Source organism: Malania oleifera, chromosome 2, assembly GCF_029873635.1.
Source record: "Malania oleifera isolate guangnan ecotype guangnan chromosome 2, ASM2987363v1, whole genome shotgun sequence".
Classification (NCBI taxonomy): domain Eukaryota; kingdom Viridiplantae; phylum Streptophyta; class Magnoliopsida; order Santalales; family Ximeniaceae; genus Malania; species Malania oleifera.
The window spans coordinates 57,231,177-57,303,265 of NC_080418.1; the positions used below are offsets into that span (position 1 = coordinate 57,231,177).

The window sequence follows — 72,089 nt, forward strand, 5'->3', positions numbered from 1 at the left end:
ACTAATTTAAAGCCAAACTTATTAGGTAGGCTACTAGAAACTAAATTCTTCCTAATTTCTAGTACATGGTATACATCAGTGAGAGTAAAACTTTTTCCAAAAGTAAATTCAAAAATAACATCTCCTTTGCCTTTGACTACAACAGTGGATGAATTTCTCATGTAGAGAACATTATCATCTTCCACTAGCTCATACTTTGAGAATGAACTCTTGTCTTTGTAAACATGCCTTGTTGCACCTGAGTCAATCCACCATGCACAATCATCTTCAACAACATTGATTTTAGAAATCATAGCCACAAACTTGTTAGAGTTTGTTCCATCTTGCTTTTTCTTAAGAAGACGACACTCATTTTTGTAGTGTCCAGGTTTTCTGCAATGGAAGCATGAACCTTTCTTTTTCTTATTTTGATTCTTGACAGAATTAAACTTCCTCCTCAGATTCCCTTATTTGGGCTGTTGGGGTTGTTTCGAACTGCCTCCTTCTTCCGTCATATGCACTTTGGAAGTATGCTCTTCCGCACCTTTCTGGTTCTGTCTAAACACTTCCTTAACTTGGAAATGTTGGCCCAATTGCTCAAGAGACATATCATCCTTCCCGTGCTTCAAAGATTTTCTAACATCTTTCTAGGAAGGAGGTAACTTATCAATAATAGACGAAACAGAAATGCATTCATCCACTTTCATATTATGTTGATTAAACTAGTTAAGGATATGCATAATTTCATGAAACTGCTTTACAACAGACCTATTATCAACCATGGTGTAATTGAAAATTTTTCCAATCATAAATTTCTTACTAGTCGCATCATTTGTGAAATACTTAGTTTCAAGTGCATCCCACAACTCTTTTGCAGTAGCCACATTCTAATACAGATCGAATAGATTGTCTGACATTGAATTTCAAATGTGGCCTTTGCATATATAGTCATCTTGTTCCCATTTTATCCTTGCACGTCCTTGAGCCAAAGTCTCATTCTCATTCACAGCAGGTTTGGGCGTAGTCAGAACATAGACCACTTTGAGACCCGCAAGAAGAATGTGCATCTTTTTCTGCCAGCACCTGAAATTGCTTCCACCAAATCGTTCAAGTTTGACAAAATCTGCAGCGAATTCCCTCAAGGTTGAAGAACCAACCATTTTAAAAATAACGTTTTAAAATTGTAGAAATAAGATAAAGAAAATAGTTGCAAAATAGAAAACGCTTCAAGGCACATTATAATGTCGTTTTCCTTAAAATGTTGTTTGCCCCAACCCGATCGATGTATATTGAGTTAACAAATACATTCCCAAGATACAATGAAGCCCAGAATATAATTCTGATATTTAAGCTATACAAAAACGAAAACTGATCACAAACACCCTTAGAAGAATCTGAAATAAATTTTTGAAATTCAATTTCTGTAGAAAACATAACCTAGATTTGAAGAAGATATAAATTGTGGAAATTTCATGGGAGAAAAGAGAATAAGAGAATGATGAATTTTCTATATTATTCTTGGAGAGAATTCTGTCAATAAATAGACAAAATTATACCTTTTCCAAAAGGTTATATCTGCTCATTTGCGAAGTAGATTTCTGAAAATGCATCAGGCATCGACATAGTCGCACTAGGCATCAACCTGGCCGCGCCTTGGTCAAGCCTTGGTCAACACATTTTGGAAAACCAATTATTTCTTATCTTCAAAAGTCCTGGTTGCACTTCCAAGGTCTCTTGGTTGCACCCTGGTCGAGACATTCTAGAAAGTCAATTATTACAACCGTCAGATTATTTATACGGTTCAGATCACCCCACTTTATCTTATAAAAAATATAAGATTAATTTTAAGTCATCTGATCATGATCAATGGTCACAATCTCGCAACGATGCAAGCGTGCTAAATGCTTGTGCGACACTAGCGCCCTACAGGCCACGCCGCACGCGCGCGCATTTGCGGACGGTGTGTACCTGCACACTAGCACTATCTCTTAATCAATTTTAAGAGAATATTCCACATTATCATTTATTAATGACTTTTCTTTTTTCACTCTTTCCAATGTCGGACAAACCCACATAGCTTTAAATATATTTTAGAAAATATTTCAACACAACCAATCTAGGTCGAATGCCCAGGCAATAGATTGCCCCTAGTGACAATTTCACTAGCCTAGGCAAACAACTTGAGCAATCAACCGACCCAAGAAAGTGATCGACCGATCTTGCTTTTTAGAGACCTCAACAATAAATTTTGCACTCTAACTGCTAATATGCGATCAACTAGCATGTGATACAAGTCGACAAATCTAAACAATAAACTCACTTTAAAAAAAATGGTTAAGTTTGATCCAATACTCTATAAACATGCCTTTTAAAGTCCAAGGAACATTAGAAAACTTATCTATATTGAATTTACAGATGCTCAAACTCTTTCCTCTCTTATTTAATCTCTTTGTGCCTTAACTTGCTCATTTTTAGAGCTCACATACAAAAGTCTTGTGCTTTCACTTGTTTATTCTTTGAGAGATATAAGTTTGTGCTTCAATTTATAAATCATTCCTTGTGAGAACAATTTGTTTGTAATCATCTCTTGTATTTGGTGTCCTTACCTCCAATTAGAATAAGGTGTAATGAGTTGTCTTGCCTCCTTATAAACCAAGGGGCGTATTGGTGTCCTTTCAACCATTAAAGAAAGGGAAATAGTTGAACCTCAAGATGGTTGACCTTAAGAGAGTGGACATGGACGAGAATAGCTTACCACTACAAAAGAGTTGGCGTTTCTTTATTCCCTACCCTTTTAGTTTAATTGATTCAATATTTGTGTATTTAATTGATTTATTCAATTTGTTTTAAATTTGGTATCAAACACTCTAACTTTTATTAAACCCAATTCCCCCACTCCCTTGGGTTGCCAGTTGGACTAACAAAATATTCATAATCACTTACTGCACAACAAACAAAAGCAGTAAGCAAGCATATAAAAAGATAAGGATCACTCAGTAACACATAAAAGCAAGTAATTCTTTAACAACACCACCATAGGCAACATTTGTTTATCAAAGGGGGCAAGTAAATTAAATACATTTGCAAATGCTAGTTAATTTTACAATCAACGTTTACCCTCCTTTATAAAGTTTTATATGATATTCTAACTTTAAGATTAGGAAACATCAAACTAACTAAGATGTCATACTCTCGTTTTACACTAAGGTAGAAACATAATAAAAAAAACCTATACTTCTATTTACATGATAGATACCCATCCTATATATACAAGACAAGCAATCATAGAAAAGCATAATGTAAGAACCCAAATCGTAGTGTACGGGTTAATTATGTAAAAGAATGGTAAAAATGGAAATTCTACAGACTTCGTCGACGAGGCCATAATTCGTCGACAAAGGTAGAAGGCTTCTCGTCGATGAAATTCAGAGCCTTGTTGACGAGAAAAAGCCGAGGGGTTTAAGAAAATTTAAATATCAAGGTTCGTCGACGAAATCGCTGCCTCGTCGACGAAATCCCTGAAGACCTCATCGACTAGAACACCACTTCGTCGACAAAATCCCCCGGGTCAAAGATCTTTAAAAGGATATTTTGAGTTTGCTTCATTGTTAAGTTTTGGAAATCCTCTCTCTCTCTCTCTCTAGAACTCTCCCTCCACTCTCTCTCTCTCTAGTTTTCTTTGTCGTTCGTTGCCGGATCCGTGAATCCAAAGTTACTGTGAGGATCAATGAAAGATTCTCTACATTTCAAGTGAATCGGAATCTTGTTTGGAGCGATTTCGGGTTTCGGGCCAAAATCAAGGTAAAGCTCAGTTTTCGTTTCTAATTCAGTATATGTATAGTAGTACGCATTGTAAGTATGTTTTGTACTATGGTTTGTAGGTTTCGGAGTCTCGGTTCGTAGTTTTGAGGACCGTAGAGTTCGTAGTTGGTTTTCGGGTTAAGGTAAGGGGATCCTGTTTATATTAGTCCATTTTTTAAATCAGGATCGGTAAGCTTGTAGGCTACGATCATATGTATGTTTTGACTACTTATTTAGGAAAATTTAACGGGTAAAAATACAGTATTTTCGGGTTACAGTCTTTTGGGAAAATTGGGGATTTCGGGTATCATCTCTATTTTGTTTGGAAAACTGTTGGTTGTGTTAAAATTGTATTATTGAGGTGACCGTAATTCATAGTTGCATAAACTGTATACTAGAAATTGTAAATGATATGATTTTTCGTAAACCAAATAAGTGTGGTATGTTTGTATGTATGTATTTTGTTCTAGATATTTGTAAAACAGCTATGTGGCGGCTAATTACCATACGCTGAAATGTATAGGAACGTGAATTCCAAAATGATTCTAGGTTTTGTGAAATCGGCTAGGGGCAGCTAATTACCGTACGCCGAGAGTGACCGGCTCTATATCCAAGGGTGTGAAATATCACCAGTCTAATTCCGATTGGTCACCGAAGTGGTGTGAGCTATATGCTACATCGTATGATGCAATGGATTCACTATGGGCCTAGGTCGTCGCAGCGTAGTTTTGCATATGGCAATGTAATCGGGGTGAGACTAGGTGACCTTGTGTAGTTGCGTATGTAGCAATGGATTCACTATTCGGCCTGAGTCGTAGATCTTCGTAGTTGCATGTGTAGTAATGTAATCGATGTGAGACTAGGTGACCTTGTGTAGTTGCGTATGAAGCAATGGATTCACCATTGGGCCTTGATCATCGCAGTGTAGTTGCGTATGTAGCAATGTAATCGCTGTGAGACGAGGTGACCTGGACTAGTGTGACGACACTAACCGTATGTATATATGTATGTATGTAGGTATGTTGGGTATCGTATGAATTTGAATGGTTTTCTGAAAATACTTGAACTGTATGTATTTGTATGAAACTATACGAATTGTTTTAATTTGTATCGTATGTATAGTGTTATGAAGTATGTAAAATAACACTGGTATGCCACACACTGATATAAATTGTTTTCTTCCTTACTGAGAGGTTTCTCACCCCGAATGTACTTACAATATTTTTCAGGGCCTTCAGGTAGCGGTAAGTAGCATCCTAGCATCTAGAAGCAAGGGTATCGTGGCTACTGCTAGTACCTTCTAGGTATGAGTTTTGGTATCCAGGTTGTCAGGATAGTTTTGTAGACACCTGGGGTATGTTTTGTAATATGGGAATGTATATACTAGATTGTATAGTATAGACTCTAGTATGATACTGGTTATGTATAAAAGACCGTATTTCGCTGCACATTCTGGATAGTATGGACGTTTGTATGTATGTATGTAGGGCATCCGTTCACCCCACGGGGTCGAGCCCTCTTTGTATGTTGTATCAGGTATGTTTTAATTGATACAGAGATAGGTTAGGTTACTTAAATTTACCCCCGGCTTCCATTTTCGGGTTCGGGGCGTGACAGCTTGGTATCAAAGCTAACCAGGTTGTTAGGTCTTGTAGACTTGGTTAGGAGTATCGATATGTTCATACCAGAGTATAGGATGTAGGAAATGGGTAGTATTGGTTGAGGGTTGTTCTGTTGCTAGACCAGGATTGTCGGTGGTATTCTGTGTTTTTCCTGGGATGACGATTCCAGTAAAGGTAAGGCAGACCATTGATGACGTTCGTATCGGTGTGACGGGACAGGCTTAGACCTGTGAGAGTAATAGTTGACATGTTTGGGTCTATGACTGTGTTAACTGCGTACGATATAGGAATTCTAACTGATTCCTATTCTGTTTTCAGAATGGAGCCCAAGGATAATAACTTGGAGAGTGGCTCCGAGGAGACGGCAAGCGACGAGTCTCCTTCTGTGTCTCGTGGTTTAACGAGACGGCTGATCCGAGAGATTGGGCGGAGTGTTAGGAGACGCGAGAGCTCTCCTACTGATGCGGGGTGTACCATTGAGAGGTTCACACGCATGCACCCTCTGACATATACAGGAGGACCTGATCCGATAGTGGCAGAGGACTGGATCGAGAAGACCGAAAGGATTTTGGAAGTCCTCCACTGCACTAAGAAGCAGAAGGTTTTGTACGCTACCTTCCAGCTGACTGGGGAGGCAAGGCAATGGTGGACGGCAGTGAGCCTACTGGAGAGGTAGAGATCTGGTCCATCTAGTATGACTTGGGGCCGTTTTAAGGAGGTATTCCTCAAGAGATACTTTCTGGTCTCCACTCGGGATGTGAAGGCCGATGAGTTTTCAGGCCTGACATAGGATACTTTGATGGTGCAGAAGTATGCTGCCAGATTTATCGAGTTACCTTGATTTGCGCCGTACTTGGTTCCAAATGAGCACGAAAAGGCTCGGAGGTTCGATAGGGGTCTAAGGAAAGACATCCGCCGTCTTGTGGGGATGCTGTAGATCCGTGAGTTTTCTGTCCTAGTGGATAAAACCACCATAGTTGAGACCGACCTTTGGGGTGATGAGGTAGTGCAGGTTCAGGGGAAGAGGCCAGTACCTTCTGGTCCTTAGAGTGGTCCTCGGCAGGGTCCGTGGAAGAAGAAGAAGAACTATAGCTCTGGTTATCAGCAGAACACCGAGCGGCCGAACTTTCAGGGGGATCCATCCTCAGCACCATGTGCTAAGTGCTGCAAATGGCATGAGGGCGAGTGTCAGCCATTCTGGGGTGTTTGCTTCAACTGTGGCAAGTTAGGCCACAGGTGAAGAGCTGTCAGCAACCGAGGAGGATTATGCCTGCACCGAGTCAGAGCAGTGGAAGTAACCAGGTGCCTCGGGTGAATTACCAGGCAACCACGGCTCCGGCGAGAGTATATTCACTTACTCCAACAGATGCGGAACACGCTAGGAACGTGGTGACAGGTACCATGTTATTGCTTTCGAATAAAGCTGTTGTGTTATTTGATTTGGGGGTAACTCATTCGTTCATATCTTCTAGATTTGTGAAATTGTGTGGGGTTGAAACCCAACTTTTGGAGGAATTTTTGGCTATAACTACGCCAACTGGGAGTATAACGATTTGTAGTAGGATGTTAGGAAACTGCCCAATTGTGATTTAGAAGAGACTATTACCGGTGAATCTTGTGGTATACGACATGTCAGGTTTTGATGTCATACTAGGAATGGATTGGTTGTTTTCTAGCTATGTGGTGATTGATTGTCGGAAGAAGGTGGTAGTCTTCAGACCTCCTCGGAAGCAGGAGTTTGAGTTCGCCGGATCGTGTGTGCGTTCTATGCCACAGATTCTATCAGCTTTACAAGCGAGGAGGTTACTCTTGGATGGTTGTCAGGGGTACCTAACTTGTGTGAAGGAACCGCCGCGGGATGAGTTAAGACACGAGGATATTCGGGTGGTCAATGAGTTTCCAGATGTGTTTCCAGAAGATTTACTCGGTTTACCTCCGGATCGTGAGGTGGAGTTTACGATTAAATTGCTACCTAGTAAGGCATCGATCTCTAAAGCTTCGTATCGGATGGCTACAATAGAACTTCAGGAATTAAAGGAGCAGTTGCAGGAATTACTGGATAGGGGATTCATTCGACCTAGTGTTTTGCCCTGGGGAGCTCCAGTATTATTTGTGAAGAAGAATGACGGGTCGATGCGTATGTGCATTGATTACCGTGAGATCAACAAAGTGACGGTGAAGAACCATTACCCTTTGCCTCGTATAGATGATCTTTTTTACCAGTTGCAGGGGAGACAGGTCTTTTTGAAGATCAACTTGCAGTCAGGATATCATCAGGTAAGGGTAGAGCAGAGGATGTAGCGAAAACTGCTTTCCGAACCAGATATGGCCATTACAAGTTCTTGGTCATGCCTTTTGGATTGACAAATGCTCCAGCGGTGTTCATGGATCTGATGAACAGGATTTTCCATGAGTACCTAGATTGATTTGTAGTGGTATTCATTGACGACATTCTGGTATACTCGAGGAATACAGAAGAGCATGTGGAACATTTGAGGTTAGTATTACAGATTCTGCGGAAGAAGAAGCTGTATGCTAAGCTGAAGAAGTGTGAATTCTGGTTGAATCAAGTCGCGTTCTTAGGCCATGTGGTGTCTAAGGGCGGTATTTCCGTTGATCCCAGTAAGATTGAAGTTGTGGTCGACTGGGCTAGACCGAAGAGTGTGTAGGAGGTTCGGAGTTTTCTAGGACTGGCGGGTTACTATCGTTGGTTCATGGAGGGTTTCTCTAAATCATCTGGACCTCTGACACGATTGACTAAGAAGGGTGTGAAGTTTGACTAGACTAATGATTGCGAGCGGTGTTTTCTCAAGTTGAAGCACCAGCTGGTTACTGCTCCAGTTTTGGCCATTCCTTCAAGGAATGGGAGTTTTGTGATTTATAGCGACGCATCCCTGAAGGGTTTGGGATGTGTGCTTATGCAATAGGGTAAGGTGGTAGCTTATGCTTCTCAGCAACTTAAGGAGTATGAGAAGAATTACCCTACTCATGATTTAGAGTTGGCTGCTACAGTTTATGCCCTAAAGATCTGGCGACACTACCTGTATGGTGTTCAGTGTGAGATTTTCACTGACCACAAAAGCCTCAGGTACTTTTTCACGCAGAAGGAGCTGAATATGAGGCAGAGGCGGTGGCTAGAGTTGATCAAGGACTACGATTGCACGATCAGTTATCACCTAAGAAAGGCTAATGTGGTAGCAAATGCGTTGAGTCGGAAGTCAGAACATGCAACAGTATCTGCAGTTGTAGTTCAGCATCATATCAGACGAGATCTGGAAAGTCTTGGCGTGGAAATGGTGTCTGGTGATCATCGAGCTTTCATTGCTAGCTTGGTGATTCAGCCGACTTTGTTTGAGCGTATTAAAGCCGCGCAGGCTAATGATGCGGAATTAGCTGAGATTGTGGGGAAAGTGCAGCAGGGTTTCGCTGCGGGTTTTAACATCTCTCACAGAGGTGTGTTGAGATTTGGGACCAAGCTGTGTGTTCCAAACGATGAGGAGATCAGAAAGACGATTCTGGAGGAAGCGTATCGTTCTTTGTATACGATACATCCGGGTAGTACGAAGATGTATCAGGATTTGCGCGAGTCCTTCTAGTGGTCTGGTATGAAGAGGAAAATTGCCTGGTTTGTGGAGTAGTGTCTGACATGTCAGCAGGTGAAAGCTGAACATCAGAGGCCGGCAGGGCCGTTGCAGCCATGCCTATTCCGGTATGGAAATGGGAGCATATTTTCAAGGACTTTGTTACCGAATTACCGACAGCACTTCACGGGCAAAATGTCATTTAGCTAATTGTAGACAGGTTGACGAAATCTGCTCACTTTGTACCGATGAAGGTTAGCTATCCTTTGAGTAGACTAATTGATATGTACGTGCATGAGATTGTGAGAATGCACAAGGTACCGGTGTCCATTGTTTCAGATCGAGATTCAAGATTTACTTCTCGATTTTGGAAGAGTTTGCAAGAAGCATTTGGGACGAAGCTTACATTTAGTACAGCGTTCCACCCCCAGATTGATGGACAGTCGGAGAGGATGATACAGATCTTGGAAGATATGTTACGAGCTTGTGTATTGGACTTCGGTGGTAGTTGGCCTCAATTTCTGCCACTAGTGGAGTTTGCCTATAACAACAGCTTCCGGGCTAGTATAGGAATGGCACTGTTCGAGGCTTTGTATGGTCGGAGGTGTCGATCTCCTTTGTATTGGGATGAGGTCGATGAACGGCAAGTTTTAGAACCTGAACTCGTGCATTAGGCGTCTAAGAAGGTAGGTTTGATCCGGGTGAGGATTAGATCGGCTCAGAGTCGGCAGAAGAGTTACACGGATGTTCGCCGCCGTGAGTTGGAGTTCGAGGTAGGGGTAAGTTATTCCTTAGAATCGCTCTGATGAAGGGAGTGATGAGATTTGGCAAGAAGGGCAAGTTGAGCCCGAGGTATATTGGACCATTCGAGGTACTTGAGCGAGTGGGTGGGTTGCATTACCCCCAGCAATCTCGAAGGTCCACGATGTATTTCACGTATTCATGTTGAGGAGATACGTGTTGGATCCGTCGCATATTATCAGTTACGAGTCCTTGGGACTTGTGGATACTTTGGTGTATAAGGAGATACCTGTTCAGATTCTGGACCGTAAAGTTCAGAAGCTTCGTACTAAAGAAATACCGTTAGCAAAGGTATTGTGGAAAAACCACGAGGTTGAGGAAGCTTCTTGGGAACTCGAGGCAAAAATACGCCGAAAGTATCCACAGTTGTTTGAGTAGTATTTGAATAGCAGGGTGGTATGAGTATGTATGTAATCCTCTGTTATCGTATTGTATCTAGTGGTTAGTCTCAAGGAGAGTCCTGTAGTATTGTGAGTTCCTGAGACCGTGTATGTATGTGACCACGGTATTCCTCCGCCATAAGTGAGGGCATGAATGTATGTATTGTAACGGGGCTACGTATAAATAGCCGCCGTATTCTCTAGAGTATGTATGTATGTATCGTAACAGGGCTGAGTATAAATGGCCGTCGTATTCTCTAGAGTGTGTGTGTATGTATCGTAGGGGGACTGCGTATAGATGGTCACCGTTTCACTTTAGAGTATGTATGTAGTAGTATGAATGTGATTGTAAAGAGAGATTGCAAATTTCGAGGACGAAATTTTTGTGAGGGGAGATTGTAAGAACCCGAATTGTGGTGAACGGGTTAATTATGTAAAAGAGTGGTAAAAATGGAAATTCTGCAGACTTCGTCGACAAGGCCATAATTTTCCAACGAAGGTAGAAGGCTTCTCGTCGACGAAATTCAGAGCCTCGTCGACGAGAAAAAGGTCGAGGGTTCAGGAAAATTTAAATATCAGGGTTCGTCGACGAAATCGCTGCCTCGTCGATGAAATCCCTGAAGACCTCGTCGATGAGGACACCACTTCGTCGACGAAATCCCCCGAGTCAAAGGTCTTTAAAAGGATATTTTGAGTTTGCTTCATTGTTAAGTTTTGGAAATCCTCTCTCTCTCTCTCTCTCTCTCTCTCTCTCTCTCTAGAACTCTCCCTCCACTCTCTCTCTAGTTTTCTTTGCCATTCATTGCCGGATCCGTGAATCCAAAGTTAATGCGAGGATCAAGGAAAGATTCTCTACGTTTCTAGTGGATCGAAATCTTGTTTGGAGCGATTTCGGGTTTCGGGCCAAAATCGAGGTAATTCTCGATTTTCGTTTCTGATTCAGTATATGTATAGTAGTACGGATTGTAAGTATGTTTTGTACTATGGTTTGTAGGTTTCGGAGTCTCGGTTCGTAGTTTTGAGGACCGTAGAGTTCGTAGTTGGTTTTCGGGTTAAGGTAAAGGGATTCTATTTATATCAGTCCATTTTTGAAATCAGGATCGATAAGCTTGTAGGCTACGATCATATGTATGTTTTGACTACTTATTTGGGGAAATCTATCGGGTAAAAATACAGTATTTTCGGGTTACAGTCTTTTGGGAAAATTGCGGATTTCGGGTATCATCTCTATTTTGTTTGGAAAACTGTTGGTTGCGTTAAAACTGTATTATTGAGGTGACCGTAATCCCTATTTGCATAAACTGTATACTAGCAATTGTAAATAATATGATTTTTCGTAAACCAAATAAGTGTGGTATGTTTGTATGTATGTATTTTGTTCTAGATATTTGTAAAACAGCTATGTGGCGGCTAATTACCATACGCTGAAATGTATAGGAACTTGAGTTCCAAAATGATTCCAGGTTTTGTGAAATCGGCTAGGGGCGGCTACTTACCGTACGCCGAGAGTGACCGGCTCTATATCCGAGGGTGTGAAATATCACCAGTCTAATTCCGGTTGGTCACCGAAGTGGTGTGAGCTATATGCTACATCGTATGATGCAATGGATTCACTGTGGGCCTAGGTCGTCGCAGCGTAGTTTTGCATATGGCAATGTAATCGGGGTGAGACTAGGTGACCTTGTGTAGTTGCGTATGTAGCAATGGATTCACTATTGGGCCTGAGTCGTAGATCTTCGTAGTTGCATGTGTAGTAATGTAATCGATGTGAGACTAGGTGACCTTGTGTAGTTGCGTATGAAGCAATGGATTCACCATTGGGCCTTGATCATCGCAGCGTAGTTGCGTATGTAGCAATGTAATCGCTGTGAGATGAGGTGACCTGGTGTAGTTGCGAACTAGTGTGACGACACTGATCGTATGTATGTATGTAGGTATGTTGGGTATCGTATGAACTAGAATGGTTTTCTGAAAATACTTGAACTGTATGTATTTGTATGAAACTGTATGAATTGTTTCAAACTGTATCATATGTATAGTGTTATGAAGTATGTAAAATAACACTGGTATGCCACACACTGATATAAACTGTTTTCTTCCTTACTGAGAGGTGTCTCACCCCGAATGTATGTACAATATTTTTCAAGGCCTTTAGGTAGCGGTAAGTAGCATCCTAGCGTCTGGAAGTAAGGGTGTCGTAGCTACTGCTAGTACCTTCTAGGTACGAGTTTTGGTATCCAGATTGTCAGGATAGTTTTGTAGACACCTGGGGCATGTTTTGTAATATAGGAATGTATATCCTAGATTGTATAATATAGACTTTGGTATGATACTGGTTATGTATAAAAGACCGTATTCCTCTGCATATTCTGGATAGTATGGACGTTTGTATGTATATATGTAGGGCATTCGTTCACCCCACGGGATCGGACCCTCTTTGTATATTGTATCAAGTATGTTTTAATTGATACAGAGACAGGTGAGGTTACTTAAATTCACTCCTGGGTTCGGGGCACGACACACAATGCCTGAATAAGCTTGACTTGTGACACCTTGGAACATAAGCCCCTTAACGACAATTTACCATGGCAAAACTAAGAATTTGATATTTACCCAAAGCACCCTTACAAGTAGTTGTTAACAAGAGCAAAATAATTTGTGCAGTAAAGCCTGCCAAATATGCTATTCGTTTCTCTTCATGTTTCCATTGTATAGAGAGAAAAGAGGAGAGAAGAATGGTTCAAAGTTTGCATTGGCATGGAGCAAGGGTGTCACTTTTTGCCTTGGGCCAAATATGCACCAACCTCTTTAAGGCAGTGCCAACATTCTTTAATAAAGACTGGAAAAAAAAAAAAAAAAAGAACTCCACTCTATATGAAGGTATTGATATACACCTAGATCCCAAAATGCAAGTAGAGTAAAAAAATATTGAGATTGATGGGAGTAGAATACTCTAAATTGAAAACTATCTGAAGAACCATGAGACCAGTTGGTTGTTTAGACTTACAGGCGCAGCTATTACATCCCACTGGAATCTTCTTTACACCATTCACCAAACCTCGAACATCTGATTACAGCCCCATCTCGACCAATCAATATGGAAATTGACTTCATATTTATAACAGGGGATTAATGTCATTTTAAAGGAATCCTAAGGATAATTATTGTAAAATAAAAGACTCAAAACATACTTATTATGATTAGAAGAAGCCTTGGTCATAGAATTTGTTTTTATGAATATAGTATTTTCTTAAATGATGATAATTTAAAAATATCACATGAAAATATATGAAATATAGCTCTCAAAGGTTAACGAATGCATGCACCGTAGAAAAAAATATGAAATTTTCATAAATATATCATGAATTTAGACTGCTTATTCAAGAGAATGACACATGGTGTAAAACTAATTGGTCCTCCCCACCATTCTTCAATAACTAATTAACTAATGCAATCGCAACAACCAAAAGCACTTGCATTTTTTCCTTTTTTGGGGTAATGTTCTTTTTGTTAAGGTATTTTTAGACCATTGTTCATATATAAGGATTAAAAAATGCGATAATTATCATTGATGGTCAAGCCCAATTACCATAGGTAGTCAAGTCCAACTCAAGTCAAATTTGTACGGTCCGGTGAACCTTGGCAAATAGAAACTGCTGGCTTGAAGTAGGTAATGCAGTAATGAATTTATCAATTACCTGCGACTTCGCAGAATGATGCAGCAGCAACACTCCTCCCAACAAATTGCACAGCAATGAGCCTACGGACTGAAGGAAGAATATGCTCATGCGCCCATTGACTGTTTCCATGAACAGTGGTCCTATTGGATTTTCTATATAATAGAACGGTAAACTAGATGTTTGTATGATTTTCAATTACAACCCCTGACTAGAAAGCATGCACCCATCATTTCTTGTGGCTAAAAATATCTTAAGGAGATGATGCCAAATATCCATGTTCTTCACATTATCCATACATGAGATTTGATAAGACCACACAATCTATTTTCGTGGTCACATGTGACCATTGCTTTATCTAATTCAGTCCACAGCCCCTTCAGCAGGTCTCCCCTGCCCAAAATCCTGTCTGCCATAATGCTCTTAACCTGTTCCAACAACCACCCTCACCAAATGGAAACTGGGAAAACAAAGCCAACATGGGCATTAACTACTAGGAAGCAATGGGAAGGCCTCCTTGACCCCTTCGACCTCAGCCTCCGGAAACCCATCCTCCGGTGTGGTGACTTCTGCCAAGCCACTTATGATGCCTTCGACAGTGATGCTCACTCCAAGTACTGTGGCAGCAGCCGCTATGGCAAAAAAATCCTTCTTCCACAATGTGTTACTCCCAGATGCCTCCAAACTACAAAGTTGTAGCTTTTCTATATGCCACTTCCAGCATCGAAATATCCAAAGCATTTATTATCCACTCCGTACACCCTGAGGCCTGGGATAAGGAGACAAATTGGATTGGATACATTGCAGTAACCACATATGAAGTCAGCAGCGCCCTTGGCAGACAATCTACGTAGCATGGTGTGGAACCATTCGCCAACTTGAATGGCTCAATGTTTTGGAAGCAAAGCAGTTAAGCATCAAACGGTTGCCGAATTCAGAAGACAAACAAGAATGACAACAGTGATGATGGGGACAATGTACCAAAGGTCATGGAGGGTTGGCTCACAATTTAGCAATCATAACTCTCCTTTTGCAAAAACAAGTGCAAGATACCAAGTTCTAAGCAAAGTCAAGGAGCTGGTGAATACATACATAGGAAAAAACTTGATCTTGATGTTTAAAGGACACAGCCTCAGTGCAGCACTAGTAGTTTTGAGCGCATATGATGTGGTAGAAAATGGGTTGCAAAGTATCCCGATATCGGCATTTGTGTTTGGCTGTCCCATGTTAGGGAACAAGGCCTTCTGTAACATGCTCAAGGCAAAACTGAGGATTTTACATATAAAGAATGTAATTTACCATATACCACACTACCCAAGTACCCCTTTGGGTTATGCATATGCAGGAATTGAGCTACCGATCGACAGCAGGAAGTCACCATACCTGAAGAGTTCGTTATACCCGGGGGATTGGCACAACTTGCAGGCTGTTGCATGTGTGACACAATGGAGACTTTGAGCTGAAGGTGAAGAGGAGCATGGCTCGTCAGCAAGTCCTGTGATTTTCCTAAGGATGAATACTTGGTTCCTACCTCGTGGTGGGTTGTGAAGAACAAGGGTATGGTTCTGAATGAAGAAGGCATGTGGGTTTCAACCCAACCATGTGATGATGACATTCCTGTCCCAGAATTTTGAACCATTGGATTCTCTAAAATGCAGATTATTAATCATATTTCTGTGAGGTACTGGTATATCCATAATATCAATCTTTAAGAAGTTTTACTAATCCAGAACCAATAAAAAGCCCACATAATATTAGATATATTGCAGAGAGAGAGAGAGAGGGCAGCAAAGCACATTAATGAATGCTCAGATATTGCAAAAGATTAAAAAAAATGACAAAAATCACTGCCAAACAGAATTGCCCTCAGTTTTGAACAGTCGATAAAAACAGACCACTGTCTAACAGTAAACGAAGCCAAACCAAAGCACATATACAAGCAAACTAAACAGGTGGCACGTCTATATTTATTCACAAGTGCAGATGGTGAATTTTTCAATCCGGTGAGACATTCTCAAAGACAATACAAGGTCTCATACATTTAGGAACACTCTTACACTAACCATAACTCTATCCACTTTCAGTTTTTGTTTTTGCGGCTTCATTATTTTTTCCAATCCAGACGCAAGCATTAGCATACAAGTTCTTGCACAAGACCACCCTTAACACTAACCATACATCATCAACTGCCACCTCTCTCATGGCTTCTTCTCTATTTCTTTCCACGCAGCTTCACACCAAGAGCCCTCTCCAGCTTGGTAATTACCTGTTGATTTGGAATAGCTTTCCCAGATTCGTACTCTTGGATTACTTGAGGCTTCTCATTGATCATCTGCCAAGAATGTCCAGAATATTATTAAGGTCCACTTGTATGCTAGGTCCTAAATTTTGATTTCAACTAAAATTTTGAAGCTTCAAACATAGGAAAATCTCAATGAAAATTTTGAATTCAATATCTGTTTTGATTTTGATTTTAGAAAATGACGGAGACTTTGTAGTAAAACACATAAATCTTTTATGAAACTTTAGAAATGGTTAATAGACATAATAATGCAGGTTTTAAAACTAACACATTATAAAATTAAATACATCAATAACAGACATGTTGTATATCAAGTCCAGTAGTTGTAATGTAATATTTGTATTAAACATATTCAATTAATATAAATGAAATTCACAAATCAAGTAAATATTACTTATTATATAAATAAAGATATTTTAGAGATAGATGATTAAATAAAATGTTGTTAATAGAGCAATAAAAAGCCAAGCCTTAAATCCCACTAGGTGGAGTCAGCTAAATGAATCCTTTTCTGCTACATTCTTGGGCATTTTTCTCCGACAATTTGAAGACAATTAAATCTTAACTTTGCTATCACATTCTAAGTCTGCTGCTACTAAGGGTAATTAGCTCACTCCTCACTATTGCACCATTTCCTCATGTCGTAGGTGCCTATACCATTACACAAACCCCTCCCTTACATTCTACATGTGCTATTCCTAGCTCACTGTAAATATATTCATTCTAAAATTTATCTTTTCATGTTACACCACTCATCCACCTCAGCATTTTCATTTCGACAACTTTAACTTTTTGAATATAATGTTCTTAGTTTCCTAACATTTTGATCCCTATAGCACATAGCTGGTCTTATAGCTGTATAAAACATCCCTTGGGACTTCTAGGACTACACAACATGCCCGAATCACATCTCTATTTTACTCAACCTACTACAACTCTATATGTTACATCTATAAGAAAACTTTTATAAATATACTACAGCCAACAGGATCTTCAACTATCATGAACTTCACATCTATTTTTCCTTTATGCGGAAAAAAAAATAAACTATAACATAAACTTTGCATACTCGAATCAGCCATGCCAAATTAACCAAGAAGAACACCTAGAGAAGTCGTAGAAATTGTTTCTCCCACTTTTCCTCGGTCTCTTTCTTTCCTACACCAGATTTGTGGGAGTTCCTAATGATTAGAGAGTAAAGGCAAAGGGAGGACAATTTCCTATATGCCTTCCTTTACTTTACTTGCAGCTAACATCTTCATTCAATTTACCCTCCTTAACTTTTTCACTTCCAGCTTGAGAGCTTAACCTCTCTTTTTTTCTTTTCTACTAACCTTTCTTTTCTTAGCTTAGCTTGATGTATAGCATCCTTTAGTTTGCCTTACAGCTTCTCCCCATAACAAAAGCTAATTTATGCATAGGAATAACCTTCCAACTCCCACCATTAATATCTCATTAATTCTAAGCTAATCCTTTCATGTTAACTCATAAATACATCCATTTAATATCCTTTAGGATATGGGCATATACCCTTCATGTGCGACCCATATCATTCATGTGGGACAAATCCTCTGAAATATAAATCCTACATTCTCTCACTTGGCCCATATGAATGATATTAATATGGATTAACAAATAACCATAATGTGCACAAAATATTAACTTATTTATACTTTCAATGAGATTACCATAATATCATAATCAAGTAGCCTATTAGCATGAGTCGTGGCGGTAAATATCATTAGAGCGATATCTTCCTTTCCATGTACCACAATTGCTAATAAATCACTTAACTATGATCCACAATAGGAAGTTACCATACTATCCCGGTAATGTCTTTGTCAAAGACCATTTCTGTTTAATAGCAATTCATCACTATAATCACGTAATTGATGGTAAACAGAAATAATGTTCAAAAACACTTTTATTGATATCATTATACATGTTATAGAACAAAATATAAAGATCCACTATCATACATTAGAGATTACAACAAAGACTCATGTGATCAGCATGTTCCTTAAATGCCTTTGGTGTCAATCCCTTTGTTAAAGGATCTGCTATCATGAGCTCAGTCCTTATATGTTCTATAAACACTGTCTATTTCCGAACTTCCTACTTAACGCCCAAATATTTGAGCTCCATATGCTTAGCGCCATTAGAATATTTGTCATTTTTGGAGAAAAAAGCTGCTACGAAATTATCACAATAATTTCTCAGCGGCCTAGTTATACTGTCGACAATCCCAAGTCCTGAGATAAAGTTCCACAACCACAAAGCATGAATTGTGGCCTCAAAGCATGCAAATTCAGCTTCCATAGTAGATGCTGCTATAATAGTATGTTTGGCGCTCTTCCATGATATTGCTCCTCCAGCTAATAGGAACAAATAACTGTACATTGACTTTTGACTATCAACACATTCAGCAAAATCTGAGTCGGAGTAGCCAACCACCTCCAACTGATCTGTTCTCCTATACGTGAGCATACAGTGTTTGGTTCCTTTAAAGTACCTCAAGACTTTCTTTAAAGCTTTCCAATGCTCCATTCTGGGATTACTTTGGTATCTCCCGAGCATCCCAACTGCAAAACTTATATCTGGTCTCGTGCAAGTCTGCACATACATCAAACTCCCAACAATAGATGCAAAGGGAATATCTTCCATTCTTTTCTTTTCTAATTCATTCTATGGACAATCCATTGCACTGAACTTGTCCCCTTTACAAATAGGGGCAGGAGTTGGTTTACAATCAGCCATATGAAATCATTCTAAAACTTTATTGATATATCCTTTCTGAGACAACCCTAACAGTCCAAGTGATCTGTCTCGAAATATTTCAATTCCAATCACATAAGTTGCCTCACTCATATCTTTCATTTCAAAGTTCATAGAAAGAAATCTCTTGGTATCATTTAATAAACCAAGATCACTACTCGCAAGTAAAATATCAACATATAGAATCAGAAAGATAAACTTGCTCCTACTGACCTTTAGATATACACCGATCAACAGTGTTTTCCTTAAATCCAAAGGTCATGATGGTATCATAGAACTTAAAATACCATTGTCCGGAAGCTTGTTTAAGTCCTTATATTGATTTCTTTAATTTGCAAATCATATGCTCCTTTCCTTCAATCATTAAACCTTCAGGAAGATCCATATACACCTCTTCGTCTAAATTCCCATTTACAAAGGCATTTTTCACATCCATTTGGTGCAACTCTAAATCAAAATGAGCCACCAAAGCCATTATGATTCTAAAAGATTAATTTTTAGACACAGGAGAGAACGTCTCTTTATAATCAATACCTTCCCTTTGAGTGAAACTCTTTGCTACGAGTCTAGTTTTATATCATTCAATATTACCATTACAGTCATGTTTGGTCTTAAAGACCCATTTACATCCAACTGTTTCAAAACCTTCAGCCAAATCAACGATGTACTTTATTCTGTTCCATAGAATTCAACTCATCATTTATGACATTGATCCACTTTTCAGAATCATTACTTTTAATGGCTTGTGAAAACGTAACCAAATCTTTACTAGTCCCTAAATCATAATTAGCCTCTTGCAGATATACAAAATAATCATCAAAAATAGATGGTTTCCTTACTCTTTAAGATCTCCTTAATGCTATTTCTTGTGATTGTTTTGCAATTGGCTCAATGGTGACATTTTCATTACGAAGTGATCCATCACTAGATTGTTGTTCAATGTTTATCCTACCTTTCAATAACTGGGGAAACATCAATATCTGTTAAAGGTCTAGATATTGGGATAGGAACCCAAATTTCTTTAATGACCACATTTCGTGATATATCACTCCCACTAATTTCACCATTTTCAAGGAACTTTACATTACCGGTTTCAACTATTCTCATACTATGGTTAGGACAGTAAAACTTATACCCTTTAGAATTTTTTGGGTATCCAACAAAGTACCCACTCACAGTCCTAGAATCCAATTTCCTTTCATTTGGATTATAGACTCTAATCTCTGCTGGACAACCCCAAACATGAAAGTGCCTTAAACTCGGTTTCCTTCCCGTCCACAATTCAAAAGGAGTTTTCTAAACTACCTTGCTAGAAACCTGATTGAGCACATACACTTCTATTTTAAGGGCTTCCATCCATAATGAAATGGGTACTGAAGAATTACTCAACATACTCTTAACCATTTCCATAAGAGTACGGTTCTGCCTTTCAGTCACATCATTCTGCTAAGGTGTACCAGGCATTGTGTACTAAGCACAAATACCATTTTGTTCTAGGAATTTAGAAAATGGTCCTGGACATTGTTTAATCCCATCATACCTACCATAATACTCACCACCTCTGTCAAATCTAATGACCTTCACCTTTCCATCTAATTGTCACTCCACTTCAGCAATATATGCCTTTAAACCATATATTGCCTTAAACTTTTCATGCAACAAATAGATATAACCATAACGTGAAAAATCATCAATAAAGGTGATAAAATACTTTTCTCCACCTAACGATGGTGAGTCAAAAGGTCCACATATATCAATATGAACAATTTCCAGAAGATTTCCACTTCTTGTGGCTTATTTCTTTGTATGTTTAGTTTACTTTCCTTTAATGCAATCAACACATACATCGAAATCAGTAAAATCAAGGTTTGTAAGAACCCCATCCTTTACTAATCTCTTCATTCTCTTTCTGGACATATGACCCAGTCTTTTATGCCACAAGAAAGAGAAATTTTCATTAATTCTACTACGTTTAGTTCCAACATTATGATGCAGGGTGAGGAGTGTTTCAGCAAACTTTTCATTACGATTAAATTTATATAGTCCCTCATACAAAATACCAGAACCATCACATAAGTCACCTTTCATTAGATGAAAACTTTTATGTTCAAAGTACAAACCATAACCATCATTGTCTAATCTGGACATGGAAATTAAGCTCCTAGAAATATTTGGAACATAAAAGGTATCAAGCAGGTCTAAACAATGACCTGATTCTAGATACAACCGAAAGGTTCCAACACCCATAACAGGCACTTGATTTCCTTCCCCGAAACTATAAAGTGTTCATTTTCCTTTACACTCTGAATCGTAAGGTATCCCTGCATCGAATTGGAAACATGAACAGTAGAACTAGAATCAATTTACCATGTGTTAGAAGGAACGTGTGTCATGTTTGATTCGAAACATACATAAGCTAAAAACTTACCCTTCTTTTCAAACCAAGCTTTACATTTCAGGCAACTTTTCTTTAAATGCCCATAGCCACAACAAAAGTAACACTTTGGTTGATAATGTTCCTTCTTGCGAGCCTCATTAGCATAAGAAGAACCCGCTACCTTCAACGGATCTTTCTTTAAACCTTTCTTTGATTTCTTTCTTTTACTTCCAACTGCATGACTCGTGACATTAATTGAATGTTGTCCTTGTTGTTTAAGTCTTGCCTCTTCTTGAGTCAACATGCTTGCCAATTCATTCACATTCCACTTTTCTTTAATTGTGGTATAGTGAATCTAAAAGACCCGTACTAAGGAGGCAAAGAATTTAGAATAAACTGAACAAGGAAGCTTTCATCAACATTCATTCCTAGAGTATTATGTCTAGTAGTCAGATTAGTCATATCAAGGACATGTTCATTCATCCCTCTACTATCATCAAATTTTATTGTGGTCAGTTCAGCCATTAACCTCCCTGCAAGGGATGTATCTACTGAACGAAATCTATCCTCCATAGCCTTAAGATATTCCTTTACGTTATCTAGTTGAGAAAGTGTTGATTTGATATTATTTGCTATACACATCCACATGAACATCATACTTAATCTGTTCGACCTTTCCCTGACCGATACAAAGCTTGCTGCTTCGAACTGCTGGTTTCGGTAATAGCAGCCGGTTTATCCATTCGCAGAGCTAAGTCCAGATCCAGAACGCCAAGGTGAAACTAAATCTGTTCATTCCAGTTAGAGAAATTTGTCCCATTGAAGATCGGAACAAAAGAAGCCAACGAATGCAATGAAACAGGAACAGACACTGCAATAACACAACATGCTCACACACATTAATGCTTTGAGTTTAAAACAATTCATTAGTAAATTGCATTCAATCTTTGGATCAAATTATACAATATACTAACACTTTACATTTATTGGTGATTTTCACCCATCCAGGCATAATTGATAACCTTTATAAAGTTTGATTGATCTATCACCTTTGGGCAGACATCCCAATCTCACTACCATTCTTTCAATTATCCTGATTAATTCAATGATTATTTAAAAGTTGGTGCACCTTTGGGCCAACCATAATATTCAAATAACCATTCTGTTATAATTTTTGCAAGATTATATTTCAATCAACATTTACAACTTTTCTCAACAAGATCACTTTGGTGACAACATGCTAACCATAATAGAAACATTGATTGATACCTTACTCAGCAAAATTTATCCATTATTTACAGCAGATAATTTACCATTATAGGACATTAATGTTCCATCCTTAATCAAGCAATGAATGGTTTGCACGCATTTTATTTAATGGCTCATATCAGTATTTCTTTCCTAGGGAAAAGCGCCAATCCGCCCGTTAGACTCGTCAACGAGTAGACACATTAGTCGACGAGTGTTCAACACTTGTTCGACGACGAAATCAGGGGATTCGTCGACAAGGCACTGTTTGAGAAAAATAAAGCCTCGGTATTTTCTCGTCGACGAGTGACCTTAGTGGATTGATCGACGAGTTGTTCAACAGCAACCCCAGAATTCCAGAAATATAATTTTCCAACCACATAATCATCCCAAAAAAAAGTTGGTAAACACATATTTTCAGTTTGATTCCAGAAAACCAACATAACCATAATCTTTATCCATAAAACCATAATCAGATCGAAAAGTATAACCATAAGCGATCTATATATGAAGGAAGTTAATGATAATTTGAACTTGGCTCTGATACCACGTGTAAGAAAACTTTTATAAATACAATACAGCCAACAGGATCTTCAACTATCATGAACTTCACACCTATTTTTTCTTTATGCGGAAAATAAATAAACTTTAACATAAACTTTACATACTGGAATCAGCCATGCCAAATTAACCAAGAAGAACACCCAGAGAAGATCGTAGAAATTGTTTCTCCAACTTTTCCTCGATCTCTTTCTTTCCTACACCAGATTTATGGGATTTCCTAATGATCAGAGAGTAGCGGCAGACAGAGGACAATTTTCTATATGCCTTCCTTTACTTTACTTGCAGCTAACATCTTCATTCAATTTACCCTCCTTAGCTTTTTCACTTTTCAGCTTGAGAGCTTAACCTCTCTCCTTTTTTCTTTTCTACTAACCTTTCTTTTCTTAGCTTAGCTTGATGTATAGCATGCCCCTTTAGTTTGCCTTATAGCTTCTCCCCATAACAGAAGCTAATTTGTGTATAGGGATAACCTTCCAACTTCCACCATTAATATCTCATTAATTATAAGCTAATCCTTTCATGTTAACCCATAAATACATCAATTCAATATCCTTTAGGATATGGGCATATACCCTTCATGTGGGACCCATATCATTCATGTGGGACATATCCTTTGGGATATAAATCCTACATCTTCTTCTTTGATTTTGATTTCTCCTAACTTGCATAATAGATTCAAGATATCGAAATCTACTAGTGCTATTAATTTCTTATCAAGTTCAATCTTTTCTCCAAGATTCCAAGGTCACTAATGCAAAAAGAAAAAGCGCTTAACGCAAATTCTAGATGTACAAGTGCTGGAAATTCCCTAGACTCTCCACCTATACTCCTAACACTAGTCATTACTCTATCACCCTAATCCTTAATGACACTAATATATCTACTGCATATTCCTCTTGGTTTTTTTTTTTTTTTTTTTCTCTCCTATAACTCACATTAAAAAAAAAAAAACTAGGTTCCTTCTCTCAGGCTTTCTCTAAGTCAATAAAACCATGCGCAAGTCCTTTCCTTTTCCTAAACTTTTCCATTAATATTTTTAAAAAATATATAGCTTCTATAATCAACCTCCAAAGCATAAAACCAAATTATTTTTCTAAAATCCTCATTTCTAACCCCAGTCTTTGTTCAATTACTCTTTACATGGTTCACTTTATGATTCATAAGTTTAATCCCACAACAAATATTACTATTTTGAATACCTCCCTCATTTTTTTTTCATAGGCATTAAGTATTTTTCCTCCATTAGCATTTTCTAGTTCTTATAATTGTGTTAATAAATTAGTTAACCAAATAACTCTGTCATCACCAAGGCATTTCCAAATTTCAAGTGGGATGTCATATGATCCTAGCTTTCCGTTTTTCAACTTTTTTTAAATTGAAATTTACCTTCATTAATTCTAATTTTGCAAAGAAAACTCAATTTTTTAGCCCTTTTCTCATTTCAATTTTCAGTTTAAGCATTCTACTTGATTTTTATTAACAAACTTATTAAAGTAACTTCGCCATCTTTCTTTTATGTCTTTTTCTTTAGCCAAGACACTATTATCCTCATTTTTTCTACCCAAGTCCATGTGCTTCCTTTCTCTAGCTCTAGCAAGTTTAAATACGTCTCTTTCCTCTTCTTTTGTACCTAGTCTAGCATATAGATTATTACATACTCTATGTTCACTGTTCAAATTTACTAACGGGTTTTTTTTTTTTTGCATTTTTTTTGTTTCTTTATACTTTTAAAAAATTTCCATGTTTCTAGATTTTTGCCATTCTTTAAACCAATTTTTTTTTGCCTTTATTGCTTTTTGAACATCTCTACCCACAACCAACTCGCTTTACTAGCTGAGAATCTTCCTCTAGATCCATTTAAAATCTCTTGTTATCTTTTTAATAAAGATAGCTATCTTACTCTAAAGAGTGTTCGTGCCTTTGCCATCCCCTATTGTCCAAACACCATTATTGATCATTTCGTCTTAGATTTTCTTTATTTTCTCCTTTTAGGTTCCACCACCTAGTGCTCTTGCATCGATTTATGTTACACTTCTCTTTGATTTTTTAATACATATATCTAACGTTAAAACTCTATATTGTGTAGTTAAATTTTCATGTGGACTAACTTTGCAATACTTGCATAATAAACAATCCTAGATAAGAAAAAATCCATTTGACTTTTATTTTGTCCACTCTTGAAGGTCATTAAGTGTTCTCTCTTCTTAAAGCATGTATTCAACGCAATTAAATCATATGACATGGTGAAATCTAAGATCATGTTGCTGGACTCGTTTTTATCTCCATATCTGTATCATCCATGTATCCTCTCATAACCATTATCATCCTTTTTAGTGCATTGATTCAAATAAACTTTTATGGATATTTTTTGAATCTCTAATGCCCTTTTTATAATATTATTCATAACTTTCCAGAATTGCCTTTTAACTTTTCTGCTAAGCATATTTGAGGAGCATAAGCACTAATATCTCCTATCCTAAAACCATCTTGATTTTTATTATTCTATCTCCAACTCTTTTAACATCTACAATATTATGATTTAGGTCTTTGTTAGCAATGATTACTACCCCATTCTTATGTTTTTCTCTTCATGTATACCAAAGTTAAATCCTAATTTTTCAATTTTTCTACCATATACCCACTTAGTTCTTAAAGGTAGATCGTGTTAATTTTTCTTCTAATCATTATGTCAACTATCTCCAAACTTTTACTAATAAGTGTCCCTATATTCCAAGTTGTTAATCTACCCCTAACCTCCTAAACTACCCACCTATGTCTAGAATGATGCAGAAACCCTCGCATATTTGATACCATATTTGAGCATAACATGGCACCTCGCTTTGATGAGACAACCCAACCAAAAATAAAAATTTGCAGAAAACCTTTTTCTTTTCCCATATAATTTCAAAAACAATTGTAATAATATCTAGTTTCAATAAGAAAAAAGATAAATTAAGAAAGTAATTTCACTTTGTTCTTGATCTCACATTTGAATTCCAAGTAAATTTCATTCTATAGTCAAATTTTCAACAAGTCTTGCTATAATTTCAAGATTTTGATAAATTTTGCATGATTGGTTTAAATTTTGATGAGAATTTTGTTAAAAAAAAAATGACTACCATTTCAATTTGAAGGGTGATGGAAAGCAAGAATTTCAACAATCAATAATTTCATGGAAATTTAAGACTACGTAGTTGTACATGCATTAGAGAGGGAGAGAAAACATTACGTGTGCAAGTTGAGCCTGAGTAAGCTTCTTGTCCATTCGAGCTTGCATAATACTTTTCTTCAGTTCAGTGGGTACACGTTCATCTGCACTTAAATTTTGATAGTACATGAGGCCCACAAATCCAAGGATAGAAAATACATGCTTGCCAAAAACATGAAGCAAATCATATCTTTTGAATGGATCTAGGCGAGCAACAAGAAGTAAATTAACTGAGAAATTTTTTTCATAAGCAATGTAGGAATGATTTGAAAAGGATGGAAAAAACCACTAAAAGGTGAGGTGTAGTCCCAAGAGGGGGGTGAATTGGGTTTAAAAATTTTCTTTTAAATTTCTTTATGAATTCTTAAACTCTTTTAATTCTTTCAATGAATTCTTAACTTTTTGTTGATTTAGCAATCACACAAAAACTTAGTTCTTTTTATTCAATCCACAACCACACAATTAAACAAAAACTTAGTTAAACAATCAATCAACCAAACCAATCAATCACAATATATTCAACCAAGATATGAGATTCAGCTTTTATACAAGTTTCAACTTTTACAACCCTGTGTATGTTTGTAAGCCCTGTAAATAATGAAATTTGATTCAAAGCAAACCACAACTCAAATTCTCAATTAACTCAGAATTTAAATACACTTCTAGTTAATTTGTCTTTGGGTATTAACCAATCAACGAACTCCCTTTGAGGTTTCCGCAAAGATATTGATCAACCAACGTACTCCCTTTCGGTTTCCGCATCCCAAAACCAAATAAATCTTTAGTTTATTTAAAATTCAATCCATGTAGTTTTTATGATTAAGAAACTTAAATCATCCACGCAGTTAATATAAGCTGAAAATTAAAAAATGTAAGGGAAAGAGAGAGTGAGACCACGATTTTTACAAGGTTCGGCTTATCCCCAGCCTACGTCCTCGCCTTTGGCCAACACCACAAAAGAATTCCACTATACCTGTTCTTTCCGGGCGGAAAAAAACTTTACAAGTGATACCCCACACTCAAACACTCCTTCACTAGGCTAGAGCAACGCCTCTCCAAGCGATACCCCACACTTGGGCACTCCTTCACTAAGCTAGAGTAATCATCTCTCCAAGCGATACCCCACGCTCGGTCAACGATCCAACAACCTAGAATCGTCAAAAACACTACAAGAATACAAGATAATCGCTGCGTACAAGAACACTCTCTCAAAGAACATATTAGTACAAATTCAACACTATATACTTCAATATTTAAATATCAAGATGAAATAGAATTGAAGCTCAAGTATAGAATTCACCAAGATTCCTTCTTAGATGATGATTAGCAATATAAATCAATGTAGGAAAGATCAGCTCTTCAGAAACTTTCAGCAATTCGGTTGTACAAAGGTTTGAGCAAGAGAGAGCTTTAACAATTAGAATGCTTGAATGCTGATTGTATGCTTAGTGGTTTTAATTCATTGGGTTAAAGGAATATTTATAGAGTTTTTAGAGTGAATTTCCTTGTTTCCCAAGTTGCTTGGAGTGTTTCCCAAGCTTTTATAACGTTTAGATTTGAAAAACTAATTTTTAGAATTTTCCCGTTGAAGTTCGAATTTTAAAATCTCCGTGGGTCAGTTGGCTGAGTCACTCGACTGGACCTATTTTTGTATAGGTCAGTCGGCTGGACAATCGACTGAGTCCATTCTATCTGTCCAGGAATTAAAATATTTAATTGTCAGTCGGTTGAATGAACACAGTTCATTCAGGTCAGTTGACTAAACTGTTTCAACTTTTCAAAAACTTTCATTTTTAAGACTTTGATCCCTTGTTGTTTGAAAAACTCAAATGTGACTTTTAAAAAGCATTTTCTAGGGTTTTCAAAAATTTTGTCTTCTATATGGCATCCTAAAGAGCTTCAAAGTATTTCATAAGATATTTAAACATGAAGTACTTACATAAAGACTTCTTAAGACTTTGACATTCTAAACACTTAAGTCTTCATGCTTGCTTTGGCTCCATCTTGTCTTTAAGCTTTAATGTACTTTGAGCTTTCTCTTTAATATCCATGCTCTCATAAACTTCAAGCTGTAATAGATTATCTTGGAATCCATGCCTTTAAGCTTTTTTTGATCATATTTCTTTGGATTTTAAGCTTTCAATAGATCCTTGTGAACACTTGACCTTGCTTTCTCATAGATGAGTCCTAAAATGTCATCACTTAACCAAATATGTTAAGTTCCTCTTGTTTGTTATCATCAAAACAAAATTTTAAGTCTTGTAAGGCCAACAACCACATTTGATTAAGTAATCAAAAGTGAGAGGACAATGCATATTTGTGTGTGGGTGTAAACTTTACATGCTCATTAAAAACCAAATGGAAAATTTTCCCTTTTTTTTCAAAAAAAAAAAAAAGCGAAATAAAATTATACCAATATTCTCTCCAATACAAGCTTGAGACATTGGTCTTAAATTTTGGCAAAATTGTTGAAATTCCCATTGAAATTTCCGCCTTACCACCCTTGAAATCAAAATGGTAGTCAATTTCCATCTCGCAAAATTTCCACAAATCATCCAAAATTTATCAAAATCTCAAAATTTTAGTGAAATACCAACAAAATTTTAATTATAAAATAAAATTTCTTGAAACTTAAAATTTGAGATTTGAAAACTGAATAGAAATTTCTCTCTTAATTAATCCTTTTTTTGTATTGAAACCAAAGATTCTTGCAAGAAAGATATAAATGATAGCTATCATGCTTTTGAAATTGTATGGAAAATAAAATTCTTGCAAGAGGGATATGAAGGGTTAAAGACAACTGTGGTCACTGAACTTGTCACTTAAATCTGATTGGGTTATCATACTTTAATTTATGTAAATGTAGTCATTGAAGTTACTGGATTGGTTCATTGTCATCCAAAATCTAACGATCGTCAAGAGAGTGGATGGAATGTTGCAATGGCGTCCTAGTCAGCCTCCTATACTGCCTAATCATTAGTATGACCAATTTTGAAGGGCCCACTCCTTACATCTTTCTCAGATCCCACTCCACACAGCAATTTTGCAACTAAAACTTACCTAGAGTTATGGATGCCCTCAAAGATTTGCCACCTATTGTCGTGCCCATTACCGTTGTCAAACACACTAGCAAACATTGTCCACAAGCAAGAAATAATTTGCCATTGGCAGCCAAATTTCATGGAACCAACATATAAAGAACGCTTTCCCAGTGACAGGGATGTGGGAAAAATAAACATGAAGATTTTGAAGCTGAAAATTCACCAAATCTCATGGCAACCTCCGATAGACAGATTTTTTTGGGGCAGCCAAGACCATCAAAATGTAGAAACAAAAAAAAAATTAGAGAAAGCAAAAACATGAATAGCACTTGAGTTCCATCTTACCAACAATTTTAATCTCCCTCTCTCTCGCTCTCTTACTCCCTCTCTCTCTCTCTCATCTATGTTGTTAGGAAGGGTTCCTCTGTAGATTTTTTGAACTCAATGGCGCCAGAAAGGCTGTTCTTGGAGAATCTGCCTATGGCTCGCTTGAGCTCCTCGTAGGAGAATCAATGAGATCAATACTTGAGTTTCCATTCTTTGACGTCGTCCTCTTCTCACACTTTGCTCTTTTGATGGTACCAAAGAAAAAAAAAAATAAGAAATATAGGATGGTGAATGCAATGCTCTCGGGAATGAATTCCCAGAAGTGTCACTTGCACAATACAAGAACTCCAAGTTTGATCAGGAAGCAGCCACCAAACCAGCTGGCTCGTAAGCCATTTCTCAAACACATAGTACTATAGTAGGCATCCTGGCCAAAATCACATATACAGTCCTCCACCTTCTTCACCGATTCCAATACAACATTAAACAAGGAAAAACTCATTTGAAACACGTGATGTGAAAGTGAAATGGAAGCTACATAATTAAAGAAAAAATTAAAAGGGCAATACCGTGGATTGTTTGTTGCATTCTTCAGTACATAAATGAACACTCTGAGGTTGAGAATCTGATGATGCATTTTGGAGCATCTTGAGGCAAAATAGCAGATGGCGTGGATGGCAGAGAGAGAGGTGTGAGAGACGATGGCTTTGGCTATGTGTATGAGGTCTCCGGCTCCAATTCGTTGGGTGGTGAGCACACCTCTGCCAAAATTACAGTTGCCAAAATTACAGTCGCTGCAGTTGCGTTCATTGTCCTTTGTGTGTTTTTTACAGGTATTGGCAAAAGAGTAGAATGCAAGAAGAGGATGATGTCAAAGAATGGGAACTTGAGTATTTGCCTCATCAATTCTCCTACAAGGAGCCCAAGAAAGCCACAGGCAGATTCTTCAAAAACAACCTCTTGGGTTCTGGCGGGTTCAGAAAAACCACAATTTGAAATAGAGGTTGCTAGAATTCATGGTGAAGATCTCAAGAATGGATCGATTGACACAAGAATCTGGCCTGAATGCAAGGATGGTGCAGAAAGGGAAACTTCTTTAATTTTTATAGGAGATGCTGAGTCAAGGGTTAGTGGATGCTAACTGGACGATGGGGATGCTGACTAGGATGTCAACGAAGCATTCTGTCCACTCTCTTTGACAGCTGTTAGCTTTTGGATGACATTGAACCAATCCAGTAACTTCAATGACTATATTTGCAAAAATTAAAGTACATTGACCCAATCGGATTTAAGTGACAAGTTTAGTGACCACGGTAGTCTTTAACTCATGATATAAATGATAGCTTTCATACTTACAAAATTGTGTGGAAAATTAAAGTTATATACTAGCTACAACATTTTATTTGCTCAATTATAATTAAATTATTGATATTTTTATAACAAATAATATTTAACTAATTTATGGATTTCATTTACTTCAATTGAACATGTTTAATAAGATTACTATATATTAAACTTACTGCACCTTATACACCACATAAATGTCATTGATGTATTTTATATTTAATATTTTAGCTATAATCTTGCATTATTATGTTTATTGACAATTTCTAAAGTTTGATAAAAGAATTAGTAATTTCCATCATTTTTTTAAATCAAAATCAATGTCAATATTTATGAGTTATACGATGAAACTATGGGAAAGGGTAGTTGAACAAAGATTAAGGTTAGAAACGAAGGTCTCAGAAAATCAATTTGGTTTTATTCCTGAGAGATCTGCCACAGAAGCTATTTATCTTTTAAGAAGATTAATGGAAAAGTCTAGGGAAAAGAAGAGGGGCTTGCATATGATATTTATTGACCTTGAGAAAGCATATGATAGGATACCTAGGGAAGTTCTATGATGGGTTTTAGAAAAAAATGGTGCATGTAGTAGGTATACCGATGTCATTAAGGATATGTACGATAGAGTAATGACTAGTGTAAGGACTATAGATGGAGAAACTAGAGAATTAGAATTTCCAATCACTATAGGTGTACATTAAGGATCTGCTTTGAGTCCTTATTTTTTGCTTTAGTGATGGACCAATTGACTAAGAGTATTCAAAAGGACGTTCCATAGTGTATGTTGTTTGCAGAAAATATTGTATTAATTGATGAAACTAGGGACGGAGTAGAGGTTGAGTTAGAATTATGGAGAGAAGCTTTGGAATCTAGAGGCTTTAGGATAAATAGAAATAAGACAAAATATATGAAATGTAATTTTAGTAATGATACCAGGAATATTGGAGACAAAAGTTAAACTTGATAATGAAGAAATAAATAGCATTTGTAGATTTCGATACCTTGAATCTATTATGCAAGCTGAAGGAGAAATTGAAGATAATGTAATGCATAGAGTTAAAGCAAGTTGGGTAAAATGGAGAAGTGCTTCAAGTGTGCTATGTGATCGTAGAATACCCTTAAAATTGAAAGGGAAGTTTTATGGGACAGCTATAGGACTACCTATGCTATATGGATCGGAATGTTGGACGACAAAGAAACATAATATCCAAAAAAGTAAAAGTTTCCAAGATGAGAATGCTTAAATGGATGAGTGGTATACTATTGAAAGATAAATTAAGGAATGAATATATTCGTGGCAAGTTAGGTGTAACTCCTATAAAAGATAAGATAAGGGAGGGACGACTCAAATGGTATGGAAACTTGCAACGTAGGCCACATAGTGCACCTGTGAGGAAGAGTGACTTAGTTACTGTGAGGGGCAGTAGAAAGGGTAGGGGTAGACCTAAAAAAACTTGGGAGGAGACAGTGAGTAAGGATTTAATACCCTTGAATCTATCAAAAGAAATGGTCCATGATCGCATAAATTGGCGAAAAAGGATTCATATAGCCGACCCCACCTAGTGAGACTAAGGCTTGGTTTTGTTGTTATTGTAAAATCGATGTCAATATCGAAATTTTCATATTTTTGTAGCCTCAAAATTTTCCTATGAAAAGGGTACAAATTCTAACATGGTATAATATACTTGTTGGATGCAACCCTATCATCCATTTAAGGAGTTGAGCCCGAGGGGGGGGGGGGGAGGAGGAGATTTAAAGCCTAGGTGCATCTGCATTATCATCAACATTATCTTGTACCATAGAACATTAACTTAAGTTTGAAGCTCACCAATACCAAAAAAGGATAAGTAAGACAATCATTCTTGCTAATGCAAGCTACTCCTTGTTAGGTGAGTTAACCAAGTGACCATGTAGAAGACCTTAGACAAAAGGCATCAGTAGCTTGATGCAAGCAAGACATCACACACAGTGCAATAATTAAAAAAAAAGAAAAATTATAAAGGGATGCAACCCTAGATATCAACCATGTAGAGAAGAGAAAGCACAAAAGTTTTACAAGTTCCAGACATATCTGCACTTCATGGATTTATAAGAAAGGGGCAAAAGACACTGAACTTCCTTAAGGTATGGCAAGCACATGGAACTCTCTCCAACTTTCAAAAATCCGATCCCTCCAAAAGTTTGCCAAAAAGACACAAATCTCCCCTTATGCTTCAAAAATCTCATAAACCTCCTGGATATTTGCTTTTTGGACACTTGTAAACCCTCTCTTGACTTGACAATAAATTAACGATGGGCCTATAACTATATAAGTGTCCTAAAAATCAAACATGAGGGAAGTCCATGAGATTTTTGAAACCTTGGGAAGTCCATGATTTTTTGGCAAACCAATCTTTTGCCCTAAAAAAAATCTTATTCATATGATGTCCAAGTTAAGCTCATGACATGACATAACATCAATTTCTACCATGTGGCTTGTCGCAACTCCAATAGCTACAGACATGTATAGAATTGTCAAATCAAGGAAAAACAAATACAAGGAAATGATTTTAAAGACACCCACTACTACCTTTGCAATACAAGGACCATCTCGCCATAACAAGATATGGAATTCAATACTATTACAAGATTGTGAAGATATTAGCAACATGGACTTAAGGGCCAATGGCTCCTCCTAGTCCCAACCAATAGGGTCAACTCACCTTAGGAAGGTTGTGGGTTGTGTGAGAGTGTTTTTTGTGTTAAGGCCAATGTTCACCTATTAAAAAAGGTTGAAGCTACTAGATGGTTACCTTTAGCAAATTGTTGGATAATTACTATCTTAATAAAAATATACAGGAACAAAAATACACAAAAAGAAACAATGCTAGGCCATTTTAGGGTCAAGAAGTGAAACTTCTAAAAACTAACAATTTTGGGAAAGCACGTAAAAAATTTCCCTATTATGTCCTTCATTTTGAAATAGAGTCAAACACCTCCTCTAAGGTTTCTTATATTGGCACTTACCTCGCCCTAGTTTTCTTAAAATGCACTTACCTACCATGAACTTTAATGGTGATTGTAATTCTAAAATTTTTCATAGGATAGCAAGTGGGAAAATGAGGAAATTTTGATTAGGGAGCTGGAGTTGGGCAGGGAGGAAATTATTTCGGATAGTAGTAATATAGCTTTCGAGATCATTGTTTTCTGAGGACGAAAATAAACCGATGGTGGAAGGGCTAGAGTGAGACCCATTGTCTAATGATAAGATAGCTTCGTTAGAGAGACCTTTCAAGGAAGAGGAAGTGAGGTCTATCGTCTTTGGGATGGAAAGGGACAAAGCTCTTGGGCTGCATGGTTTCAATCTGGCTTTCCTACAAGAATGTTGGGCAATGGTTAAGGATTACTAGATGAAGGTTTTTAATGAATTTTATTGGAATGGAATTTCATGTAAGAGTATTAATTCTACCTCTGTAAGTTTGGCTCCTAAAAAAGAGCAGGTTCTATCAAGATATATGATTATAGACCCATTAGTTAAGTATCCAATGTTTATAATATAATGATTAAAATACTAGCTAAAAGGTTGAGTGTGATGCTTGATAAGACTATTACTAAGGCCCAAAGTGCACTTGGGGGGGAGGGGGGGAGAGATAGATCGTGGATGCCATTTTGATCACAAAGGAAGTCGTTGAGGATATTAGGAGAAGGAAGGAAAGGGGCTCATTTTAAGTTGGACTTCGAGAAAGCCTATGAGAGGGAGAGCTGGAAGCCTGGAACTTCTTGGATAAAATTTTCATGAAGAAGGGTTTTGGAGAGAGATGGCATCGTTGGATGAAAGGCCATATATCAAATGTGTTCTATTTAGCGTTAGTGAAGCGAAGGGTGAGCCTAGATTTTAGTTTAGGGCTATGAGGGGGATTAGACAAGGAGACCCTCTTTCCCCATTTTTGTTTGTTTAGTGGGAGATACCTTGAGTAGGGTGGTTGATAAAACTGTGGTTAGATTTGGTGAAAGGTTTGGGGAGGGAGGAGATAATGATTTGCGCCTCCAATTTGTTGACTACATTCAGTGCACTATCTTTTTCTTAAGAGGATCATAGGCCTCATTTTTCTGAATATTTTAGGGCTTCTCCATATTTTTGAAAGGGTTTCAAGGCTTAAGATTAATATGGGAAAGAGGAGTATCACAACTATAAATATGCTGGTGGAGCATGTTAGGGAGTTATCCTTGGAGATAGGGTGCATTGCATTGGATTGGTCACTATCCTATTTAGGGGTTCCTTTGGGGTAGTCCTAGATCTACAAGTTTTTCGGATCCAGTTGTTGAAATAGTGTCTTAAGGGTTTAGATGGGTGGAAGGGTGCTCCTTTTTTGTCAGGAGGTAGGATTAATCTCATTCACGCTTGTCTTTCTAGTATCCCATTGTACTTTCTTTCTATTTTCAAAATTCCTATAGGGTTGGCCAATAAGATTGAGAGATTATGAGAGATTTCCTTTGGTTAGCCAGTGGGGGATTTTCAGGACCATTTGGTGAGATGGGAGGTGGTTTGTAGGTCTAGATGGGACGGTGGTTGGGTCTTGAAAATTTGGTGTCTAAAAACACAACTCTCTTGGCCAAAGGGCTTTAGTGGTTCCCACTATAGGATCTTCCTCGTGACATAAAATTATTAAAAAAAAAAAAAGCAATTTTGGACTTGACAAGAACAAGTGGGTCCTAGATGTTCTTTGAAAAATCCATGGAAAGCTATTTCTCATATTTATTCCCTCTTTATTCCCCATACTAAATTTTTTATGGGTATGAATTGCAATATTTGATTTTGGAAAGATCTTTGGTTAGGGAATGTTGTTGTCCACCTCTTTTCCTCGCTTATTTCATCTGAGCTTAGGACAAGATGGATCTATTTCTTCTTTTATTGTAGAGTTGGGTGGTCCTTTACCTTCAAGAGATTTCCACTTTCGGAGACCCTTGAATGATAGAAAGATGGAGGAGTTATCCTCTTTGTTAGTCTTGTTGAATAATTGTCGAGTCTCTTTGGAACCTAACAACTGCTCTTGGTCATTGGACCCCTTGGGGTTTTATTCCTGCAAATCCTTTTGTGAGTTCTTGACTAGCACATATTTTCCTTTCCTCTATATAAAACTATTTGGAAGGCCAAAGTCCCCCTCTAAAATCAAAGCTTTTCTTTGGCTGGTTGTGCTTAATAGGATCAACACCAACAACTTGTTACAGATTAAGAGAGTTGAAGGCTCTCTCTCCATATGTATGTGTGCAATTGCTACAAAACTGTTATGCATCCTCCATGCATTGTCATTATGGCTGCAGGGTTTGGAATAAGCTATATAATTATTTTGGGGAATATAAGGTTTGTCCAAAGATAGTGGAGGAATTTTTGGCAATTCATTTTCAGTTTTGGTAAGAAAAAGAGTGGAGAGGTATTGTGCCCTTTTGCAGCATTTTGGGCCCTGTGGATGGAACGAAAAGCACGTATTTTATAAGAGAAGAACCTGTCATTTCTACTGGTTTGAGTGAAGATTCAACATTTGGCTTCTCTTTGGTGTGTAGGTAATGGGAATTTCAAAGAGGAAGGGGGGGGGGGGGAAGTGTTCTTCAGATATTCTGCATGATTGGCACTGCTTGTTGACTTGTTAGGGCATGCTGATTATTTTGGGTCGTTTATAGTGCTTTTTGGTTTTGCATTTTTTCATTTTCTAGGATAATCCAGAGTAAGGAAAGGAGATGTCTTATTCTCCTATTTGTACATTCTTAATCCATCAATGAATTTCTTTTGTGATATTAAAAAAAAAAGGTGTTTGCACTTACCTCCATTATATGCATCGACCATTGATAATCTCATTGGTTTTGTCAAATGACAAGTTTACAATTACATCTATTGAAATACGTTTTAAAAATATAAATGAATAAATAAAATTCTTCTCTTATAATTTACTTATATTTTGAGTAATTACTATGAGGATAATTTATCAAATACAATAAAAGACACAAAATTAAGGTCACTAACTAGTATTTGCAAATACAGAGACACAACTAGTTACAAAAACAGAAGAAACCTTAAATGTTTAAATTTCAAATTAATATGCATACATTAAAAAATTGAAGCTTATCATCTAGTTAAATTTAAAGTAGTGTTTTTGTGATTATGCCTTGATTGTTATTAAAATGACTTAACATAGCATTAAATTCTTTAAAATGACAGTCTTACACTTACATATTTATAATTAACAAAATAAACATGAAATGACAACCTTAAAATTACATGTTTATAATTAATAAAATCAAAGCTCGTCATCTAGTTAAATTTAAGTTCTAATTTTTGTGATCATACCTTGATTTTAATTAAAATGACTTAATATAGCACTAAATTCCTTAAAATAACAACCTTACACTTGTTTATAATTGAAAAAGAACATGAATTAGAAATAAATAGATTTATGGGTCAGTTGACGAAGTAGACTCGTGCAATAAATGATGAACCCACAAATTTTCTTCTTAACAACTCTCACTTTACAATATCAATGTGGAGACATAATTATATTTTAATTAATAAAAAGTTTAATTTGAAATTTTTTATTTCATAAAATTCTAATGAGAGCCCCCACCCCCCCCCCCCCCCCCAATTCTAATAATGATCATGGTACGATCATAAAAATTATCACTACATTTTTTTTTATAAGATAACTCCTAACTTTTTTAAAAGAAATTATATTTATCTCAATTTGAAATTTAAAATTTTTTAAGTTTTAAACATTTTTTATTTTTGCAACTAATTGTGTGCTACATATGTGTATATGTGAATATTACTTAATAACACTAACTTTATTCCTTTTTCTTTATATATTTTATCTTTTTATTTATATGATTAAATATTCTCCAAGAAATCACACAAAAACAAAGTTATAAGGGATGATTTATTTTCTACTATTTGCTTATTTATATTTTCTAACATATTTCATATATATAAAAGTAAACCTGTAATTTTAAAAACTTTTAACACACGACATTATCAAGTCAAAACCTAAGTAGTTTTGAATCTGCTCAAGGGCAGTAAGCACATTTTCAAAACCTTAGGAGAGGAAGTGCCCATGTCAGAAACCTTATAATAGATCATTGCAACTCACCCTTTCAAATAAAAAGAGGGAAAAAAGAAAAGGCAGAGTGAAAACGGCCTCAAACTTCCTTTTCTTAATAGTTGAGATAAATATGTAACCAAAATCAATACTAGGTAATAAAATAAGCAAAGTCACATGTAACTCACGAGTAAGGTTCTCAGTATCGTCATCAAGCCTTTTTGTGTTCAAAGAAGTGCTGCTAGAAGCAGCTTTGTTTGTACCGGCATTATCTGCAACACATAATATTAAAAATTTTAAAAATTTAAATTTAAAAAATATATATATATAACTCAATCTAATAATAATCACAATGTCATAAATCATGACAAGCTGTAAAATCAAAAGCAATTAAAAATAACTACAATACACACAAGCAAACATACACAAAAAAAAAAAAAAAAGGAAAACAAAGAAGAAGTAAGAGTAATAGAAGAAGACAAGCATTTGAAAATGGCACTTTACAGCAACAACCAACCAAGCCATAAGGCCCACTAGGTGGGATTGGTTACACGAATCCTTTTCCACCAAATTACACGATCATGGGTAGTTTCCACCAACAAATTCAGGACTATCAAATCCTTACCATCTCATTCCAAATATTTTTAGATCTACTCCTACCCCTTCTATTGCCCATCACATTAACTAGCTCATTTGGGTGGACTACTTGGCCTTGATGATCAAATCATCTAAGCCACCTCTCCCTTATCTTATCTCCTCCAGGAGCTATGCGTAAGTTACCGCGAATATGTTTATTCCTTAATTTATCTTTTAACGTTATACCACTTACCCACACTTTAGCATTCTCATTTTGGAAAGTTTTACTTTTTGGATATATTGCTTCTTAGTTGTCCAACATTCTAGTCCATAGCATAGCTGGTCTTATAGTAGTCTTGAAGAACTTACTTTTTGATTGTAAGGTTATTCTGCAATCACACAGCATGCCCAAAGCACTACTCCATTTTACCAACATGCTTTAACTCTATGTATTACACCTTCAATTTCTCCTTTAGCTTGCATAATAGATCCAAGGTATCAAAATCTTCTACTGCTATTAATTTCTTGACCATAAAGTTTAATCTTTTCTCTAATATTCCTCCAACCATTATTAAAGTTACATTTTATATATTTTGTATTCCAACTATCCTAAAACCTATGTATTCTAAAGCTTCTCACCATAATTCTAATTTAGATTCTATTCCACCTTTAAATACATCAATCAAGACAATATCATCTACAAATGACATACACCATGGAAGCTCATTTCAGATGCTCCTAGTAAGGTCATCCATCACTCGTGCAAAAAAGATAAGGGCACAAAAAAAAATCCTTGATTATGCCTTTTGTCATTGAAAATTCCCAAGACTCTCCACCTCTAGTCCTAACTCTATTCATTACTCCATCATACATGTCCGAAATGACATCAATGTACCTACTACATACCCCTTTTCTTTTTAAAGCCCATCATAGAACATTTCTAGGTACCCCATCATATGCTTTCTCTAAGTCAATAAAAACCATATGCAAGTCCCTCTTCTTTTTCGAGGCATAAAACCAAAATTTGTCTTGTGAGTCCCTCATGTCTAACCTCAATCCTTGTTCAGTTACCTTTTCCCACAATTTCATTGTATGACTCATAAGTTTAATTCCACGATAGCTATTACAATTTTGAATATCTCCTTTATTTTTGTATATAGGTATTTAAGTGCTTCTCCTCCATTCATCTAACATTTTTTTCTTAGTTTTTATATTTGTTTTAAATAAATTCGTTAGCCATATAATTCTGTTATCACCTAGGCATTTCATGGTCCTATATCTTCTTTTTTTTCATCTTTTATAATATAAACTTGAAAGGGAGCTTAGGCACAACAGTAAGGTTGTGTCCGTGTGACATGGAGGTCGCAGGTTTGAGGCATGGAAACAACTTCTCGCAAAAATGCAAGATAAGGCTGTGTGGTCCGCCCCTTCCCGGGACCCTGCATATGCGGGAGCTTAGAGCATCGGCTGCCCTTTTTTTTTTTTGTAATGTAAACTTAACTTCATTAATTCTAATTTTTCAAATAAATATCATATTTTTAGCCTTTTCCTCATTTGTCAATACTAAGTTTAAGCCTTCTACTTGGTTTTCATTAAATAGATTACTAAAGTAACTTCACCATCTTTCTTCTATGTCTTCTTCCTTAACCAAGACAATATCATCCTCACTTTTATGCATTTTACATTACCAAAATGCGTGCTCTTTCTTTCTCTAGCTCTAGCATTAAATATGTCTTTTTATCCTTCTTTTATGTCTAATTTGACATAAAATTATTATATGGTCTATGTTTAGCATCACTAAAAGCCTTTTTTGCATCTTTCCTCGCCTTTTCATAATTTTCAAAGTTTTCCATGTTTCTACATTATTCCCAAGTTTATACCAAATTCTCTGTCTTTTGGCATTTTAGACATCTTGATTTGACCACCAGCTTTTTCTTTTTACTATACAAGAATCTTCCTCTTGATTCAGTTAAAATCTATTGTGCTATCCTTTAAATAAAGCCAGCTATCCTACACCAAAAAGTGTTCGCGTCTACACTACCCACAATCGTTCAATCACCATCTTTGATCATTTTATCTTTAAATTTCATTATATTTTCTCCCTTTAGGCTCTACCACCTAGTTTTCCTGCACTTATTTATATTATCCTTTCTCCTTCATTTTTTTTATACATATATCTAACACTACAACTCTATGGGTAGTTAAGCTTTCACCTAGGATAATTTTACAATCCTTACATGATAAACGATCAACCCTCCTAGTTAAGAATTTTTTTTTTTTTTTCCTTTTTTGTCCATTCATGAAGGTTATTAAGTGTTCTTCTCTCTTCTTAAAGCAAGTATTCATGACATGGAGAAGTCTAATATCATATCCCAGACTCATTTTTATCTCCACTCTAAAAGAAAAAAAAATACATATAAAATAAGTTAAAAAATAAATCTAAATATAAAGACCAATGGTAACAATACAAAATAGCAATAATATATAACTATAGCAAGGAACTTGAATGTAAATAATAAAGGTGTATAGGAAAAACATATCGAGAATAGGAAATTTTGTTTAACAGTAATTTTCAAACACATGTAGGACAAAAAATATTTAAGTATAATTTTTTTTGCATGTTTTTAGTGAGATTGATTGTTAATTAAATCACGAAAAAAATAGATCAACTTAACTTCCTCGATCAGCAGAGAACTTGAAAAATATAAAATTGCAACAATATATCATTTTAGCATGGAATTAAACATTACGTTGAAAGACATAGGATACAAACAATATTTAAGTATAACTCTTTTGTATGTTTTTAGCGTGATTAATTGCTAGTTAAATCACTTAAAAAATAGATTAACTTAGCTTCCTTGATTAGCCACAATTTTTACAATAGGAAGGAATCATTTAAAGAAGTAGTCAATTTTATTTAATCAAAGGGATTTTCACCATAGTTACTGAAGATGATTCCTGAAAGGAGGCCAATAGTAGGACTCCCTTTTTCTGCTGGAGGTTCAGCTATCATGCATTAAAAAAAAACGGATGAAAAGAAAACAAAAAAGAAAAGGAGGAGAAGAAGATGGGTCCTAATACAAATAATATTTTGATGTAACTTTTTTATGTGTTTTAAGTGAGATTAATTGTCATATATATGCATTTCTATAATTAGTTTTGACAATAATATCATAATTTAACACATTATTTTATATTATTTGTTCAACATAATTGACAAATATTGATAAATTCATATGAATAATCAAATATTATGTAGTACATAAAAATTTGAAAATATTATGGACATATCTATCTGATATAAATTTATTTATGGCGGATCAATTTAAATGTAAAATTAATTGAGAAAAATAAAATATATATATAAATCATAAGAATATTGAATGAGGATTTAAAATGTAAAATTTGAGTAAAATTTAAATATTTTATTTTATAATATACAGAAAGTTGAAAAATTATTAAATTACATGGATTTATGAATTCAAATATAAATATATATTTATATATAATTGTAATTCATTAATATTAGAACTTTTTGGTGGAAAGTAAATGAGAAAACAATCACTTATTCTAATTTTAATGTATATAATATATGTAAATAGAAATGTAACATGGTATACATATTTCTAAATTTTGAATAATATTAATTAAAATTAATTCTATAATTTTAGTGCAGAAAAATTGTATTGTACTGTACACAAGATCTTAAATTTCCACGAAATTAGCAAAATTTCTATCGAAATTTACGATTTTCGTCACCCTCGAAACCAAAATGGCAGTCAATTTCCGTCTTGCATAATTTCCGTCGAAATCTCAATAAATCATCCGAAATTTATCAAAATCTCAAAATTTTAGCAAAACTTGTCGAAATTTGAACCATGCAATGAATTTTCCTCAAAATTCAAATGAGGGATTTAGGAGTGAAATGAGATTTCTCTTTTTATTTATTTTATTTATTTTTATCAAAACAGATTATTATTACAATTTTTTTTGAAATTATATGAAAAAATAAAATTACAACATTTTATTTACCCATTCATTTACAAATTATCATTATTTGTATAATAAATAATATTTAAATACTTTATGAATTTCATTTTTATTAACTGATTCTATAAATATGTTTAATGTATATTATCTTACAAATATATTTGATGCACATATTATATTACAACTTCTCCACCTCATACACAGAATAGATGTATTTACTCGTAATATATATTAGTCCTAAAACTTACATTATTATGTCTATTAATCATTCCTAAAGAGTCATAAAAGAGTTCCATGTTTTACTACTGATTTCCATTATTTTTTCAAATTGAAATTGAAATTGACATCAAAATCGAAATTTCCGTCAAAATTTCCGTACTTTTGGAGTTTCGAAATTTGAGTCGAAATCGAAATTTAAGACCTTGACAGTACATATTATATTGAATATTTAAGAAATATTTCCAATCATTTATGCTAATTTTAATGTATATAATGTATGTAAACAGAAATGTAATACGATATATATATACTTTTATATTTTCGAACAATATAAATTAAAAATAATTCTATACTTTTAGTAGATGTAAATATACACAAATAATGAAGAAAGTAGAAACTAATAATTTGAATTAATTTTATAATATAAAAATATTGAAAAAGAAAGAAATGAAAAGTTGTTGAGTTGGGATTATTTTTCAAAAAGTTATTTAGTGAAATTCATTAATGTTGGAATGTTGAAATTTTGTCTAATAAAAAAAAAATTCTAAAATTTAAAAAAAAAAATTAATGAAAATAATATAGAGAGAGGTGTTGGCCTAATAAGGCTTACAAATCTTATTTGATGATAACAAATCAAGGGAACTTAACATTTTTGGTTAAGTGATGATGTTTCAGGAATCAAGCATATAAGTTCAAGATCAAATGCTCACAAGCTTTGTTGAAAGATTATACTCCTAAGACAAGTGGTCAAATGAAAGCTTGAAGTATACTTAAAGCATGGACTCAAAGAAAGAAAAATCTGATGAAGCTTAAAGCATATTGAAAGCTTGAAGACAAGATGGACTCAAGAAAGACGAGTATGAAGACTTAGTACTTAGAACGTTTAAGTTTTAAAGAGTCTTATGTAAGTACTTCATTTAATGTTGATATGGATGCATTGAAGCTCTTAGGTTTCATTATTGACTTAGAGGCAAATTTTGAAAACCCTGAAAAATATTTTCAAAAGTCTCAAAACAATATGACAAGTATAAAAGTTAACAAAAGTTTTTGAAAACGAATTTGAAAAAGCATATGTTGTGGTACGTACAGGCGACTGACATGGTTTGGATAGGCGACTGTACTTTTATGCTAAAATAAATTGTGCAAACAGAATAGGCACAGTCGACTAACCCCATGAGTACAAGCGACTGACCCCATTCTGACCTTGAAATTTCACTGGTTTTTAAAAGCATGGGCGACTAACCTCGATAGTACAGTCGACTGTACTTCGTAATGGTCAAATTTAAATAGCGAAGAAAAGTTTCCAAATTTAATTTCTTGGACCCCAAACTTTATGAAAACTTGGGAAATACTCAAAGCAACTTGGGGAAAACGAAATAGAAGCTTTTTTCATCTATAAATACATGGGAAACCAAAGGACTTCACACACCAATCAATTGCAAACAGCATTCAAGCTATATTGTTCATACTCTTCAAACTCTCACTGCATACACTCTGCTGAAGTTTTTTTGCTGAAATCCTTGCTGATCAAATCACACGGTTCTTTGCTCACTTATTGAGAAATTCAAATCTAAAAGAGAACCCGGTGATAAATTTCTAAGCTTCAATTCTTTCTATATTGATATTTAGTTGAAGTATTTTCTGTTGTGCATTCAATTGTACTAATCAACTCTTTTGATAGTGTCATTGTACACAAATTGTATCTTATTGTTTTTTACGGTTCAGGTTGTTGAATTGTTGGACTAGCGAGAGGGGATTCTTGCTAGGGAGATTTGTTCACGGTTCAAGGATTGGATCGTTGTACTAACGAGAGGGGATTCTTGTTAAAGAGGACGTAACTTTGGCCTAATAAAAAAGTCAGAAAGGAAAATTCTCACAGCGGTTTGCATGGGGCAAGGACATAGGTCTTGGACCGAACCTTGTAAAAATACGGTGTCACTCTCCTTACCCTACTCTCTTTAATTTCCTACATTTATAAATTGCATGGATGCTTAGTTAATTGCTAGAAATTAATTTGACTTTGATAATTGCGGAAGCCTTGATTAAAGAAAGTACGTTGATTGCGGAAATTTTGATTAAAGGAAGTATGTTGATAAATATCAAAGTACATTAACAGATCTAAACGCAAGTAACTTGTTTGATATAGATATATGAATTTTGAAGCCTTGTTGAAATTTGTATTTTATTGTGAAGTCAAGCTTATCTTATTGATTGGATTGAGTTTTTGGTCATCGCAAATAAATTATTCTTGTGTAATTGAGATTGGTTAAAGTTCAAAGGATTTCTTAAATCATTGTGTTTGTGTGTGATAGCTGAAAATAAAAACTGGGATTCAAAACCAACTAAAGGAACTTATTAAAAAGAATTTGTAAAGAAATTTTTTAAATCCCAATTCACCCCCCTCTTGAGAGTACATCTTACTTTTCAATTGGTATCAGAGCGAAATTATAGCAAATTTCAAATTAGAAGCTATATAAAGATCTTTATGGCACACCTAGGTGTATCTCCCTTTGCTGAAGGTCAATCCTCATCTAGACCACCTATTTTCTGCGGTGTAAACTACACCGTTTGGAAACAAAGAATGAGAATTTAGTTACAAACTATGCATTGGAAAGCATGGAAAGTTGTCACACAAGGTGACCTTATCCCCTCTAAAATTGTGGATGGTAAAGAAATACCTAAAGGGGAAAAAGAGATGACCGCCAATGACCATAAGATGTTGCAAGTAAATTCAAGTGCTATGAATACATTATATTGTACTCTTGATGTAAATGAATTCAATAGGGTCATGTCATGTAAATAAGCCAAAGAAATATGGGATAAATTAGAGGTAACCTATGAAGAAACGATTAATGTTAGAGATAGTAGAATTGACATGCTCACAAGCGAGTATGAGGCCTTTAGGATGAATCCAAATGTAACTATTACTAGTATGTACACTAGGTTCACCCATATAATAAACTCCCTCAATGCTTTAGGGAAAAATTACTCAACCTATGAGATGATTCGAAAAATCCTTAGAGGAATTCCTCCAATATGGGAACCTAAGGCCACTGTTATAACAGAAGGAAGAAACTTGAAAAATACTTCCCTAGATGAATTGATATGCTCGCTCCTCACATATGAGATGGCTATAAACGAAAGAAATTCTAAAAATAACAAGAACAAGAAATCAATAGCCCTTAAAGCTGCTAAAGAAAGCTCTAGTAAAAATGAAGACGACAATGAATTGAATGATGATGATATAGCCTTCATCACTAAAAGACTTGGAAAGTTTCTAAAAAAGAATAAGAAGTTCCCTCAAAAGTCTAAAGATTCTAAATCTGACAAAGGGGAAACAAGTAAAAAGGAAACTAAAAATGAATCCCCTACTGGTTATAATTGTAAGAAAGTTGGGCATATTAAACCAGATTGTCCACTGCTAAAGAAAGACAAGAAGATGAAGAATAAGAAGGCAATGAAAGCTACATGGAATGATACAAGCTCAAGTGAATCAGAGGATGAATCGAGTGATCAAGAAGTGGCAAACATCTGCTTCATGACGAGAGAAGCTGAGGTAAACTCCTACAATAGTTCATCTGAAGGATCTAGTGATGAATCTTGTAGTGATTCGTGTGACAGCATGCCTTCATATAAAGAAATTCAAGCTGAACTATTTGCCTAACATAATAGGTTCATAAAAGTAACTAAAAGAAACTGCCTCGAAAGAACAAAATGAAAAGCTAAAAAACCAACTAGAAACCTCAATATCTGCTGAAAAAGAAAAAGACACATATTGATGATCCTATTAAGAAAATAAATGAGATGTCTCAAGATTTAGTAAAATTACAAGTGAATGGTGAAAGTAAGGACTTAGAAAATAGTAACCTTAAAAATAAAGTTGAGGATAAAGAAAAAATCATCTACAATTTTACTAGAGGAAAAGAAAATTTTGAAAAATTGGTTGGACATCAAAAGATGACTTGTGATAAAGAAGGAATTGGATTCAATGGAATTGAAAGCAAAAAGAAAAGGAACTTATACATGGGATACTTCGTAAAAGAATCAAAACACTATGCAAGCACATCTTCTACAAATGCCTATGAACACACTACATGTTTCTTATGTAAGAAAAAGGGGCATATAAAATTTGAATGTCTACTTAAAACGAAATATGTCAAAATCAAGAATGAATAGAAAATCAACACTAAAAATAAACATGACTTAAAAAGAATTAAGAAGGTTTGGGTACCAAAAGTAACACCTTGAATTATTCTTGTAGGTGTGCTTTAGAACCAATCCATCAAAGGACAAGTGGTACTTGGACAGCGGATGTTCAAGACACATGACAAGGGACAAAACAAAATTCACTCACGCGTACTCACTTTTCTTCGATCTCTAGTGTCTGTACACTCAATATTCATCGATTAAATCAAGAATATCATATTCCCACATCCTTCCCTCACGATTTCTAGGGTTTTTCACCGTTTATTTCTTCTAAAATCAAAATGCCACGAATGAAAAACACTGCACATCGACTACCTCAGGAAAAGATGACGACAACATTGAGAAGTAGCTTGTTGCTCCTCACGCCAAGCAACGGTATCGCAATCACCTTCAAACTATGGAACCTATCATTGGTAAGATTCTGGATACCACCTTCTTCAACACTGAATTTCCTACCATATTACTGATGTTTGAGACCATTGTATGGAAGCAATTTGTTACTTATCAAGCTAAGGGTGTTTATCCAAACTTGGTTAAAATCTTTTACGCCAATTTAGTTCAAGGCCAATCGGTAAGTTCTACCAAAGTGATGGGGAAATCCATTGTCCTTACTCCAGAAACCTTGGCTCCTATTTTCCGCATTCGCCGAGGAGAATTTGAGTGTCCTAATTTTGGACAATCATGGTTTATGGAACAAGGGTTTACTCCCGAAGAATTTCTGCCACTTATTATGACTGAAGCTGCAATTTATTTTGGAAATCCTCCACTATACAAGCAATTGAACCTCCAGGCACAGATTCTTCAAAAGATTATCACGTATAATCTTTTGCCTCACACTGGTTCTCATGACCATATAACGTATTTGGATTGCTTTGTTATGTGGTACTTGTTGAAAGAAAAGAAGCTTGATTTTTTCAAGTTTAATTCTTAAAAGGATGCTCTCAAGATTAGAAGCTCGTCATATAACTCTGCCTTTTGGTGGAGTTCTTAAACTTCTCTTTGCTTGTCTCGATGTCACCTCTCCCACTAAATTGTTTATCAAACGTACTCGATATGATCTTTTTCTCCTCCACAACTCTTAGACAAATGGGATATGAAAAACACAAGCAAGGATGGTTTCAAAAGGGCGGAAGACGACCAAGACAAGCAGATAAACCAGCTCCACCTCATGATCAGCAACCAGCACCTCTGCTTGATGCACCTTCATGGTTTATGTCTAATCATTAGCAGTTCATGGATTTTAGTACATAAATGCGTGCTAACTACAGCACTCTTCAGACGCATTATACTTGTCTTGACCAGAGACTTGGCCGGATAGAACAACATATAACTAGCACTTCCTCTTCACGTGGAAAGGCTCCAATGGAAGCTAAGTCAGATGGAAGTGAAGAAGGAGATGAAGAAGAAGGAGATGAAGATGAGTCTAATGATGATACTGGAGACGCTTAGATCTATTTGTTCTTTGATTATTCTGAATTTGTATTAAAAAACAGCTTTGTGACTTATTTTTGCTTATTGCTCTTATTGTTTCTCTTTGAAACATGTTATGTTTGGACTTATTGATTGTCATATGATAAATGGTATTCTCTGTTTTTATGCTTCATTCTAATCTTTGTCTTAGTATGTTTGCGCTTATTGCTTTTATCTCTTCTTGATTGATGTCAAAAAGAGGGAGAACATTTTGAGCAAAATAGAGACAAACCTAAGACATAAAAATTTAAAACTGAAATATGGCACAGCTGAGACATATATTGTCGTTTGACCATAGATATTGACAAATGAACTTACATGGGGAATCTAAAACTGAATCTGATACTCTCTCTGATATACCATCATATGAATGATTGTGTTACTTTCCAAATATTGTTAAAAGTATGTTCATTGTAAGAGGGAGCCTCATTAAGGTTCACTCAATTTTTGTCCTTATATGTCATCATCAAAAAGGGGGAGATTGTTGGCCTAACATGGCTTACAAATCTTATTTTGATGATAACAAATCAAGGGCACTTAACATTTTTGGTTAAGTGATGATGTTTCAGGAATCAAGCATATAAGTTCAAGATAAAGTGCACACAAGCTTTGTTGAAAGATTATACTCCTAAGACAAGTGGTCAAATGAAAGCTTAAATATACTTAAAGCATGGACTCAAAGATAGAAAAATCTGATGAAGCTTAAAGCATATTGAAAGCTTGAAGACAAGATGAACTCAAGAAAGACAAGCATGAAGACTTAGTGCTTAGAACGTTTAAGTTTAAAGAGTCTTATGTAAGTACTTCATCTAATGTTGATATGGATGCATTGAAGCTCTTAGGTTTCATTATTGACTTAGAGACCAAATTTTGAAAACCCCGGAAAATACTTTCAAAAGTCTCAAAACAATATGACAAGCATAAAAGTTAACAAAAGTTTTTGGAAACGAATTTGAAGAAGCATATGTTATGGTACATAGTACGTACAGGCGACTGACCTGGTTTGGACAGGCAACTGTACTTTTATGCTGAAATAAATTGTGCAAACAGAATAAGCACAGTCGACTGACCCCATGAGTACAGGCGACTAACCCCATTCTGACCTTAAAATTTCCCTGGTTTTTAAAAGCACAGGCGACTGACCCTGATAGTGCACTGTACTTCGTAACGGTCAAATTTAAACAGTGAAGAAAAGTTTCCAAATTTAATTTTTTGGACCCCAAACTTTATGAAAACTTGGGAAATACTCAAAGCAACTTGGAGAACACGAAATAGAAGCTTTTTTCATCTATAAATACATGGGAAACCAAAGGATTTTACACACTAATCAATTGCAAACAGCATTCAAGCTATATTGTTCATACTCTTCAAACTCTCACTGCATACACTCTACTGAAATCCTTACTGATTAAATCACACGGTTCTTTGCTCACTTACTAAGAAATTCAAATCTAAAAGAGAACCCGGTGATAAATTTCTGAACTTCAATTCTTTCTATATTGATATTTAATTGAAGCATTTTTTGTTGTGCATTCAATTGTACCAATCAGCTCTTTTGATCATTTTTCACAAATTGTATCTTGTTGTTTTTGACGGTTTAGGTTGTTGAATCGTTGGACTAGCGAGAGGGGATTCTTGCTAGGGAGATTTGTTGACGATTCAAGGATTGGATCGTTGTACTAATGAGAGGGGATTCTTGTTAGAGAGGTCGTAACTTTGGCCTAATAAAAAAGTCGAAAAGGAAAATCCTCAAAGCGGTTTGCTTGGGGCAAGGACGTAGGTCTTGGACCGAACCTTGTAAAAATACGGTGTCACTCTCCTTACCCTACTCTCTTTAATTTTCTGCATTTATAAATTGCGTGGATGCTTAGTTAATTGCTGTAAATTAATTTCACTTTGATAATTGCGGAAACCTTGATTAAAGAAAGTACGTTGATTGCGAAAATCTTGATTAAAGGAAGTACGTTGATAAATATCAAAGTACATTAACAAATCTAAACGCAAGTAACTTGTTTGATATAAAAATCTGAATTTTGAAGGCTTGTTGAAATTTCTATTTTATTGTGAAGCCAAGCTTATCTTATTGATTGGATTGAGTTTTTGGTCATTGCAAATAAATTATACTTGTCTAATTGAGATTGGTTAAAGTTCAAAGGATTTCTTAAATCATTGTGTTTGTGTGTGGTAGTTGAAAAGAAAAGCTGGGATTCAAAACCAACTAAAGGAACTTATTAAAAAGAATTTGTAAAGAAATTTTTTAAATCCCAATTCACCCCCCCTCTTGGGAGTACACCTTACTTTTCAAGAAGAATTTAGTGGAGCCCGTGTGACCAAAGAAAAAGGAAATAGTTTAAAAGATAAATTAAAAAACTATTAAAAATTTAGTGGAACCTGCATAGGGCCCTACTGAGAAAGGGAGGGGAAAAGACATAAGAAGGTTAAAAAAATTATGGGGCCCGTGTGGACCCCACATATGCCAAAAAAGAATGTTTCAAAAAATAGTAGAATGTAAAAGATAGATGATAAAAAAAAAAAACTAACACCACGTGCCAGCGCTAGGTTGAAAGTCTGGGTTTTAATAGTTGGGTTTAGGTATTGAGAATTTGACAATAAATAGGTAAATAAAACACAAGTCACATAAATCATTTGGAACAACTTATACAAAAGTACTTCAGTGGAAAATGTCCTTATCTAAAAAGTTAATACTTATTTAAAAGTAGTATGATATTGCTTATTATGTACTTTTTCAAATAAGCACTTTTTTTTAGAAGAATACTTTTTTAGAAAATACTTGTTTTCCTTTAAAAAAGGGTAGTTTGAAAAAGTAATTTTTGAAATAAGTACTTATTGAAGTGTAAATCAAATACTACTTACCTACACAAGTACTTAATTTAAATATCTTTTTATAATAAATACTTGTTTTTTAAAATGTTACAAATGGGATCTTAATAATCAAATTTTCAAGGGATTTCTCAAGATTCACTCCCAATATTCCATAGAGGGTTTATAAAGATTTCCCTCCATTCATATATTATTGAGAAAGTTGTTTTCATAACATATTAGCAATTAGCCAGGCTAATATATAAGGAGACTTGCGATACGTGGTAGGGCAACTTAAATGAGATTTGATTTAAGAAAAATAAATTCCATATATACTCAGTACTAATTTCCAAGCTACACTACATTTCTGACCAAGCACCCTACACGAGACATGACAAACAGATCGAAGCAAGGAAGAAGGAGAGGAAGAGGCGATCTAGGCTACCTAGCTTTGGGTCTTGTACTTGGACTCGTCAATCTCAATGCCCTCTTCAACAGCACATTCCCCTCTGGAAGCATCCAGGGTGGACAGCCCACCCTTCTGCCTCATCTCCTGGTACCCTTCTCTTCCTATCTGCTCCCTCTGAGTTTGCCCTCCTCGGCTCCTCCCTATATGTAGAGACACACATATAGCACTAATCAATACTCAACACGACAATATAGAAAAACACCATTAATGCCCAGAGAGACAAAGAGAGAGACCGAGGCTAGGTCGAAAAAGAGACTCAAAGCTATAGTTCTTCACAAACTGCGACTTTCAACTTCTCCAATTCTTGACCAAATCAGACATTCAGATCAAATTCTTTCTCCTTCTGGTTGACCTCTTTTATTTTTCTGCCCAGTGAGTGAGTGTGCGAGTGTGACCACCTGCTCTCAGACTTTAGAGAAGCTATGCACCTCAGCCTGAGACCTGAGTGTGATGCTTTTTTTTTTCCCTTTTTCTTTTCCTTGTTTTTTTGGAAATATACGCTCCTTCCTTTTCTAAAATTGCTGAATTTTGACGCACTTATTTTTCTTGGATGTCTGCTGTTTATTTGGTTTTTGTTTCCTGCTGGCAGCTGCTTATTTCTGCTGCAATATTTTGGAATTTACAGCATGAACATTAAGAACATTTCTTATGTCTGCTTATTAGTTACTTTTTGAGACTAGAATCTTGATGAACTTGATTATTCTATAATTTACAGATATTTGGTACTTAGTAGTTATAATTTCTATGCATTTATGTTCTTGTATTGAATATCTTGGTATTTTAAAAATTCAAATATTACTGCAAATGTGTTTATAGATCAATAATCCATCATATAGAAAAGGGTACACAATTTTAATAAATGTGTGCCTTGCCTTTGTAAGGCACATGTGTACACCTCGCATTGAAGCTCCAAGTACCCTTTGCGCGTTTGGTGCACCTTGCACTTTCAACATGCAACATAGAAGACCATGTTAGATGGTCAAAGAAAGATTTACAAGAAAAATTCCTAGAAGCATCCAAAAAAACACACCCGAGAGTCCCTTCTAAATGAAAGGATAAAGGCATCCAACAGATTAAATAAAGAAGGAAACTCATCCACCTCCCAATCATTATGATTCATGGAAAATTTCCAACCTTAGGAAACAAAAAATCATGTTATACAATGATGAAAGAAGAAATAAGAGCATTATACACCACAGGAAGTGGAAAAAAGACTTAGAAAAAGAAAAGAAAAAGCAACATCTCCTACCTGATCCTCTCAAAAAAAGATACAAGAACAATCTCCCACTTTACATATGATAAAATGAAAAACAAAAATAAATTTGCTAAATGAACCTCCATGGGCTCTTATGAGGAGCTCTGAAACTGAAATTAGCATCCCATCCATTTTCCTGCAAACTAAATTAACTTTGAATCACCTTATGCCAGAGGAACTTAATCTCCGAGAGGAATTTTCTTAACCATTTGCGCACTATAACTATGTTTTTGAACAGAAAATTATCAAGACCCAAGCGTTTTTTAGAACCTCCCAACTAACCAAGTGATCCCTCCTCTCCCCTACACTGGACCACAGAAAATCCCAAGAAAAATCCCAAATAAAAAGAGTTCCTAATCCGATTAAATATGATGTTTCCATGCACTACAAAGTCTTCAATTCCAGTTCTCCTATCCAATAAATGTATTAAATTAACTAGAATCTCAACCAAAATAGCAGAACGAATTTATACACACACACACACACACACACACGCATATGTATAAAAGAATGAAAACTAAAAGTGCTGGGAAACTCCGTTTGGTTCGGCAAGAAAATTAAATAGAAGACGTCTTAAAAACACCAATTATCTTAATGAATAACACAAGGAAGCTCGGGTTCATCCAATTAGTTTCGGGATAAATGAAAGGTAGAACAATGCTTACCCTACATTGTGTACAAGAAAACAGTACTATTTCTCAGAAATTTGCTAATTTCTCAGTAAAATTTAACATTTTCCTGATGAACAGTTAAAAAGCTAGAAAAAACTGAATCTTAGGAAGCAAGAAGAGGGCAAACATTTTCTGACTGTTTCGATGTCGGCACCGGTGCGACGGGCGGCGTTGACGGCTTTCTCGTCTTTCCTGGCGGCGGCGGTAGCAGGCTTCTTGCGGATCACGACTGGCTCCCAGTCCTGCGTTATCGGTCCAATTCCTGCCATCTCTCCGTCTCTCGCGTGCGTATCGATTCCAGCGAAATGCTGCTGATACAAATTTATTAGAAAGAAACAACTTTTTCTTTGTCTTTTCTTTATTTTAGATATAATGTAAGCATAGCATTGGATGCCATTAGTACCTTTTAATTTGGATTCATTTTTATTTGGTGGAAAATGAAATAATATTTAGGGAGTCCTGCGCTAAGATATTAAATGACGTCACCTAAAATCCCGACCTATAAAAAAATTTCTCGTAAAAGGTAAGAGACATAATAAAGTATTATCATATTTCACAATTACTTCTTTAGTTCTTAATCTAGGCAATGGTTATATCCTTCCAGGACACCTGGACTCTTTTAAGTTTTTTTCTACTTACTTTTAAAAAAATCAAGATTTCGGATCAATTCAATGAAATTTTGACACTCACCATGAGATCAGAAAAGTATTGTTGACACAATATCATAAAGGTCTTAAGGAGTCCAAAAAAAGGGGAGAGTAGGGGGCAACTTCATCGACACCAAATTGGGGAGTACCTTAACTCCAATGTCTAAAGAGGCCAAATAATCAAGGACCTTAGGTAAGGATATTCACGGTTCGATTAACAAAATTGAAATCGAAGGTTTTGATTCAATGTTTTTGTAAATTGAAATCAATCCAACCCATCAGTGAACAAATAGTACAGTTAACTGGCGATCCAATTCGATTATCCGATTTGAGCTAGTTCTCAAATCATTTTTTTAAAGAAAAATTAGATATTTTTACATGGGTTGGGTTTTGATTTATTTTATGCATTTACACTTTATTTATATAGATCAATCACTTGAAATGCATACGTTTCTCTAACTTTAAGATATATTGTATGTATTGTTATATAATAATATAAAATACAAATAATGCATATTGTAAATATGTATATAGATATATATCTATCTACTTAGTTCAGGCGGCCATTAGTTCATGAGCATTAAAAACAGAAACTAAAATAGTAACCAAAAATCGTAAAGAAAGTAAACCAAAATTGAGTTGAACAAAATAGTTAAATGAAATTTCGATTCAATTTAAATTGCTTTTCAAATATTTTTGAACAACCGTAACCTTAGGCATGTTTGTTGTGAGCTTCCAATTGGTGGCGGTAATTATTTCTCCTTAGTACTTTGAATCGCTTAATCAGCGTGGATTCTTTATCTAAATTTAGTATTTTAAATGGGTCAATCATATAATTAATATTTTTCCATTTTAACATGTTAAACGAATTGGGTAGTTTGGTAATATGGTCAAATCTAGAAGAAAATATAAAAAGTTATTGATAAATGCACATTAGGTAACCCAAGGTTTTTCATTGATATGTGAATGCAAATATATACCAAATGGGTCTACTTGCCAAAATAGCCAAAGATTGAGCTTCAACTTAAAATAAAAAGTTGAGCCCAGCTCATATTTGGCATATCAGCACTGCTTATATATAATAGTTACATTTTGCTCATATATTTATATATGAGCTCTACTCATATTTTGACAAATGGGCTTTGCTCATATTCAACAAATGAGTTTTGCCCATACATGATAGTTGAGTTTTGCTCATAAAGTTTACTAATAGAATTTACTAGTCTTAAAAAAAAAAAAAAAAAAAGAGATTTGTTCATAAAATTGTTTGGCTACAAACAATTTGAATGATAATACTATTCGACCACAATTAATGAGACATTAGTTCTGAATTGCATAATAAAGCCTATCTGGGACGACCACCATGCACTCGTTCAGCTGACTCATTAGGCTTGGTAATGGTTTGAAATTCTTCTTTATTAGCCTAATAATTGCTTTATTTAATGCAAAAGGAGATAAATGATTTTAAAATACTCGAAAGTTAGAAATTAATTTCAAGACTTAGGAACGAAGGACAACTAATGGAGAATAAAATAATATTTGAAAGTAAAGGCAGCCTCAAAGGCACCAATACATGCATGCATGCATACATGCATACATACATTCATACATACATATATATTAAGAAGTAGCCTACAATAAGTAGGAGAAATAAAGCAGGTAACTCCTAACAAAAGGATACGAAATAAAGTGGTATAACCCTTTATTATTATGTAATCCTTGGAAATTAAAGACAAATATCAATGAATATCATTAAGGGTATCGTCTACAAAAGGGATTCTTAGGGGAGGTGAGGAACACAACACATATTTACATTGTTGTCATATTCCATCTAGGGATGGCAAATCTGGTCAATGCCCAATTGGTGCTCATGATCTACCCATTTAAATTGGACTCAAGTTTAAGACCCGTCTATAATTAGGTCAACCCAACCCATTTATTTAGTAAATTTGGTTTGAGTACCTAACAGGTTACTTGCTTTAACCCATAGATGTAATTTTTTTATAAAAAAAAAACTAAAAATTCTAATTCATTTATTTAAAATATAAAAGAGAAAATAGTAAATAATGAGAACAAGTGCTCATTTTTTGAAAGCTACTATTTATCAAAAATTAAATAGAAAAATGATAAATATGTACTTTCTAAGGAATTAAATAAAAATTTAAAATAAATAGTGTATATTTATTGGTGGGTACCCATTTATAACTCATTTACCTAATTGGGTGGGTTTGGGTTTATATTTTACATGCGCCATTAAAATGTATCAACCCAAACTGAAAACCATTTAAGCCCCATCCATTGACGACCTAACACCAATCCAACACATTGATATCCTAATGTTAAAAACATAGAACTTCTATGCTAGAGGTCTTAGGTTCAAAGCTTGTGAGAGGTGAGATGGTATGATAGGGGAAATGGGTGGTGGATTACCTCTCATTGTGTAGTCTATGCCTAATATGCATTAGATGAACCAAAAAATAAAATAATACATAGTACTTAATTGAAAAATATGAACACACATTAAATTATATTTGTAATTATTAAACATCCCTTTAATTTATAAACAACCATATAAACATTTTTGCACATGAGTTCATCGTAATTGCTTCCTCAACATTTATAGCTTCATATGTTCCTATTGCTAAGCAAAATGAAACAATATTTAGGGTAAGGGAGTCCAATATGCGCTAAGATATTAAATGATGTAACCTAAAATCTCGACTTATAAAAAAAATTCTTGAAAAAGGTAAGAGATGTAATAAACTATTGTCATATTTCACCATTACTTCTTTAGTTCTTAATCTAAGCAATGGTTATATCCCTTATAGTACACCTCAACTCTTAAAGATTTTTTCTGCGTACTTTTAAAAAAATCGAGATTTCATATCAATTCAATGAAATTTTGGCGACAAAAAGTTGACACTCACCATGAGATCAGAAAAGTATGGTTGACACAATATCATAGAGGCCTTAAGGAGTCCAAAAAAAGGGGGAGAGTAGGGGGCAACTTCATCGACACTAAATTGGGGAGTACCTTAGCTCCAATGTCTAAAGAGGTCAAATAATCAAGGACCTTAGGTAGGGATATTCATGGTTCGATTAGCCAAATTGAAATCGAAAGTTTTAATTCAATGTTTTTGGTATCAGAGCCAGATTTATTCATCAACTTTTAAAACTTTTTCTAAAAATTGCATGTTTTGATTTCACTAAGCGTTGGTCAGCCAATGAAAATCCGATGGTCAGCCGCCAAGCCAGGAGAGCGTTTAGGGTAGTCCCGGTGGTGGTCCCGATTAGGAAAACATAACCTGCAACAATAAGAAAAATTTAAGAAAGATAATGGATAAGCTAGTTCAAAATATCAGAAGAACCGGAAAGTTTTAAAAGAAGGTAAATTAGAACAAGGAGAATCTTCAAGCAAAAAATCAGATAAAAAAGAAATACAAATATCCTTAGAAAAAATAGAAAAAAATATTAGCAAATTGAAATGGAAAGGATTTACCAAAACAAGATCCAAAAGAAATTTGGAAGATGTCTAGAACGGAAGCTCAAGTCATTAAACAAAAGGGTGCCTTAGAAGTAGAAGAAGAATACTTAATCAAAATTGTTAACAAGTCAGTATCATTAGTTACGAATGAAGCCAGACAACATAAGAGACTCTTGAGTTTAGAAGACTTAGAAACCTTTAGACTCAAGTATGATAGAATTCATATTGGAATGGTTGAGATAGGATTATTTCCATTAACTAGAGCAGGTCTTAACAAACCAGTCTGTGTCTTACTTAGAGACGTCAGACATCATGAGTTTGATGATTCCTTATTAGGAGTGTTAGAATCAAACATTGCAAAAGGTCCAATTTACTTCGAATGTTATCCAAACATTAGGGCAAATCTTCATGATGACTCAATAGACAAGCTATTAACAGTAGATGTTCAAACAAAGAATTATAACATGGATTCAAGATCGTCAAATTTAGAAATGATTTATAGAGTCTATTACAAAGTTACAACCTCAACAGTCTTCCCAAATGCAATCAAACAAAGTCCAAAAGGTGAAACACTCTTATTACAAGCTAATAATGAAAGAACCTCGTTAGTATCTCAACCAAAGAAACTTCTTTGGCATGAGATTCAAATTGGGGAAGAATGGGAGTTTAATAATCTTAACGAAAACACGGATGAAAAAATTCAAAGTATTAAAAAGGCAATTGCTACATGTATTAGTCAAGATCAATCCGGAAATGTTAAAATAAACTTTCAATCACCACTATTAACAAGAAGCATAAGTATAGGACAATCTTCAAAATCAAGTATACCAGAAGACTTAGGAAGAAAAAGTATTTCAAGTGTTTATACAAGACCAAATAATTATTATAGATTAAAAGGAGTCGATTTTGAACCGAAAGTTCTGCAAGGTTATTATGAAGAAGTCACTTCACCAATCATGTCTCAAGTCTTAGATGAAGAACAAAGGGAAGCCTTAAGTGAAGAAGGTCAAAGAAAAAAATTATTAACAATAACTGAAAAGTTCGAACCACAGATGAATATCTTACGAGCAGATTATAAACATAAGTTAAATATAAAGAATAGAGATGATTTCTTTGAAAACTATAATGAAGAGGAGAGAGATAAAATAAAAGAAGGATGGTTAGAAGAAATGCAAAGAACTAAGAGAAATATTTTATTCTTTACTTATGTTAAAAAGAAGCAACAAGAAGTTAATGTTATTCATAATAATAAGTGGAAATTATTAGACAATAATTATGTAACCTCAACGCATCCACCAAAAGATTCATTAAAAATTCAATATAAAGAATCAGAAATTATTGCATCACCTTATAAAGAAACAAAGAATACAGGTACTAAATTTGATCAATTAGTTAGTCAAAATAATTATACAAATAAAATGTTACAATCTCTTGCAAGTCAAAATACAAGAATGGAAACCCTTATGGAAGAAAGACTAGAAAAGAAAAGTACTTACGAAAAAGGAGAATCAAATAAAGTTATCAAACAGCCATCATTAGTCAAGCCTTTTTCAACACCAAACTTGGATTTTAAATTTGATTCCAAAGAAGAAAGAATTATAGAAAGAATAGAAGAAATGTATAAAAAAATGTAACTTAAATGTTCTTAGTAAAGAAGAAGCTGTTCAAGATTTAGAAAATAACTTTAAGGAAGAAAATTATGAAGTTAATAAAATAGGTAGTAATTGGAGAAATAAAAGTCAAAGAACTTATTATAAGAAGCCAATTTTTCCGAGTTTATTATTTGAAGACAATCCTATGAAGGAAGAAAGAAGTTTTAGTGGAGGATCTCTTTACGAATGGAATTTAGATGGATTTATAGAATATCAAGTTGTAAGAATTGTCCTACAAATGACATTAGCAGCAGCAGCTTACAAATATAGCGATAAAAAGACCCCAGAAACCGTTATTGTAAATTTGTTAGTACAAGGATTTAATGGATCATTAAGATCATGGTGGGATAACTATCTTACTCAAAATGAAAAAGTAGAAATTTATACAGCAACTAAAATTATAGAAGATAATGGACAACAAGTTCAAACTAATGATGCTGTTGCAGCATTACTATGGACAATATTAAAGGCTTTCGTAGGAGAACCAAATAAAGTAATTGAAAAAAATAGTGTCATTTTTGTCAATCTTACTTGTCCAAAATTATCAGATTTTTCTTGGTACAAAGATATCTTTTTAGCAAAAGTTTTAAGTAGACCAGATGGAAGAAGTGGATTTTGGAAAGAAAAATTTATAGGAGGATTACCAAAGTTGTTTCCCCAAAGAGTTCGAGAAAGAATTAAAGACACATTAGGAACAGATTATGAAAGAATCACTTATGGTCAACTTACAAGTGTCATTAATCATGAAGGTCTTAGATTATGTAATGAATTAAAAATACAATCTCAAATGAAGAATTAATTTAAAAGAAACAAGGTAGAACTAGGAGATTTTTGTACTCAATACGGGTATGAAAAAATCCAAGCCCCTTCAAAAGGACATAAGCATCAGAAAAAATATTATAGAAAAGCAGCTAGAAGAAACCATAAGAATTTCGACAAAGAATACTACAAAAAGAAGAAAAAGAATTATTCAAAACCTACAAAACATTATAAAGGAAAACAAAAATCAAGAGATAAAAGAGATGTTACCTGTTTTAAATGTGGAAAGAAGGGACATTATTCAAAAGATTGTAGAGTTAAGAAAGAAACAAAGGAATTAAATTGTGGAGAAGATCTTAAAAAGAAAATGATTGCTTTAATTAAAAGTAGTTCCTCTAAGTCTGAATCATTTGAGTCTTCATCTGAATCAAAAGAAGTTGTTTTTAATATACAAGAAACTTCATCAGATTATTCTCAATCTTCATCAAAAGAAGAATGTAATCAAGAAATTGGATTTTGCTATTGTGATAAATGCACTAACAAAATAAATGTTATTTCAAAAAAGTGAAGCTATGCTTGAAATGATTGAGAATATAGAAGATCCAAAAATAAGAAGTAAATATTTAGCAAGACTGAAAGAAAGATTAACAAAATCTTAATTACCAAAAATTGAAGAAGGTTATAATTTAGCAAAAATAATTAGAAGATATAGTGACAAAGAGGTAAAAGAAAATAAGAATGATCAACCAACTATACAAGATTTACAAAGAGAAGTAAATATTACTAAGAATGAAATTAACAAAATTCAAACTGAAATGCAAACATTACAATTTAAAGTCAGAACTTTAGAAAAAGGAAAAGAAAAAATTGAAGAGGTTGTTGAATCCGAAGATGAAGCAGAATATATGCAGGTAGATAAGAACAGAGAAATCTACCTAGAATACTTATCAAAAGTTAATATACACAAGTGGTATACCGAAGTTAAAGTTGTTATTAACAAGACATTCATATTAATAGCCCATGCCCTCCTAGACACAGGAGCTGATATGAATTGTATTCAAGAAAGATTAATACCAACAACTTATTATGAAAAAACAAATACTCAATTATATGGTGCCAACAATTCAAAATTACGAATAGATTACAAAATTATCAGTTTTATTCATTGATCTTTCAAAAGTTTTTAAATAATTTGTATGTTTTGATTTTCACTAAGCGTTGGTAAGGCAGTGAAAATCCGTTGGTCAGCCCGCCGAAGCCAGGAGAGCGTATAGGGTGGTCCCGATGCTGTTCCCGATTAGGAAAACCTCAAAACATATATTCTTTTGAAAACCAAGAAAGAAGATGGATAAACTAGTTCAAAGTATCATGAACAAAGGAAAATTCTTAAAAGAAGTTAAGAATAAATAAGAAAAAACAAGCAAAAGATCTGACAAGAAAGAATTACAAATATCACTTGGCAAAATTGAAAGAAGATTATCAAATTAGAATGGTAAAAGTTTACCAACTCAAGATTCAAATAAAATTTGGAATATGACAAAATCTGAGAGCCAAATTATTAAGTATAAAGGATCAATTGAGAAAGACGAAGAATATTTTATTAAAATTATTAACAAATCAACCTCATTAACAACTAGTGAAGCAAGACAACAGAAAAGACTCTTTAGTCTTGAAGATCTAGAATCCCTTAGATCAAAATATGATAGACTTCACATCGGAATGGTCCAAGTAGGATTATTTCCTTTAACAAGAGCAAGACTTAACAAACCAGTTTGTGTTGTTCTTCGTGATGCCAGACATCATGAATTCAATGACTCCCTTTTAAGGATGTTAGAATCCAATATTACTGAAGGTCTGATTTATTTTGAATGTTATCCAAATATTAGGGCAAACCTTAATGATGAATTATTATACAAACTATTAACATTAGACATTCAAACCAACGGTTACGATATGGATTCAAGAAGTTCAAATCTTGAACTTATTTATCAAATTTATTATAAAGCAACAACTTCAACAATATTACCAAATTCAATTCAAACAAGTGAAAAAGGAGAAACTTTATGCTACAAGCGAATTATAATAGAAAATCCTTTGCCTCTCATCCCAAGAAACTTCTATGGAATGAGATTCAGGCCGGGGGAGAGTGGGAATTCACAAACTTAAATGAAACAGATCATCAAATTATTCAGGAAAAACAAAAGACAGTTGCCACAAGAATTATTCAAGATTAAGAAGGAAATGTTAAAATCAACTTTCAACCCTTACTCACAAGAAGTCACAGTCTAGGATAGACTTCTAAGCAATCAATTGACTTAGGAAGAAAGAGTATTTCAAGCCTTTACACTTATGTTGAACCAAATCAAACAAATCTTAAGTTAAAAGGAGTTGATTTTGGTCCTGAAATACCTCAAGGGTATTATCAAGAAATCCTTGAATCAAGTTCTCCAGTAGAATTGCAAATCTTAACAGAAGAACAAAGAGAAAATCTTTATGAAGAAAGTCAAAGAAAAAATGCTATGGTTATTAATAAAAAATTTATTCCAGATATGAAACTTATTGAGAAAGACTTCAATCATGAACTTAACAAGAAAAACAGACAGTTATTTATTAAAAAATTTAATAAAGAAGAAAGAGAACAAATTAATATAGAATGGTTTAAAAAGATGGAACAAACAAAGGAAAATATTCCTTTCTTCAAATTTGTCAAAGATAGGCAAACAATTAATGTTATACAAAATCCCGTTAAAAACTGGAAGACGACTGATAATTATTTTGTCAAAGCAATTCATCCTCCAGAAAATTCAATTAGGTTTAATTACAAAGGAATAGAAATTCTGGCTTCTCCTTTTAAGGAATCAAAAGGAAAGACAGAAGTTGATCAATTAATTAGTCAAAATAATTATACAAATCAGACGTTAAGATCAATAGCTTCTCAATCAACAAGGATTGAAGAACAACTTGAAAATCTTGTTGAAATAAAAGGCAACAGCACTTATGAAAAAGGCGAATCAAGTAAATCAAAAGAAAGGCTTAAAGAGCTAATTAAATTTAACATAGTTGATCATAATCTTAAGAATTTTAACTTTGACAAACAAAATGAATTACTTATTAAAAGGATTGATGAGTTAGTCGGTCAAACTTCAAATCTTAAAATTAATACAATAACCAAAGAAGAAGCAATTAATGCTCTTGAGTCAAACTTTATGGAAGAAACCTTTGATATAAATAAAATCAAAGACTGGAAAAGTTAAAGTCAAAGAACTTATTACAAGAAACCCACACCACCAAGTCTTTTATCAGAAGAATCAAATGATCTTCTTCCTAAAAGAAACTTTCAAGGAAATGAAATTCATGAATGGAGAATTGATGGTTTAACGGAACATCAACTTCATTCCTTTTTACATCAAATGGCTATGGCAGCAACCGCCTATAGGCTTCATTCAAACAACTTTCATACTTGTCAAAAACATTGAACAAGAGATTATTTTAGGAACACCTTTCTTTACATTGATATATCCATTTAAAGTTGATGAAAAAGGAATTCATACAGAAATAGGAGGTCAAGAAATTACGTTTGAATTTTTAGAGAAAATGCAAGAAAAAGAAGTTAATACTTTAAAGGATTTGGCAATCAATTTAATTAAACAAAAGAGAAAACATATTAAGCACTTATCAAAAGAAATCTATCATAAAAAAATTAAAGAAAGAATCCAAACTCCAGAAATCAAAAGTAGGGTTAAACAGTTTAAAGAAAAATTAGAAAAGGAAGTCTGTTCAAATCTACCAAATGCTTTTTGGTCAAGAAAAAAGCATATGGTATGATTACCATATATAAAAGAACTTACTGAAGACAAAATACCTACAAAAGCAAGACCAATACAAATGAATCATGAATTAATGGAGTATTGTAAAAAGGAAATCAAAGATTTATTAGATAAAAAATTAATAAGAAAGAGTAAATCCCCTTGGACTTGCTCGGCATTTTATGTACAAAATCAGGCTAAAATTGAAGGAGCACCTTGTCTTGTCATAAATTACAAACCTCTTAACAAAGCATTACAATGGATTAGGTATCCCATACCTTATAAAAAAGACTTGCTCAATAGGTTATGTACTGGATTAGGTATCCCGTACCTTATAAAAAAGACTTGCTCAATAGGTTATGTACTGCAGTAATTTACTCAAAATTTGATATGAAGTCGGGATTTTGGCAAATACAAATAGCTGAAGAAGACAAATACAAAATAACTTTTACGGTGCCATTTGGACATTACGAATGGAATGTAATGCCCTTTGGTTTAAAGAATGCCCCGTCAGAATTTCAAAATATTATGAATGAAATTTTTAATCCTTATACAAAATTTACTATAGTATACATTGACGATGTCCTTGTATACTCAAAATCTTTAGAAAAACATTTTAAACATTTGAATATATTTTATGAAGTTATTAAGAAAAATGGATTGGTTGTTTCACAACCAAAAATCAAGTTGTTCCAATTAACATTAGATTTCTGGGTCATGATATTTATCAAAATATCGTTACTCCAATACAAAGATCACTAGAATTTGCAAACAAATTCCTAAATGAAATTAAAGACAAAAATCAGTTATAAAGATTTTTAGGATGTTTAAATTATGTGGCAGATTTTATTCCAAATATTAGAATCATATTAAAACCTTTATTTAAAAGATTAAAAAATAATCCACCCACGCGGAACGAAGAACATACTCAAATAGTTATCAAAGTTAAAAACTTAGTCAAAAGTCTACCTTGCCTTAGTTTACCTGATCCAAAAGCCTTTATGATAGTTGAAACAGACGCCTCTGATGTTGGATTTGGAGGAATCCTTAAGCAAAGAATAGAGTCAAAAGAAACCCTAGTTAGGTTTCATTCTAATGCTTGGTCAGGACCATAGACCAATTATTCAACAGTTAAAAAATAAATTTTATCCATTGTCTTATGCATACAAAAATTTCAAAGTGATTTGTTTAACAAAAAATTTTTATTACGAGTTGATTGCAAAAGTGCTAAAGACATTTTGGAAAAAGATGTAAAGAATTTGGTTTCAAAACAGATTTTTGCCAGATGGCAGGCAATTCTTTCTATTTTTTATTTTGAAATTGAATTTATCAAAGGATCTTCAAATTCAATACCGAATTTCTTAACAAGAGATTTTCTTTAGGGTAAAATTGGCTAGAAGACAAAAAGCCATTGACTATTACTCAAAAGAAGCCACTTCCTCAAAAGCCACTAAATCGTCAGAAGTTATTCCTACCTTTAACCATTACTCACCCCTCATAAGACCACCTCTTACTCAAGCCCCATCCTTCAGAGAAATTATGGAAGGACAAGCTCCGTCTCCACAACGGTCACCTTCAAAAAATTTTCCAAAGGAATATTTTATCAAAAATTCATTCGAAAATTTGTTTCCTATTGAACCTGAATGGGAAGCACCTAGCCCCTTCGAAATTATCAAAAAGAGATTCGTTCAAGGCTGTCATTTTGACACTCCAGACACTTGAAGGAAAGAATTTTTAACGAATTAATTTTAATTGAAACCAATTCTATTACCATAGATCAAACCTATGATATTCAGGATGGCTCAAAAATTAATTTCTCAAAAATAAGAATCTTGAAAGTCATTTCTCCTTCAGAATAGGGACATCATCCTCGTGTCCCAAAGAAATTTAAAGGAGTTTTCGTTCTTTAAAAATATGATTATCAAGACTATATGAGAGCATGGTTCTATACTATGTATGTAAGGAATTTTACTCATTCTTGGTTTATCCATTTTGATCAAAAAATTATCAAAAGTTTTCCTCATTGGTTCTTTACCTAGTTCAACTTCTTTGGACCAGACCTTGAAATTTTCCCAGAAGCCATTCAAAAAGATTTTGAATTATTTCAAAAGAATTTTAAGTTCCCATCCGATTATTCAAAAGATTCTTCAAGTCTTTTGTTTTTCTGCTCAATCTTTATGATTACATGGATTTCTTGCTGGGACTATGTTGTAGTTCCTCCAGAAGAAAGTTCATATCTTTATTTCAGAACTTTACAAAGAATTTTCAAAGTTATATGGTTGGACAAATTCACCGTGCCTGAAGGAAAAGTAAGAGCCTGGTTAGCTCAGTCTTTTACTCCTGAAGCTCCATCAAAAGACAAGAAGAAGAAAGCTTACGAAGAAGATGATACTATGTCAACAGTATCATCATTATCAAGAAATTCAAAATCCTCTGCAAAAAAGAAATTACTCAAGATGATTGCTCAATTGGAATCAGACGACTCTGATTCATCAGAAGACCACGTTTCTCCCAAGGTCGTTGATTTCGATTGCGTCCGATCAGACATTGATGCTTGGTATAGGTTTATTGAAAAAGATCAAGAGGAAGTTTCCTTGAAGAAGACTGTTAGAAAATGACTTCTCGCCAGAATTATCAAAAGTGGACAAACCACTTTACTCATTTGTCAAAAGAAGCAGCCATTTATCAAAAGATGCTCCAGCTGTCCCTTTATTCAAAGAAAGTCTTTTGCACCTGCTCACTATTTGGTGATAGGATTGTAATTTTATTATTTTCCGTTTATCTTTTAAGCAAAGGTGGTGGGTCTTCACACAAATGCAGCCGTCCATGTGTTGTCACCTTTTCTTAAAGTCTTTTGTTTTTTATGTCGGCTCATCTGTTTTGTAAGATTTCTGTGTTGATTTAGTGGACAATGGGGCCCAAAGAGCACCCACATTATCTCACCCTGGATTTCAAAGTGTTTGAAGTCCGAGCCCTTGAGTCTTTAAGTAAGGAGTTTAGCTTCATTTGGAACTCACACCAATTTGGGGATTCTTTAGTAAGAATCTAAGACGCCTTGAGCTCCACCCAAATATCTCTTCTCCCTCTCTTCTTCTATCTTTCGTCTTTAGGAATTTCTGTCATGTAAAGAAGATTTAAGAAGTTTTATCAAGTAAGCTTTGCAGTTGCATCCACAGGATGATCCTCTGCATCAGAAATCATTGTTTATGAATTATTCAAAATTTGTTCTAGAACGATATTGGGTTGTCTAAGCCCTGGTTCGGCCATTTCTTCAGACATAATAGCACTTTCCCATCTTGCGGAAATATTATTCATCCCAAAGATCAGAACAATGTTTATATATTATCTGATTTATGATTTATTTGCTTGAATGATTTATCAATTGTTTTATATTATCTTCTGAATACAAGTAATCGACACTAACTTGGGGAGTACCTTAGCTCCAATGTCTAAAGAGGCCAAATAATCAAGGACCTTAGGTAGGGATATTCATGGTTCGACTAGCTAAATTGAAATCGAAGGTTTTGATTCAATGTTTTTGTAAATTGAAACCAATCCAACTCATCAGTGAACAAATAGTACAGTTAATTGACGATCCAATTCGGTTATCCGATTTGAGCTAGTCCTCAAATCATTTTTTTTAAAGAAAAATTAGATATTTTTACGTGGGTTCGGTTTTGATTTATTACATGCATTTACACTTTATTTATATAGATCAATCACTAGAAAATATTTGTGCATACTTTTCTGTAACTTTAAGATATATTGTATGTATTGTTATATAATAATATAAAATACAAATAATATATATTGTAAATATATATATAGATATATATCTATCTACTTAGTTCAGGTGGCCATTAGTTCATGAGCATTAAAAACAGAAACTAAACTAGTAATCGAAAATAGTAAAGAAAGTGAACCAAAATTGAGTTGAACAAAATAGTTAAATGAAATTTCGATTCAATTTAAATTGCTTTTCAAATATTTTTGAACAACCGTAACCTTAGGCATGTTTGTTGTGCACTAAGCTTCCAATTGGTGGCGGTAATTATTTCTCCTAAGTACTTTGAATTGCTTAATCAGTTTGGATTCTTTATCTAAATTATTTAGCTATGAAGCATTTGATGATTCCTTTTTAGAATTTTAAATGGGTCAATCATATAACTAATATTTTTTTTTTCATTTTAACATGTTAGCTATTGCAGATGTAAAACAAATAGTTTGAATCAAAATCAGCAGTCAATCAGACATTTGAGTAATATCCCATCATAACTTCATTAAACCTGAGGTTTGCCTTGCGCCAGCACCTTGACTTGGCAGGTTACGGGTGTCCGTTATGAAGTGACTTTGATAAAATGAAACATAAAATAAAACATTCACCACAGATTTCTGATGCAGAAGATCATCTCAAGGATGCAATTGCAGAGCATACTTATTAAATACAAAATTTTGAATAAAAGCTTGATTTTTATTGATAGCTTACTTGTATTACACTTTGACAGAAATCCTAAGGACGAAAAGAGAGAGAAAAGAGGGAGAAGAGATAATTCAGGTGGAGCTCAAGGCGTCTTAGATCCTCTATAGAGAATCCCTGAATTGGTGCAAGGATTTACAGGACATGAGACTCTTATTTATAGGTAAAGGGGCTCGGACTTCAAACGATTTGGAATCCGGGTGAATTAGTGCGGGTGCTCTTTGGGTCCCATCGACCACTAAATTCAACTTTGGATCCTTACAGGACAAGCGAGCTGACACAAAAGACAAAAGTAAAGATGACAGCACATGGATGGCTGCATTTGTGTGGAGAACCACCACCTTTACTTTTAAAGGAAGAAAAATACAATCTTGGCCGAAAGGTGGGCAGGTGTAAAAATTTTACAGACTCAAAATTACAAGCTGGACCAAATGGTTGCCAGCTGCAAAATAACTTGAGTAAAACAGATAGGATGGCTTGTCGTGGCTTAAGTAAAATCTTTGAGTAATCTTGAAGAGACAAGGTGGCCTGTTGAAACCTTTTGAAGCGGTGGCTGCAGTTTTTGACTTTGAAGGCAAAGAAATTGTTTCTTGTTCTTTGCTTTTCCTTTTTCTGAGCTGAGCCTTGGATCATCTTGAATAAACTGGTAGAAATCTGAACCGAGATCAAGATCAACGGTTCTGTTTGAATCGTTGCTGTCGGCAGAATCTGACTCGTCTGATTCTTCGAGATGCTTGATAAGTTTGATTAGGTGAGCCTTCATCTTATCAGATTTGGAAAACTTTGACTTTCTTGAAGAGATTGAAACAATGTCGTCTTCTTCAAAGACTTTCAGTCTTTCTTTTTATTTTAGAATTGAACTTTGAGAGTTTGCAGGTTGACAAACTTGTTGAACTAGCTAAGAACGGACTTGGCCTTTTGGTAGGGTGAATTTTTCCCACCATCGAAATTTGAAGATTCTCCTCATAGTTTTTTTGTAACACAGAGTACTTTCTTCTAGAGAGATGAAAATGTAGTCCCAACAGAAAATCCAAGTAAATCCAAAATTTGAACAAAATTGTAGGAGTTTGAAGAAAGGTTGAGATTGATACTGGGGAAGAATAAAATTCTTTTGAAATAATTCAAGATCATTTTGAATTATTTCGGGAAAGGTATCTTTTTCAGGACCAAAAATTTTAAACCACTTTAAAAATCAATTTGGAAAGGTTTTGTAAATCTTTGGATCAAAATGCATGAACGAGGAATGTGAATAGTTTCGAAGGAAGAGAACATTTGACCAAGCGTCAACGTAATCTTTGTAGTCATAAGTTTGAGGAATGAAATTCCCTTTAAAATGCTTTGAGTTTCTTGGATGAGTTCCCCATTCAGATGGAGAGATGATTTTGAAAATTTTGAATTTTGAAAAATTAATCTTTGAAGAATCTTGCAGGTCGTAATTATGATCGATTACAACCGAGTTTGATTCAACAAGAATTAATTCATAAAATTTTCTATTCTTTAATGAGTCCGAAGTATCATAGTGGCACCCAGAAAAGAAATAATTTTTGATGACATCGAAGGGAGTGGAATCTTCCTATTCAAGTTCAATGGGGAAGAGATCTTCGAAGCCTTTTGAATAGTATTGTTTTGCAACAGAAACCTTTTGAGTTTGGGCTGCAGATGATTGGGCCTAACTTTCCATTACTTCTTTGAACGAAGAGGCTTGAATAAACGAAGGGGCTTGAATAGTTTGAGGCCTTGAAAGTGGGTTGAACCTATTATGAATAGGAATTTCCTTTTGGGCTTTTGAACTAGATGGTTGAGTTTGAGCTTTTGAGTCTTGGGGCTTCGAATAAAGGTCTTTAGTCGTAATCCTTGGCATTTTGGCCTGTTAAAAAATCTCTTGTTAGGAAATCTGGGATAGAATTTGAAGTTCCTTTGATAAATTCTATTTGGAAATCAAAAATAGACAAAATTGCTTACCATCTTGCAAATATTTGTTTTGAAACCAAATTATTTACATCCCTTTCAATGATGATTTTGGCACTTGCACAATCAATTCTAAGTAAAAATTCTTTATTGAATAAATCGTCTTGAGATTTTTGAATGCATAAGACAATGGATAAAATTTCCTTTTCGATGGTTGAGTAATTAACTTGAGGTCTTAAACAGGCTCTTGAATGAAAACTCACTAAGGTTTCTTTAAAATCAATTTTTTGTTTGAGAATTCCTCCAAATCCAACATCAAAGGCATGAGTTTCAACTATCATAAAGGCCTTAGGGTCGGGAAGACTAGGCAAGGGAGAGTTTTAACAAGGGTTTTGACTTTGATGACTATTTGAGTACACTCGTCTGTCCAAATTGGAGGATTTTTTCTAAGTCTCTTGAATAATGGTTTGATTATAATTCTAATATTTGGAATAAAATCAGCAACATAGTCGAGACATCCTAAAAATCTTTGTAATTGATTTTTATTTTTAATCTCATTTGGAAATTTATCTGCGAACTCTAATGACCTTTGAATTGGGGTGATTTTATTTTGATAAATTTGATGACCAAAAAATCTAATATTGGTTTGAAATAATTTAATTGGTTGAGAAATAACCAGCCCATTTCTTTTAACAATATTATAAAAAATGTCGAGATGTTTGAAATGTTGACTTATTGATTCAGAGTATACAAGGACATCGTCAATGTATATAATAGTGAAATTTGTATAATCATTAAAAATTTCATTCATAATGTTTTGAAATTCTGAGGGTGCATTTTTTAAATCAAACGGCATTACGTTCCATTCAAAGTTCCCGAACGATACCGTAAAAGTTGTTTTGTATTTATCCTCCTCTGCAGTTTGAATTTGCCGGAATCCTGATTTCATGTCGAACTTTGAGTATATTGAAGTTGTATTCAATCTATTGAGTAAGTCTCTTTTGTTAGGTATTGGATACCTAATCCATTGTAATGCTTTGTTTAATGGTTTGTAGTTAATGACAAGTTTTGGAGCTCGTCTTTCTATTTCAACTTGATTTGAACATAGAAGGCTGCACAACTCCAAGGAGATTTACTTTTCTGGATTAATTTTTTGTCAAGTAATTCTTGAATTTCTTTTTTACAGTATTCAAGTAATTCTTTGTTCATTTGAATAGGCCTTGCTTTAGTAGGTATTTTGTCTTCTGTAAAGTCTTTGGTATAAGGTAGTTTGACAGAATGTTTCTTCCTATTCCAAAAGGCATTTGGAAGATTTGAACAAACTTCTTTTTCAAGTTTCTCTTTGAATAAACCAATTTGAGTTTTAATTTCTGGGTTTTGAATATGTTCTTCCCTCCTTTTATGATGAATTTCTTTGGTTAAGGATTTTATATGTTTCTTTTTATTTTAAATAAGATTAACTCTACTAATGGCTAGATCTTTTAGCATGTTGACTTCTTTTTCTTGCATTTTATCAATAAATTCAAATGAAATATTTTGTCTCCCAATTGAAGTGTGAATTCCAATTTCATCAACTTTAAAAGGATAAA

General features: G+C 34.6%; 2 protein-coding genes across 2 annotated transcripts; one reads left to right on the top strand and one right to left on the bottom strand.

Annotated features, from left to right (window-relative positions):
• The first annotated feature begins 14,230 nt into the window (after nt 1-14,230).
• LOC131147605 (phospholipase A1-IIdelta) lies at nt 14,231-15,510 on the top strand. Its single transcript, XM_058097105.1, is given in 8 exon segments — nt 14,231-14,480; nt 14,482-14,523; nt 14,525-14,681; nt 14,684-14,768; nt 14,770-14,850; nt 14,852-15,268; nt 15,270-15,320; nt 15,322-15,510. Coding segments are annotated over 8 exon segments (1,209 nt in total). The 5' UTR covers nt 14,231-14,258; the 3' UTR covers nt 15,476-15,510.
• A 265-nt stretch (nt 15,511-15,775) lies between these two features.
• On the bottom strand, nt 15,776-54,184 carry LOC131147606 (multiprotein-bridging factor 1a). Its single transcript, XM_058097106.1, has 4 exons — nt 53,895-54,184; nt 38,280-38,363; nt 26,337-26,419; nt 15,776-16,173 (listed from the first exon to the last, which is right to left on the bottom strand). The coding sequence occupies exons 1-4, from the start codon at nt 54,034-54,036 to the stop codon at nt 16,054-16,056; spliced, it is 429 nt and encodes a 142-aa protein (XP_057953089.1). The 5' UTR covers nt 54,037-54,184; the 3' UTR covers nt 15,776-16,053.
• Nucleotides 54,185-72,089: the final 17,905 nt, after the last annotated feature.

Excerpts from the sequence above, each read along its gene's own strand:
- LOC131147606 (XM_058097106.1), bottom strand. The coding sequence starts at position 54,036 with ATGGCAGGAATTGGACCGATAACGCAGGACTGGGAGCCAGTCGTGATC. Across the intron at positions 38,364-53,894 it reads CATCGAAACAGTCAGAAAAT|ATAATGCCGGTACAAACAAA; the intron begins GTTTGCCCTCTT and ends TATGTGTTGCAG. Across the intron at positions 26,420-38,279 it reads CGATACTGAGAACCTTACTC|ATGAACGTGTACCCACTGAA; the intron begins GTGAGTTACATG and ends ATTTAAGTGCAG.